The following is a 60,948-nucleotide window of genomic DNA, read 5'->3' as shown; positions in this document are numbered from 1 at the left end:
AGTGGCGTCCCCCAGGGCTCGGTGCTGGGTCCGGTCCTCTTTAATATCTTCATCGATGACCTGGACGAGGGCATCGAGTGCACCCTCAGTAAGTTTGCAGATGACACCAAGTTAGGTGCGTGTGTCGATCTGTTCGAGGGAAGGAAAGCTCTGCAGGAGGATCTGGATAGGCTGCACCGATGGGCTGAGGTCAACTGCATGAAGTTCAACAAGGCCAAGTGCCGGGTCCTGCACCTGGGGCGCAATAACCCCAAGCAGAGCTACAGGCTGGGAGATGAGTGGTTGGAGAGCTACCAGGCAGAGAAGGACCTGGGAGTGATGGTGGATAGTCGGCTGAATATGAGCCAGCAGTGTGCTCAGGTGGCCAAGACGGCCAACGGCATCCTGGCTTCTATCAGAAACAGTGTGACCAGCAGGGCTAGGGAGGTGATCGTCCCCCTGTACTCAGCTCTGGTGAGGCCGCACCTCGAGTACTGTGTTCAGTTTTGGGCCCCTCGCTACAAGAAGGACATCGAGGTGCTTGAGCGAGTCCAGAGAGGGGTGATGAAGCTGGTGAGGGGCCTGGAGAACAAGTCCTACAAGGAGCGGCTGAGGGAGCTGGGCTTGTTCAGCCTGGAGAAGAGAAGGCTCAGGGGCGACCTTATTGCTCTTTACAGATACCTTAAAGGAGGCTGTAGTGAGGTGGGGGTTGGTCTGTTCTCCCACGTGCCTGGTGACAGGACAAGGGGGAATGGGCTTAAGTTGCACCAGGGGAGTTTTAGGTTGGATGTTAGGAAGGACTTCTTTACCGAAAGGGTTGTTAGACATTGGAACAGGCTGCCCAGGGAAGTGGTGGAGTCACCATCCCTGGAAGTCTTTAAAAGACGTTTAGATGTAGAGCTTAGGGATATGGTTTAGTGGAGGACTGGTTAGTGTTAGGTCAGAGGTTGGACTCGATGATCTTGAGGTCTCTTCCAACCTAGAAATTCTGTGATTCTGTGACTCTGAGTGCCTGGGGATGTGGCTGCTCCAGCACAGTCATCAACTGCTAAGTTTCACTTTCTAGCACTGCCTGAAAGATAACAGCCTGACTTCCAGGAAAGCAAAAAATATCTCCCTGTTGTGCAACCAATAAACTGCAGCCAGTGCAGGGGCTTGGGGCTCTGCGAAGAGTGGGGTCAGGGGTGGGCTGAGGCTGTGCAGGGGCTGCGCTGAGATGGTGCGGGAGCTGGGCTGAGACGCTACTGGAGCTGCAGAGCACCAGGGAGGGCAGGTAGGTCCCTGCTGACATGCACTGGGCAGGGTAGGGACTACATGCGGAGACCCCTTGGCCTCCTGCTTGCTGTTTCACCCATCTCCTGCTGGGCTGCGAGATGCCAGGAGGGCAGCAGGGCTTTTCACACAGGGGAAATGGGCTCTGCTCTGGTGTCGGGGACGGAGGAGCAGCTCCCTCCAGTCAGGCTGCTGCAGGAGGTGGGGGGGCGTGCTGCAAGGGCTGTCCTGGAGGGCAGAGAGGATCTGTGGGTCGGGGCAGCAGCAGACAGGTAAGCAGGAGGCCCCCTGGGACAGCCCAATGCCCTGCAGAGTTGCGAAGCCCAGCGGTGGGGCTAGATAGGGCAGTGATTGCTAAACTCTCCTTACCTTGACCCACGAGCTTGTCTTGCTTTTGTGTCTCCACTTTTCTCCCAGTCCTGTTGGTGGGGAGCGGGGAAGCAGCTGCTGGGTGCTCCTTGTTGGCCGGGGCCAACACAGCACAGGGGTCCTCTCCCTGCCTTGGGGGCTGCCGCATCACCCACAGCAGGCAGAGGCACAGTCAGGATGGAGTAATTTTTTTCCTTGTAGCTGCTATGGGCTGTGGGTTTGATTTAGGATGAGAAGGATGCTGACAGCACCAATGTGTTAGTTGTTGCGGAGCAGTGCTTGCACAGAGCCAAGGACTTTCCTGCTCCTCATGCTGCCCTGGCAGCGAGGAGTCCAGGGTGCACAGGACGGGACAGAGAAGCAGTACAGCTGACCCCAAGGAACCAAAGGGATGTCCCGTCCCAGAGGGCATACTGCTCAGCAATAAAATCTAGGGGAGCTGGCTGGGGTGGGAGGCAGCCACTGCTAAAGCGAGGGTTAGGCTTCAGTCAGTGGTTGGTGACCAATTGCACTGTGTATCACTTGCTTTGGATATTTGTTGGTTTGTTATTATCACCATCATCATCATTATCCCTTCCTTTTCTGTCCTATTAAACTGTCTTCTTCTCAACACGCAGGTTTTTAGCACTTCATAGAATCCTAAACTGGTTTGGATTGGAAGGGACTGTGGTGGTACTGTTCTAAGCATTTGAGCTCTACCATAACTGCTCTCTCTCTCCCCGTCCTCATAGGAAAAGTGGGAGAAAATGCAATGAAAAGGGCTCATGGATTGAGATAAGGACAGGGAGATCACTCAACAAGTGTGCTTAGATAAGTTTCTAAGAGGATCTGGATTTTTTTTTGCCCTTTAACTTTTTCTTTCTTCAGTTCCCTCCCCCATCCTGCTGTGGGGGCGGGGGGAGCCAGTGAACGGCTGTGTGGTGCTTTGCTGCCTGCCTGGTTAAACCACAACATCCTCCAACATCTCCCCTGTGGGCCTCATGCTCCTCTGGCAGCTCCCCCAGGGCCCTTCCACCATGGCCCTGGGCAGGCATTGACTGCTCCCTGCATCATGCTCTGAGAACAGCCCCAGAGGCATAGTCTGTACATTGCCAGGTCATCTACTCGACCATGAGAAACCAAGGCTCCAAATCCTAAAGAATCCTAGAATGGTTTGAGATGGAAGACATATTATAGATCATTGTGGTGGTTCTGCTCGAGTGGGCAGCCGAGCTCCACTACAGCCACTCTCTCACTCCCCCTTGTCAAAGAGGAATGGGGAGAAAATATGATGAAAAGGGCTCAAAAGTTGAGATAAGGACAAGAAGACCACGCAGTAAATATTTGTGAGGGAAAAACAGAAACAGCAAAGGGAGACAGCAAGATTTATTGCTTATTACTAACAAGCTAGAGAAGTGAGAAACAAAGGAAAGAAACCAAAAGCACCTTCCCCCCCATCCACCCTCTTCCACTTCCTCCCCCCGAGCGGTTCAGAGGAACGGGGGGAATGGGGGTTATGGTCAGTCTACAGCACTTCTTCCCTGCCGCTCCTTCTCGGTCACTCTCATCCCCTGTGCTGTGGGGTCCCTCCCATGGGATGCAGTCCTTGATGAACTGATCCAGTGTGGGCTACCCACAGGCAGCAGCTCTTCCAGAGTACCATGGGGTCCATCCCTCAGGAGCAAACTGCTCCAACCTGGCTCCCCCATGGGCAGCATCTCCTGCCAGGTCACCTGCTCCTGCATGGGCTCCTCTCCACGGGCTACAGGTCCGGCCTGGAATCTGCTCCGGCAGGGGTCTTCCACAGGCAGCAGCCTCCGTTGGTGCAGGGCCACCTGCTCCACCGTGGTCTCCTCCATGGGCTGCAGCGTGGAACCCTGCTCCACTGTGGAACTCCATGGGCTGCAGGGGGACAGCCTGCTTCACCATGGGCCTCACCACAGGCCGCAGGGGACTTCTGCTCCGGCACCTGGAGCACCTCTCCCCCTCCTTCTTCACTGACCTTGGCGCCTGCAAGGCTTTTACAGGTAAATGACTGGCTGACGGGGTGGTGTCTGGACCAGGGATTTGGGTATTTTGATCTTGGGCCGTCCTTTGAGAGGCTGGGTATGTGGGCTACGGACAGACACCAAGTGGGGCACAAATGTGTTGGGGAGCAAGCTCTCTGGGCTGATTACCAGAGCTTTAAACTAGGTTTGATGGGGGAAGGGAGGGGAGCCAAAGGTGACAGAGAAGGGCTGGGGGAAGTCATCACTGCTGTCACTGTTGAAGACAGGGAAAAATTTCTGAGCACTCCCATAGGATTGTCTGAGGACTCCTCAGAGAAGGTAGCGTTCCCGATCCCCCGTCCAGTATCTTCTTCTTGCATCCCCCCAGGAGTAACTGGACCTGCTGCTTCCCTAAAGTGCCTGTACACCAATGCACGGAGCATGGGAAACAAACAGGATGAGCTTGAGATCTGTGTTCGGTCGCGGAGCCACGATCTCGGTGCGATCACTGAGACGTGGTGGGACAGCTCGCATGACTGGAACGCAGTCATGGAGGGCTATGTCCTCTTTAGGAAAGACAGGCTGGGGAAGTGAGGGGGTGGGGTTGCCCTTTATGTGAGGGAGCAATTAGAGCTGGGGGAGAGTGAGGGGCAAGTGGAGAGCTTGTGGGTGAGAATTAAGGGGTGGGCTGGTATGGGAGATACGGTGGTGGGGGTCTACTACAGGTCTCCAGATCAGGAGGAGGAGGTCGATGAGGCCTTCTACGAGCAGCTGCTAGTAGCCTCACGATCACGAGCGCTGGTCCTCATGGGGGACTTCAATTACCCAGACATCTGCTGGGTAAGCAACTCGGCCAGGCACAAGCAGTCCAAAGGGTTCCTACAATGTGTTGAAGACAATTTTCTGATGCAGGTGGTGGAGGAGCTGATGAGGCAGGGGGTGCTCCTGGACCTCGTTCTTACCAACAGGGATGGCCTTGTTAGGGATGTGAAGGTTGGGGGCAGCTTGGGATGCAGTGACCAGGAGATGGTGGAGAACCAGATGGAACTAGGCAAAGGAAGTAAGGCTAAAAGCAGGATTGCTACCCTGGACTTCCAAAGAGCCAACTTCAACCTCTTCCTTCTTCAACCTGTTTGGGAGTATCTCATGGGATAGGTTGCTAGAAGGCAAGGGTGCTTGTGAGAGCTGGGCTACATTTAAGCAGCACTTCCATGCTCAGGGTCTGTGCATCCCGAAGAATAGGAAATCGGGGAACGGGGGCAGGAAACCCGCGTGGATGAGCAAGGAGCTCATCAATAAGATCAAAAGGAAGAGAATGGTCTATGAAATGTGGAAAAAGGGCCTGTCCTCTTGGGAGGAGTATAGATGTGTTGTCAGGGCCTGCAGGGACACAACGAGGAAGGCTAAAGTCCACCTAGAGATGAGGCTTGCGAAAGAGATAAAGGATAATAAGAAGGGTTTTTTCAAGTATGTAAACAGCAAGAGGAAGACTAGGGATAATGTGGGTCCCTTGCTGAATGAGGGGGGTGTCCTGGTCACAGGAGACGCTGAGAAGGCAGAGAGATACTGAATGCTTTCTTTGCTTCAGTCTTTGCTCCAAGGACACTGCCCCGGGACTCCTCGCCCCTGACAATACGACAAAGGGTCTGGGAAATGGAGGGCTCCCTCCGGAGCAAGACCTGGACTGGCTGGAGAGATGGGCAGGAAGAAGCCCAATGAGATTTAATAAGAGCGAGTTTTGGGGCCTCCACCCAGGAAGGAACAACCCGAAGAATCAGTACAGGCTGGGGGACTACCTGATGGAGATGAGCTCTGAAGAGAAGGACCTGGGGGTCCTGGTAGACGACAGGTTGGCCATGAGCCAGCAGTGTGCCCTTGTGATCAAGAGGGCTAATGGGATCCTGGCGTGCATTAAAAGGAGCATGGCCAGCAGGTCAAGGGAGGTGATCCTCCCCCTCTACTCTGCCCTGGTCAGGCCTCACCTGGAGTACTGTGTCTAGTTCTGGGCTCCCCGGTACAAGAAAGACAGGGATCTCCTGGAAAGTGTCCAGCGGAGGACCACAGAGATGATCCGGGGCCTGGAGCATCTTCCCTGTGAGGAAAGGCTGAGAGACCTGGGTCTGTTCACCCTGGAGAAGAGAAGACTGAGACGTGATCTCCTCAGTGTATATATCTGAGGGGTGGGGGACAGTAGGATGTAGCCAACCTCTTCTCAGTGGTTTGTGGGGATAGGCCAAGGGGCAATGGCTGCAAGTTAGAGCCCAGGCAGTTCTGCACTGACATGCGAAAGAACTTCTTCACGGTGGCGGTGACGGAGCATTGGAACAGGTTGCCTAGGGAGGTTGTGGAGTCTCCTTCTCTGGAGATATTCAAGGCCTGTCTGGACGCCTACCTGGGCAGTCTGCTCTCAGGAACCTGCTTTGGCAGGGGGGTTGGACCCGATGATCTTACGAGGTCCCTTCCAACCCCTACAGTTCTGCGATTCTGTGATTTTCCTCACTCCTCTCACTTTCCCAGCTGCTTTATGGCACAGCGTTTTTTTCCCTGTCTTAAATATGCTCTCACAGAGGCGCAAAACAACATTGCTTATTGGCTCAGCTCTGGTCAGCAGTGGGGCCTTTACCAAACTTGGAGCAGCTTCTAGATCCTTCTCACTGAAACCACCATTATGGCCCCCTGCAACCAAAACCTTGCCACGTAAACCCACTACAATCATCCAATTCCAATTAGCTGCCCTGGGCAGGGACACCTCCCATTAGATACATACAATCATAAAATATGCAAGTTAGGGAACCCACAAGGCTCATTGAATCCAACTCCTGTGCCACCAGAGAAACACCCCAAAAAATAAATAAAAATCAGACCATGCATCTGAGAGCATTGTACAAACACTTGAACTCTGGCAGGCTCGGTGAAGTGACCACTTCCCCGGGGGAACCTGTTCCAGTGCCCGACCACCCTCTCGGTGAAGAATGTTTTCTTATATCCAGCCTGAACCTCCCCTATCCCAGCTCCATGCTGTTCCCTCGGGTCCTATTGCTGGTCAACAGAGAGCAGAGAGCGGCACCTGCCCCACCGCTCCCCTCATGAGGAAGCTAGAGGCCACCACGAGGTCTCCCCTCAGTCTTTTCTTCTCCAGGCTGAACAATCCAAGTGACTTCAGCCACTCCTCATATGTCTTCCCCTCTAGAAAATTTACCATCGTTGTTCCCTTAGTTAGTAGTTTTGCATGACAAAAGTGTAAGGCTATGTGGATGGCTGTACTGGGTCTGGCTGGAATGTTAACTTTCCCGGCAGCAGCCCATACAGTGCCATACTCTGTACTTGTAGCTAGAACAGCAGTGTTATCACACCAGTGTTGTGTCTACTGCTGAGCAGCAGTGGCACAGCATTGGGCCTTTCTCTAACCCTCCTAGGGGGTGGGCAAAAAGTGAGGAGAGAAACATCACTAGGGCAGCTGACCTAAACCAATCAAAGGGATATTCCATACCATGTGGTGTCACACTCAGTAATAAAAGGTGGAAACAGGAAGAAGAGGGGAGGGGTGGGCTCTCGTTGAGAAAACGTCGGTCCTCCTCTCGAACACCGGCTGCGTGCGTTGAGGCCTTGCTTCAAGGACGTGGTCAATCATCGCTCATTTGTGGGAAGTAGAGAGTAATTTCTTTCCTCTGTGCTTCCATATAGCCTTCATTTATGTTGTTTGTTTGTTTTCCTCCCTTCTGTTTATTTTTCCTTTTCCCCTCCCTTTTCCCTTTTCCCTTTTTATTTCCCCTTAGTTAAATTGTTTAGTTCATGGTAGTCTTTATTTAATTATTATAATTATTTCTCTTTAATTAAATTATCCTTATCTCAATCCGTGAGTAGTTCTTTGCTTTACTTCTCCCCCTCCTCATCTAAAGGAGGGGGAGTGAGAGAGCGGTTGTGGGGTTTAGCTGTCCAGCACGGTAAAACCACCACAGTCCTTTTTGGCGCCCAACGTGGGGCTCGAAGGGTTGAGATAACAATAGAATTGATTAAACGCATACAACTAACACACTTGCTTGCTAGTAACCATGTCCATTGTCCTGTTAATAATAATAGCTTTGTTCATATGTCATGCAATCCGTGTCATATTCTCCTTTCTCCTGTGTATCCAATCCAACAAAGTGCTACAATCTGTGTTCACTTTTTTTAATTCTCTGTGCTGCCAAGCACTGACCTTGGGTTTAATCTGGAATTCAGGCTCTGCGCTGTTATCATTTGGGTCCCATGGAAACTATCTTTCAGAGAATATTCAGAACTACACTGCCTTCCTTTTCTCATCTGGATACCAGTTTATTAATAATATTCGGAATGGTACCTTTCCCTTCTTCCACAGTGGGCTAATTACAACAGTTTGGGAGTATTTTGAAGATCCATCTGTAACCCATGTATTGCTATTTCTAATTCTGAATAACAGGTTTCATTTTATCTCTATGATTAGTCGATTGTTTAGAAAACTTATTTGGGAACCTGTCCCGAAACAGTCTTGTGGTGAGTGGCAAGGTGTGTGGGAGGATGTTGGCAGATACCTGTCACGAATGTCTCCTCCAATAGTTTTGAACTTCACCCCTGAGCAAGTGCTAAATCTTAAAAACTTGGTAGAATGTTTGAGAGTTGTATGTCCTGACCCTGGTAATGCCGGAGAACGACAGCTTGCAGCATTGTGCTGGGTCCTGGCTTATTCCTATCAAACACTGTTTAACATCATCCAGCAACTTGAAGAGAGGGAGGAAGTCTCTGAATCCGATGACCAAGTAACACATGCTGTGGCTGACCCAGAGGACCAACCAACTATGGTATCAGTCGCCCCCATAGTCAAGTCAAAACAATGGAAACGGAGGTCAGCCATTTGCCGAGGTGATCGGCTCCGGGGCAGACGCGTTCTGCAGCGGAGCGGGGGATCGGGCCAGGCAGGGCTAATTTTGTCCGGCATCGAGCCTACTAGAGGGAGCCGCCAGGACCCGGCAGCCCTCGTGAGGGAGGCTGACGAGGCGAAGGCGGAGCCAGCAGCGTCAGCGGCGGGCTATTTAAATCGGGACCCACCGCCATTTCACTGCCATTTGCCGAGGCGATCGGCTCCGGGGCAGACGCGTTCTGCAGCGGAGCGGGGGATCGGGCCAGGCAGGGCTAATTTTGTCCGGCATCGAGCCTACTAGAGGGAGCCGCCAGGACCCGGCAGCCCTCGTGAGGGAGGCTGACGAGGCGAAGGCGGAGCCAGCAGAGCCCCCTCCCCAGCCCTTCAAAAGCAGCCCCTAGGGAGCGCGAGCGACCAGGAGCGCGGCGACCAGGGCGGGCAAACAGGGCGTGGCGCGTCAGAGGGAGTGGCGCGGCAGTTAGCGCGGCAGTTCGCGCAGGCAGGGCGAGCAGGAAGGGCAGAGCGCTCCCCCTACACACAAACAACACCTCGTTAACAACAGCCGTAACTAGGCGATAATGGTCGCCACCAGGCACGGCGCGCTCTCCAGAAAGTCGGTACACACGCAGACCGACTACCCGTTAAAAAATGCCGCAGTTCAGGTCACCGGATGCAAGGAGTGTCTGAGCCTCTTGCTGCCATCGGTGGGAGGCAGAGAAACTGCGTGCGTGAGGTGCGAGCAGGTGGATGACCTGGTCCGCATGGTGGCGGAGCTCAAGGAGGAGGTGGAGAGGTTGAGGGCCATCAGGGAGTGTGAGCGGGAGATAGACTTCTGGAGTAACTCCCTGCAGGGCCTCAAGGGGAGGTGCCGAGGTGAGACTCCCCAAATGGGGGCGGACCCCCTGCCCTGTCCCCGTCGGGCAGAGGGAGGGGATCTGGGAGCTGAGGAGGAATGGTAACAGGTCCCTGCTCGACATCGCAGGCGATGCTCTCCCCTTCCGGCCCCACCTTCCCAGGTACCCTTACACAACAGGTTTGAGGCCCTAGAGATTGAGAGGCCGGTGTGTGAGGAAGAGGTAGCAAATGTTCCCAGGAGGATGCCTGGGGCGAGGAGGTCGACTCCGCGCCTCAGGACTGCCTCCACCAAAAAAGACAGGAGGGTTATTGTTGTTGGTGACTCGACTCTTAGGGGAACAGAGGGCCCTATTTGTCGGCCGGACCCTACCCGTAGGGAAGTCTGCTGTCTCCCTGGGGCCAGGGTCAGGGACGTTGCCAGGAAGCTTCCTAACCTGGTACGCCCCTCTGACTATTACCCCCTTTTGATAGTCCAGGCGGGCAGTGATAACATCGAAGAGAGAAGCCTCAAGGCTATCAAAAGGGACTTTAGGGGGCTGGGTCGGTTAGTGGATGGAGCGGGAGTGCAGGTGGTGTTTTCGTCCATCCCTATGGTGGCAGGGAGGAGTTCAGAGAGGACACGGAAAGCCCACCTGTTAAACACGTGGCTCCGGGGCTGGTGCCAACGCAGAAATCTTGGGTTTTTTGATCATGGGGCACTTTACTCAGCACCTGGCCTGATGGCCGCAGACGGGTCCCTATCTTTTAGGGGAAAAAGGATCCTGGGCCAGGAGCTGGCAGGGCTCATTGAGAGGGCTTTAAACTAGGTAGGAAGGGGGATGGGGCTGAGGCTAGGATTGTTGGGGCTGTGCCAGGGGGAACAATGGCAAGGCCGGAGGATAAGGCAATGGCCCAGCTGAAGTGCATCTACACCAATGCACGCAGCATGGGTAACAAACAGGAGGAGCTGGAAGCCATCGTGCGGCAGGCAGGCTACGACTTGGTTGCCATCACGGAGACGTGGTGGGACCAGTCTCATGACTGGAGTGCTGCAATGCCTGGCTATAAGCTCTATAGAAGGGACAGGCAGCATAGAAGGGGTGGTGGTGTGGCTCTCTATATTAGAGAGTCTTTCGAGGTTGTAGAACTCGAGGTTGGGAATGACAAGGTCGAGTCCCTTTGGGTTAGGATCGGCAGGGACAACAAGGCTAGTGTCCTGGTCGGGGTCTGCTATAGACCGCCGAACCAGGATGAGGAGACGGATGAGGAATTCTACAGGCAGCTGACAGAGGTTGCAAAATCATCAGCTCTTGTACTCCTGGGGGACTTCAACTTCCCTGACATATCCTGGAAGCACAACACAGCCCTGAGAAAGCAGTCTAGGAGGTTTCTGGAGAGCGTGGAAGATAGCTTCCTGACGCAGCTGGTTAGTGAGCCTACCAGGGGAGGTGCCCCGCTAGACCTTCTCTTCACAAACAGAGAAGGACTGGTGGAGGACGTGATCGTCGGGAGCTGTCTAGGGCAGAGTGACCACGCAATGGTGGAGTTCACTATTCTTGGCGAGGCCAGGAAGGGGACCAGTAAAACCGCTGTCTTGGACTTTCGGAGGGCTGACTTTGAGCTGCTCAGGACACTGGTTGGTGGAGTCCCTTGGGAGGCGGTTCTGAAGGGCAGAGGGGTCCAGGAAGGCTGGGCGCTCTTCAAGAGGGAAGTCTTAATGGCGCAGGAACGGTCTGTTCCCACGTGCCCAAAGACGAGCTGGCGGGGAAGAAGACCGGCCTGGCTCAACAGAGAATTGTGGCTTGATCTTAGGAGGAAAAAGAGGGTTTATAAGCTTTGGAAAAGTGGGCAGGCCACTAAGGAGGACTTTAAAGAAGTAGCGAGGCTGTGCAGGGGCAAAATTAGGAAGGCCAAAGCTCATCTGGAGCTCAATCTGGCTACTGCCGTTAAAGATAACAAAAAACGTTTCTATAAATACATCAACACAAAAAGGAGGACTAAGGAGAATCTCCATCCTTTACTGGATGCGGGGGGAAACTTAGTTACAAGAGATGAGGAAAAGGCGGAGGTGCTCAATGCCTTCTTTGCCTCAGTCTTTAGCGGCAATACCGGATGTTCTCTGGATACCCAGTACCCTGAGCTGGTGGAAGGGGATGGGGAGCAGGATGTGGCCCTCATTATCCATGAAGAACTGGTTGGTGACCTACTACGGCACTTAGATGTGCACAAGTCGATGGGGCCAGATGGGATCCACCCAAGGGTACTGAGGGAACTGGCAGAGGAGCTGGCCAAGCCACTGTCCATCATTTATCAACAGTCCTGGCTATCGGGGGAGGTCCCAATCGACTGGCGGCTAGCAAATGTGATGCCCATCTACAAGAAGGGCCGGAGGGCAGACCCAGGAAACTACAGGCCTGTCAGTTTGACCTCAGTGCCAGGAAAGCTCATGGAGCAGATCCTCCTGAGAGTCATCATGCAGCACTTGAAGGGGAAGCAGGCGATCAGGCCCAGTCAGCATGGCTTTATGAAAGGCAGGTCCTGCCTGACGAACCTGATCTCCTTCTATGACAGAGTGACGCGCTGGGTGGATGAGGGAAAGGCTGTGGATGTGGTCTACCTTGACTTCAGCAAGGCTTTTGACACCGTCTCCCACAGCATTCTCCTCAAGAAACTGGCTGCTCTTGGCTTGGACTGGCGCACGCTTCGTTGGGTTAGAAACTGGCTGGATAGCCGGGCCCAAAGAGTCGTGGTGAATGGAGCCAAGTCCAGTTGGAGGCCAGTCACTAGTGGCGTCCCCCAGGGCTCGGTGCTGGGTCCGGTCCTCTTTAATATCTTCATCGATGATCTGGACGAGGGCATCGAGTGCACCCTCAGTAAGTTCACAGATGACACCAAGTTAGGTGCGTGTGTCGATCTGCTTGAGGGTAGGAAAGCTCTGCAGGAGGATCTGGATAGGCTGCACCGATGGGCTGAGGTCAACTGCATGAAGTTTAACAAGGCCAAGTGCCGGGTCCTGCACCTGGGGCGCAATAACCCCAAGCAGAGCTACAGACTGGGAGAGGAATGGTTGGAAAGCTGCCAGGCAGAGAAGGACCTGGGAGTGATGGTGGACAGTCGGCTGAATATGAGCCAGCAGTGTGCTCAGGTGGCCAAGAAGGCCAACGGCATCCTGGCTTGTATTAGGAACAGCGTGACCAGCAGGGCTAGGGAGGTGATCGTCCCCCTGTACTCAGCTCTGGTGAGGCCGCACCTCGAGTACTGTGTTCAGTTTTGGGCCCCTCGCTACAAGAAGGACATGGAGGTGCTTGAGCGGGTCCAGAGAAGGGCGACGAAGCTGGTGAGGGGCCTGGAGAACAAGTCCTACGAGGAGCGGCTGAGGGAGCTGGGCTTGTTCAGCCTGGAGAAGAGGAGGCTCAGGGGTGACCTTATCGCTCTTTTTAGGTACCTCAAGGGAGGCTGTAGCGAGGTGGGGGTTGGCCTGTTCTCCCACGTGCCTGGTGACAGAACGAGGGGGAATGGGTTTAAGTTGAGCCAGGGGAGTTTTAGGCTAGATGTTAGGAAGAACTTCTTCACTGAAAGGGTTGTGAGGCACTGGAACAGGCTGCCCAGGGAAGTGGTGGAGTCACCATCCCTGGAAGTCTTCAAAAGACGTTTAGATGTAGAGCTTAGGGATATGGTTTAGTGGAGGGCTGTTGGCGTTAGGTTGGAGGTTGGACTCGATGACCTTGAGGTCTCTTCCAACCTAGAAAATTCTGTGATTCTGTGATTCTGTTTAGTAAGGGAAGAAGGCTCTCCTAAGAAGGAGGGAGAAGGGGAAATGGCAGGCACCTCTAAAGCAGAGCCATCACAAAAACAGCAGGAAGACGAGACGGAAATCATAAAGGAATCAGAAATCACTCGATCCTTATCCCTGAGTGAGATGCGAGAAATACGAAAGGATTATGGTCGACGCCCAGGTGAACACATCCTCACCTGGCTGCTTCGATGCTGGGATGCTGGGGCCAATAGCCTACAATTAGAAGGCAATGAAGCCAAGCAGCTGGGATCCCTCTCTAGAGAAAAGGTAATCGACAAAGTAATCGGGAGAGGAGCACAGGCCCTCAGCCTCTGGAGACGACTCCTGGCAGCTATGAGAGAAAGATATCCCCAAAAGGAAGATATTGTATATCACATAGGCAAGTGGACCACTATGGATAAAGGTCTCCAGCATCTGCGGGAATTAGCTGTGTGGGAGATGATTTATAGTGATTTGGACAATGCCCAGACACCTCAAGACCCCGATGAAGTCCAGTGCACAACATCCATGTGGCGTAAATTTGTGCGGAGTGTACCATCAGCACATGCCAGTACCCTGGCAGCAATTTGCTGGGAGGAGGGGATGGGACCAACAATGTGTGATGTGTCCTGCCAGCTTCAACAATATGAAGACAATCTCTCTGCTCCGCTACAGTCCTGTGTCTCAGCTGTGGAGAAACTGTCTAAAGGACTTGATAAGCTCGTGGAACAAGTATATTCCCCCTCATTTAGACAGAGTGATACTTCAGCCACTAAGAATCAGCATTCACCTGCTCAAGAGAGAGAGTACCCAAGATGTACACCAGGTGGCACCTTGTGGTTTTATCTGTGTGACCATGGGGAAGATATGAGGAAATGGGATGGTGTACCTACTTCAACCCTAGCTGCTCGGGTACGTGAACTGAAAGGAAATACAGCAGCAAGAAGAGGGGCTCCTAAGGGAAATGCTGCTCCAGTTTCTATTGGGCAGTACCCCAGAGGCAGTAGAAGAGCTGATGTTATTCTTGACCCTGATGAAGGGACCTCTACCTCTCATTTGCAAGAATTAAGTGGCAGACGCTCCAGCCAGGACTAGAGGGGCCCTGCCTCTGGCCAGGTAGAGGAGAGGGATAACCGGATTTATTGGACTGTGTGGATCCGATGGCCTGGCACATCAGAACCACAAGAATACAAAGCTTTAGTGGACACTGGCGCACAATGTACCTTAATGCCATCAGGCTACCAAGGGACAGAACTCACCTGTATCTCTGGAGTGACAGGGGGATCCCAACAACTATCTGTACTGGAAGCTGAAGTGAGTCTAACTGGGAATGAGTGGCAAAAGCATTCCATTGTGACTGGCCCAGAGGCTCCGTGTATCCTTGGCATAGACTATCTCAAGAGAGGGTACTTCAAGGATCCAAAAGGATACCGGTGGGCTTTTGGCATAGCTGCTTTGAGCACAGAGAAGATTAGACAGCTGTCTACCCTGCCTGGCCTTTCAGAAGACCCTTCTGTTGTAGGATTGCTGAAGGCTGAAGAACAACAGGTACCAATTGCTACTACAACGGTGCACCGACGGCAATATCGCACCAACCGAGACTCCCTGATTCCCATCCATGAGTTGGTTCACCGACTGGAGAGTCAGGGAGTAATCAGCAAGACTCGCTCACCCTTTAATAGTCCTATATGGCCAGTACGAAAGTCTAATGGCGAGTGGAGGCTAACAGTGGACTATCGAGGCCTGAATGAAGTCACACCACCACTGAGTGCTGCAGTGCCGGACATGCTAGAACTTCAGTACGAACTAGAGTCAAAGGCAGCCAAGTGGTACGCCACAATTGATATTGCTAGTGCATTTTTCTCCATCCCTTTGGCAGAAGCATGCAGGCCGCAGTTTGCTTTCACTTGGAGGGGCATCCAATACACCTGGAATCGGCTGCCCCAGGGGTGGAAACACAGCCCTACCATTTGCCATGGACTGATCCAGTCTGCACTGGAGCAAGGGGGAGCTCCTGAGCACCTTCAGTACATTGACGACATCCTCGTGTGGGGCAACACAGCAGAAGAAGTTTTTGAGAAAGGGAAGAAAATAATCCAAATTCTCCTGAAAGCTGGTGTTGCCATTAAACAGAGCAAGGTCAAGGGGCCTGCACAGGAAATCCAGTTCTTGGGGGTAAAATGGCAGGATGGACATCACCACATTCCAATGGATGTGATCAACAAAATAACAGTTATGTCTCCGCCAACTAGCAAAAAGGAAACACAAGCTTTCCTAGGCCTCGTGGGATTCTGGAGAATGCATGTGCCAGGCTATAGTCAGTTTGTGAGTCCTCTATATCGAGTGACTCGAAAGAGAAACTCTTTTGAGTGGGGCACTGAGCAACAACAGGCATTTGAACAAATCAAACAAGAAATAGCTCATGCAGTAGCCCTTGGGCCTGTCCGTACTGGACCAGCTGTGCAAAATATACTGTACACTGCAGCTGGGGAGCATGGCCTCACCTGGAGCCTTTGGCAGAAAACCCCAGAAGAAACTCGAGGTCGACCTCTGGGCTTCTGGAGTCGGGGCTATTGAGGATCAGAAGCCAATTACACCCCAACTGAAAAAGAAATACAGCATATGAGGGTGTTCGAGCTGCTTCAGAAGTTGTGGGTACAGAGGCACAGCTCCTCTTGGCACCGCGGCTACCTGTGTTACATTGGATGTTCAAAGAGAAAATTCCCACTACACACCATGCAACTGATGCTACATGGAGTAAGTGGATAGCGTTAATTACACAGCGGGCTCGAATGGGAAAACCCAATCGCCCAGGAATCCTGGAAGAGATTATGGACTGGCCGGAAGGCAGAGGTTTCGGAGTGCCAACAGAAGAGGTAACCCGTGCTGAAGAGGCACCACCATACAATGAGTTGCCAGAAGACAGAAAGCAGTATGCGTTGTTTACTGATGGATCCTGCCGTGTGATAGGGAGCCATCGGAAATGGAAAGCTGCTGTGTGGAATCCCATACGATGAGTTGTGGAAGCCATGGAAGGGGAAGGTGAGTCAAGTCAGTATGCAGAAGTAAAAGCCATACAACTAGCCCTAGATATCACCGAAAGAGAAAATTGGCTAGTATTGTATCTTTATACTGACTCATGGATGGTGGCAAATGCTCTGTGGGGGTGGCTGCAGCAATGGAAACAGAACAACTGGCAGCGCAGAGGTAAACCTATCTGGGCTGCTACCCTGTGGCAAGATACTGCTGCCCGGGTAGAAAACCTGGATGTTAAAGTACGTCATGTAGATGCCCACATGCCCAAGAGTCACACTACTGAAGAACATCAGAACAACAAAGAAGTAGATCGAGCTTCGAAAATTGAAGTGGCTCAGGTGGACCTAGACTGGGAATGTAAGGGTGAGCTGTTTGTAGCTCGATGGGCCCATGAAACATCAGGACATCTGGGGAGGAATGCCACTTACAGATGGGCTCGTGATCGAGGGGTGGACTTGACCATTGAGGCCATCACACAGGTTACCCATGAGTGTGAGACCTGTGCTGCAATCAAGAAAGCCATGAAGGTAAAATCTCCCTGGAACAGGGGGAGATGGCTAGGGTTTCAATATGGTGAGGCCTGGCAAATTGACTATATCAGACCACTTCCAAAAACCCACCAAGGCAAACGGTATATACTCACCATGGTAGAAGCAACTACTGGGTGGCTGGAAACATACCCTGTAAACCATGCCACGGCCCGAAACACTATCTTGGGCCTGGAAAGACAAGTATTGTGGCGTCATGGTACACCAGAGAGAATTGAGTCTGACAATGGGAGTCATTTCCGAAACAATCTTGTTACCTCCTGGGCAAAGAGACATGGTATTGAGTGGGTGTACCACATCCCTTATCACCCACAAGCCTCTGGGAAGGTTGAGAGGTACAATGGACTGTTAAAGACTATGTTACGAGCATTAGGTGCTGGGACGTGGAAACAATGGGACACAAATCTACCAGAAGCCACTTGGCTAGTTAACAATAGGGGGTCTGACAGCCGTGCTGGTCCTGCCGAAACAAAACCCCTACACACTGTGAAAGGAGCTAAAGTTCCCGTAGTGCATGTAGGAAGGTGGATGGGGAAGGCAGTGTGGGTTGCTCCTGCCTCGGGAAAAGGCAAACCCACTCATGGGATTGTCTTTGCCCAAGGACCAGGGTATACCTGGTGGGTCATGCAGAAGAATGGGGATATCAAGTGTGTGCCTCAAGGAGATTTGACATTGAGAGAAAACTAATCTATAATCTAAGTTATATGTTGTAGGAAGATGCTGTAGGATCAACGACAGGTCAACTTTGCAAGGAGCAGGGCAGTGCAACAAGGACTTGAGCTAAGCTGGTGCTGGTGTCCAGACATCCGACTCCGCCTGCCTTGAGTGGCCACTTTGGCAGATGAAGACCTAATCACCAACAGTTCTTATGAACATTTTCCAAGAAAGACCTATGGAATGAAAAGATACACCTGCCTATTAATCCTGTCCTGTTAAATCCTTTTCCTGTTGAAGGACAAGGAATAATGATGAGAATGCATGTATGCAAATGTATGGGGATCTGAGTGTGACACAAATGTTATGGAATAAGGGGTGGAGGTTGTATTGGGTCTGGCTGGAATGTTAACTTTCCTGGCAGCAGCCCATACAGTGCCGTACTCTGTACTTGTAGCTGGAACAGCAGTGTTATCACACCAGTGTTGTGTCTACTGCTGAGCAGCAGTGGCACAGCATTGGGCCTTTCTCTAACCCTCCTAGGGGGTGGGCAAAAAGTGAGGAGAGAAACATCACTAGGGCAGCTGACCTAAACCAATCAAAGGGATATTCCATACCATGTGATGTCACACTCAGTAATAAAAGGTGGAAACAGGAAGAAGAGGGGAGGGGTGGGCTCTCGTTGAGAAAACGTCGGTCCTCCTCTCGAACACCGGCTGCGTGCGTTGAGGCCTTGCTTCAAGAACGTGGTCAATCATCGCTCATTTGTGGGAAGTAGAGAGTAATTTCTTTCCTCTGCACTTCCATATAGCCTTCATTTATGTTGTTTGTTTGTTTTCCTCCCTTCTGTTTATTTTTCCTTTTCCCCTCCCTTTTCCCTTTTCCCTTTTTATTTCCCCTTAGTTAAATTGTTTAGTTCATGGTAGTCTTTATTTAATTATTATAATTATTTCCCTTTAATTAAATTATCCTTATCTCAACCCGTGAGTTGTTCTTTGCTTTACTTCTCTCCCTCCTCATCTAAAGGAGGGGGAGTGAGAGAGCGGTTGTGGGGTTTAGCTGCCCAGCACGGTAAAACCACCACAATTGCGAGAGTGTTGGCTTCATTAAGATTATCCAGTCTCCAGTCGCTACTTGATAGGCCAGAGATTGCCTCTCTCCAGGCAGTCCCTTTCTCTACCTCACGTGGGCGAGTGCTTTAAGGACGAGGAGCCAGTGACGGGGTGGACCATTCCTGCTAGGTTATACATGGGTGCTGTTGAAGACAGCGCCTTGTCCATGGCTATTTGTGCAGCCGTGCCAGTGGTTGCGTGTGTCTGTCTGTCTGTGTGTGCCTGTCTCAGGGGTGCCTGAGGCTGGGTTCCAGAAGCAGGGCAGAAGAAATCCCTGAGCCGGGAACTATGGAGAGGCCTCTTTGAAGGGGTGGTGGCCTCCTCTAACCTGATGTAACAAAAGTCTCTTTTCCCCTTCCACAGCCATGGAGTCACAGGAGGAGAGAGCAGATGCTGGGGAAAAGGCACAAATTGCTAAGCAATTGCTGGCAGAAGCATTTGAGAAGGAAGGACTTGATGAAGAATACTGGCTCCCCAAACTGTCAGAGATATTGGGTGTTAAGTCAATAAATGCTTTGAAACATCTACAATATGAAGACTACCTTAAACTGGCAGGTGAAGGACGGCATAACTGGGAGACCAAAGCACTCAAAAGGCTTCTGGGAATCACAGGCAACGAAACAGGTGTTGATGAGCTGCAGAAACAGCACTTGGAGAGGATGAAGCAGAGACAAGAAGAAGCCAAGTCAATCCTACGGGAGCTGGAAGAAATGCAGAAGAGCTGCAGCCACAGCAAGGAAATGATAAGACAGAAAGAGGAGGCCCTACAGCAAGCCATGGACATTCCCAAGGAGTACTGGGCACCTCCAGAGAAGGGATTGCTGGATGAGCTGGTGAACATCCAGAAGCAACTGGAGCAGCAGGAGAAGTCCATGGGGAAGAGGGAGAATGTCTCTGACGAGGAGGTCCTGAGGCGGGCATCGGGAGGCCTGGCTCTGCAGGGGATTTACCAAACCAAGAGCCTGGAGGATGTGCTGGCAAAGCGAGAGCAACTCATCAGGGTCCCTGATGGCTTCGTGCTCACTGGTCCAGTGCAAGGGTCGCTGCTTGAGAGGAAGGAGTTCTCCTCCTCTGCAGCAGAAGCTGCTTTCACCAAGTCCATGGAGCAGCTGGGGTTCAGCATCAATGCTTCTGTCAAAGCTGGGTTCAGGGGATTCAGTGTTGAAACAGATGCAGATTACGGCAAGTCCTCACAGTCAGAGGACTCCCATCGGTCACGCTCGGAGCAGGCGTACATTTGCACCACCATGTACCAGTACATCCCTCTGGCCTCCTGCTACTTCCAAAAGGACCAGCTTCGCCTCTCAGACGCAGCCCTGCGAGAGCTGCAAGACATCGAACAGCTTCTGAGCATCACCCAGGAGGCAGACAGGTTCCACCTACTGAAGAGCAGGTGCACCAGCTTCTTCAGCAGGTTTGGGTCCCACGTGAACCAGGGACCCCTCCACTTTGGGGGAATATTCTGGTGGAAAGCATCTGCCGAAGGTTTCAGGGCAGAGCAATGGGATGAGATGAAGCAACAAACATCTGAAGCACTGAACAGCTACGTCGGCGCTAGCTTCAGCAGCTTCAGTACCAAGTGGGGAGTGAAGGTGGATGCTTCAAAGTCCAGCTCATGGGCATCATTTCAGGGAAGAGACAGAAGCAGCACCCACAGAGCAGTTCAGCTCTATGTGACCAAAACAGGTGGCCCAGCAGAGACGGATTCCCTTCCCGAGTGGAAATGCGGGCTTGTGGCCAATAACACAACCTGGTGTGTGATCGACCGGGGCTCAAAGCTGATCCCAGTGTGGGACATAATCCTGTCCAATCACAGCAGCGATTTTAAAGCCTCCCATCAAATGGGCAGCAGCCTCAGGACTGTCTATGAAGCGCTAACAGACCACAGCACCGGTGTGATCTTTGGAGAGGAACTGGCAAGTGCTGTAGAAGAGGCCAGAGCTTTCCTGGAGCAAGTGAAGACCTGGGAGGGGACAGTGGATGAAAAGAAACTGCTCATGTTGATAGATTTTAAACAGGGCCTGAGTAACAGAACAAAGAATCACAGTGTCTGGATCAACATGTGTCTGTCAGACAAAGCATTGCAGGAGTTCCTGGTGAACACTGTTTCTTTTTGCCAGAAGTCTTCTCCAGAAAACACCATCTACATCAAATCTCTGCTGCAGTGCCTGCTGGATCCTCACATCTATTCTGTAAGGGATTTCCCCAGGACTTCCTTCATTATGCAATGGGTCTTCCAGAAGGAGCACACGCTTCCACAAACTCCCAATATTTCCAGTCCTGAAGATCTCATTAAGACACTGGTGGATGGGAAGGTGTACATCATGGAAGTCACCTACGCACCGGCAACTTCTGCATCTGCCATTCATGAGGCAAAGATCAAAGCCACCTTCACTGTAAGCCAGTCTGTTTCTTCCTTGCTCCAGTCTCTGCAGCAAAGGGCACAGGAAGACATAGAACTCTTAGTGCTCTTAGTTACAACCAGCATGGGATACCAAGTAGAAAGCGGCACTTTTCAGTACCTCCTTGGGTGTCCAGAAATTAATTTCATGATAAAGGAAATGCACATGGCACATAACGAGTATCAGAGCCTGAAGGAACAGGATGTTTGCAGAGCTCAGGCCTTCCTGCTGCTGATGGGGCTCACCATAACATCCGAAAACAAGAAGGTCACCCCTGAGCAGAAGCATGACCGCTTAGTTTTCATGAAAGAAAAGATGAAAAACACATGGTCCACAGAGATGAAAGCTCTCCTCGAAAAGCACAATGCATTCAAAGACTGGGAGATGCTGGAAAGAGATTTGCAATCCTTCATCGATGGGCAAGTGGAGGACACATCTGACAACCTGAAGAAAGACAATAGAATCAAAGACATGAAAGATGCTTTTCAAGGCATGCAGCCTCCCAGTCAGTGCAAACCCAAATCAGACAGCAGCAAATCCAAAGCAAGTCAAGCCACTGCAAACCCAGAGTTCCTCAACTTACTTAAGCGCCTCGGGCTGGAAAGGTACTATCCAAGAAAAATGGGCACAGAAGATTTCCACATCATACACCAGACATCTGTACACGACAGCCAGCCCAGCAAGGACAGCGAGCTACCATTTTACTTCCTGCAAAGGCTCCTGACCGTGGATTACAGGGTGAGGTACCTGACTTGCAAGGAGGCAAGTAAGCCAGAAGTTGTTCCCACACCAAACACCTCAGGGGAGGAGCACGAGCCCTGTGATTCCTTTGATGACTTTTTCAGTGACTTGGACAAAGGAGCCCCTGAATCTGCAAGCAGGGAGAGTCATGTGCACCCCATGGACCTCCAGATGGCAATTTTTCATTGTGCTGATGATTTCATGAGACAGTACCTTTCATCCAAGCTCGCTTTCTGCCAGTTTGCACTACCCCTCCTGGTACCAAACCCGGGCACTTCACAGATAGAGTTCCCTCTCTGGTCCCTCAGCCAGATCAAGAAGAGCTGGAAAGGGACGGTGAGATCGGGAGAGCAGACAAGGAATAGCAGTCACAAAAGCAAACTCATTTATCAGGCAGAGATGCCCATCGTGTCCTTCCTCCGCATCGGCAGCTCTCCTTCCTCTTCCAAGTCTCAGCTCCTGAATGCCCTGCTGAGCATGAAAAAACACGACAATTTTTTCCACCGCCATTGCAAGGGCAGCACCAAAGACTGCTTCCTGATGAAAGGTGTTGTGGAGATCTCCTGGTACCTTCCCCGTGGTAGCGACGACGACAGCTTTAACGGCCCTGTTGCTTTCTGTAACCTGCACGGAGATGCAAGGGATCACGAACCCCAGCTGCAGTTTTTACAGGAGATCTCTGCCGTGAACGTGGTTCTTGTTTCTGAGTCTGATCAGAGCAACGAGAAGAAAGGCAGGAAAATTTTACATGATCTGTGGGAGTCTCAGAGGCCTTTGGTTTGCCTTTTCACTGAGAAAGAGAGCGTTGCAGCTGGCCGATCTAGCCAAAACGTAAGAATAGGGATCAAGAACAGAAATGAAGCAGAATTAGTGGGTGAGCTGACAAAAACCATCCGAGACCTAGTGGAAGGGTCGAGCACGCTTGTCAGCCTCAATGCATGCCTGAGCACAGCTCGCCAGCACGGCTTCTTAGTCAATGAAGATGCAGAAGCATGCGTGGCAGCCAAAGAAATGGCAATCAAACTGGTGAATCTGTTGAAGAAAGAGAAGTTGACTGAGATCAAGTCACAGCTACTGCCTCTTCAGGGAAAACTGTGGTACCTGTGGTGTAAAAAGGACAAAGAACTCACTCGCTTGCAGGAAAAGGGGAACAAGAGCATAGAGCATCATCGGAGCGAAATTGAATTGGAGAAGTCGGCAATACGAAGAAAACAACTAGGCAAAGCGTTTCCCCTCAATCAGCTGATGAAAACAGTCCTTGACTTTCTCCAGTCACAGCCAGACAATACCAAGAAATTCTTTCTGCAGTGGATGAAGATCTTCATGGACGACATCTCCTCTGATCGCCTTGATGAGCTGAAGAGAGAGTATCATTGCTTATGGTCTCAAATCCTGGCATTAAAGAAAAACAATGAAAATAACAACCTGAAAACTCAATTGATGAAGAAATTAGATGCCCTTTCCGATGAAATCAATGATTCGTCCATTGGCCTTGAGCATATTTTGAGAGAGGTGGGGCAGATTTATGAGGCACTGGAATCAACAACCTCCAAAGAAAAATGGTATGTCAAACTACCTGAAATTGCTGCCAGTCTGATGATTTTAGGGTATCCCATTGAGCTGATGGATGGTGATGCTTCTTACATACCACTGCAATGGATTGGAGCCGTCTTTGACAGGTTAATTGAGAAGCTAGGAGACAAGCGAGTATTTGTGCTTTCCGTGCTTGGCATCCAGAGCACAGGGAAGTCAACCCTGCTGAATGCCATGTTTGGTCTGCAGTTTAACGTCAGCGCAGGGAGGTGCACCCGGGGAGCGTTTATGCAGCTCATTAAAGTGGACGAGAAGCTCCAAGAGGATTTGAGCTTTGATTACATGCTCGTTGTTGACACAGAAGGACTTCGTGCCATAGAGATGGCCAATAAGCAGTCACTTAACCACGACAATGAGCTGGCCACCTTTGTCATTGGCATCGGCAACATGACTCTGATCAACATCTTTGGAGAAAATCCTTCGGAAATGCAAGACGTCCTTCAGATTGCTGTGCAGGCTTTCCTGAGGATGAAGCAAGTTAATATTTCCCCAGGCTGCCTCTTTGTGCACCAAAACGTGGGCGAAATAACCGCAAAGGAACAGAACATGGAGGGACAAAGACGTCTGCAGGAAAAGCTGGATGAAATGACCGTGACTGCGGCCCAGCAGGAATTCTGTGACATCACCTGCTTCAGCGATGTCATCCGCTTTGACGTGAACACCCACATTCATTACTTTGCTCACCTGTGGGAAGGAAACCCACCGATGGCACCGCCCAACCCCACCTACAGCCAGAACGTCCAGGAATTAAAGAGCAAAATTCTCCAAGCTGCCAAGAAGGAATCGCACAGCAGCGTTTTGAGGCTCTCCAGCTTGAAAGTTCGTATCAGTGACCTGTGGAATGCCTTGCTGAATGAAAACTTCGTTTTCAGCTTCAAGAATTCAGTGGAGATTGCTGCCTACAAGAAACTGGAAACTGCATTTAGTCAATGGACCTGGCAGCTGAGAAGTCACATCTTAGACTTGCAAATGAAACTGGAAAACAAGGTGCGGAATGGGGAGTTGGACAAGGTCACCACAGAACACCTTGAAAAACTGGTGCAAGAGAGAAGTGATGACATCATCAAGAACGTGGAAACATTCTTCAGTGAAGACAAAGACCATGAAATACTGATCCAGTGGAAATGCAGCACAGAACTGAAGCTGAAAGAACTGAGAGAGTCCCTTCTTGTTGAAACACAAAGGAAGTGTGAGAAACTTACAGAACTAAAGAAGAGCCAGAGTAAACTGGATGAGAGGAAGTCGACATATGAAAATGAGCTCCTGAGAAAGAGCAGAGAGTTGGCCCTGTCTCTAAAAGGCCAGAAATTAAGTGAAAGTGAACTGAGAAACTGGTTTAATTCACTCTGGATGCAGTGGGTTACTGAAGTGTCCTCTGCTACTCTCCCTCTGGAACAGGTGGACATCGATGTGGACATAGAAAATGTCCTTCTAGATCACTTTAAGGAGCCTAATGTAGTTAAACAAATATTGAATTTATACCAAAATACTATATTTTCTGTTGACATAGATAAACATGTGTCTAAGAAAAAAATGTTCCACACCATTCCTAGGAGTTTGGATGACGCCGATGTGAACAGCATGCACCGCATTACAGATAGCATCATAATGCGTGTGAAGGCAAACATTGAGAAGAAGCAAAAGGACAAAATGGATTACAGTCGAACTTTTATTCATGAAATACTAAATGAAGTGGAGAAAGGTATGGACTCTGTTCCTACCACTGCAAAATACAGTTTTAATAAAGTTTACAAAATGGAATTATCACTGTACCTGTGCAGAATGGCAGCAGAAAGGTTTAAAGACATGCATGCAGCATTCAGGAAAGCAAATGATCCAGTCGTCTACCTGGAGAGCAAGAGAGAAGACTTCTTCAAATGTTTCCAGATTTCCTGCCAAGGAGCCTCTTGCATCACAACATTTGCTGATTTCCTGTGCAGCAAGATTGCCCCAGCTCTTCGACACGCCATCTATGAGAAGACAGCTCTTGACATAGCTCGAGACGTGAAGGATAAACTACCAGATTTCAGAGGCAATAGATCCACTCTGGAATATTACATGCTGAAATACCTAGCAGAAGAAGAAAAATTTGAAAATTTCAAGCATTACCTTAATGCCCCAGGAGACTTTTTAAATAATTACATTAAGACAAAAGTTCAGACGTACTGTTTAGATAAGAACAGGAGGCTAGAGATGTTTTTAAGAGACTCCCTCTCTTGTTACTATGAAAACATTCAGTCAGCTGTTTTTGCATCAACCACGGTTGTCAAAGACAGAAAAGACAGAAAGGATAAAATCTCTCTTTGGCTGGATGAATTCTGCAGAGCACTTGGAGACGTGCTAAGCTTGCCCAGGAGCGACCTGAAGGGCATTGAACATCAGGAGATAACAGACATAGAGTTCCTGAATAATGCCATGACAGAAGCACTGTCTCCCGTTATTGATGATCTCAGGAAAGAGTTTGAAGAAGCTTGTATGAATTCCTTTGAAAGGCAGCCTCACACAATACTGGCTGAGCAGTTTGCAGGGTGCCAGGAGCGATGTCCATTTTGTGGGGCTGTTTGCACTAACACTATGCCAAACCATGACGGAGACCACCGGGTTGTCTTCCATCGTCCACGAGTTTTGACAGGACGCAGATGGCATAAAACAGACAACCTAGTAATTGATATTTGTTCTAGTGATGTTTCAAGTGACTGCTCATTCAGGATTGGTGAAGACACATGGATCCCCTACAAGAAATACCGGGATGCAGGACCTCCATATTCCACTTGGAGCATTCCTCCTGACCCAACCATGCAAGCATACTGGAAATGGTTTGTGTCTTCTTTCAGGACACAGCTAGAACAATGCTACAATGGGAAATTTCATGGCAGTGGAGAAATCCCTGCTTCGTGGCACACAGTTACAAAGCAGAATGCACTCGCTGAACTGGAGAAATGTTACGCTAAGTTGGTATGAAGGAAAAACTGCAAGTGCTTTGCATTTTAGAAGAACGTAATACGAGGATAACCACAAAATCTTCTTGTAATGATTATGATTTAACCATGTCAATAAAACTAAATGTAATTGCTGCAACGTTGGGTGAACTAAGGAGTGCTTCTCATGCCGCTGCTCAGCGATTCCCTTGCTGCATGATAAAGTCAAAGTCCTCTTCCTTTCTTGCCATAAATATTTACCTCAGCTTTGTCTTAAAGCAAACTAGAAAAATATTCCTGCAGGAAGCAGTCATACCGCCAAGATCAAGACCAAGTGCCAGATGAAGAGCGAAGGCAGCATTAGAAAGGACCAGTTTTATCAGCTGCTATGGGAAAAGAAATGACACTGGCAAAAGAACAGTTTCCCTGCAGCAATACTTGTCACACTTGCAGAAAGGACAGAGGGGTCTGCAAGCAGGTGAACATTTGTGGGGAACTTGGCTGTTTTGTTTTTTGGGGTTATTGTTTGCATTCATAAACTCAGTACTCAGGTTCTGTTCTTTTTCTGATGCCATTAAAGCAATTAATGCAGCAGCCTATGCAGATTTAGACAGTGATTTTAACTCTGTGGTTATTAGGTATATGTCCTAGGTTAAGATGTGCCCCCACTTCCATGAGCCATTCCTATTCATGAGCCTGGGCCTGGCAAAGTTCCCTCCAGCTCCTAGCCACCCCAACTGCTTTTGCCCAGCACTTCTGTGTTGGGTAAAAGCCCTTTATAACCAATGTGGAGAATTAGACAGCTTTGCAGCTTCCTCAGCAGCTGTCAGCAGTGCGTGAGCTTAGCGTTTGTGCTGTCAAGACAGGCAGGTGGCAACTGAACAAAAATGGTCTGGAGAACATGGAAGTGGCTCTGCCTGCACCAGTGCAGTGGGAGGGGGTGTTTACTCTGCACTTTTCCTGCAATCCTGCTGCAAACCCAATGACCAGAGTCTCCTGAAGAGCTGTCAAGAGTGGTGATCCATTATAATGCTTTGTAGTCTTTGCTAATAAACCGTTTCAGTTGGACTGGACTGGTCTCTGCATACTTCATTTCAAGGTGAGCCACAATTATCCTAGAATCATAAAATCAGAATGGGTTGGGTTGGAAAGGACTTTGAAGATCATCTAGTTCCAATCCCCCTGCTATGGGCAGGGCCACCTCCCTCTAGTCCAGGTTGCTCAAAGCCCCATCCAACCTGGCCTTGAACACCTCCAGGGATGGGGCATCCACAGCATCTCTAGGAAACCTGTGCCAGTGCCTCACTGCTGTCATATTAAGGATATTCTTCCTTGTTTCTAATCTAAATCTCCCCTCTTTTAGTTTAAAGCCATTACCCCTTGTCCTATTGTTACGCATCCTGATAAAGAGTCCCACCCCAGCTTTCCTGCAGAATCCTAGAATCATGAAGGTTGGAAAAGCCCTCCAAGATCATCTGGTCCAACCATCACCCGATCACCAATGTCACCCACCAAACCATGTCCCCAAGCACCATGTCCAACCTCTCCTTGAACACCCCCAGGGATGGTGATACCACTGCCTCCCTGGGCAACCATCCCAATGCCTGACTGCTCTTTCTGAGCAGAAATGTCTCCTCATTTCCAGCCTGAACCTCCCCTGGCACAACCTGGGCCCATTCCCTTCTTATCAATGGGTGTCACATTTGCAAGTCTCCAGACATCTGCAACATCTCCAGTTGACTAGGCCTGCTGATACATGATGGGAATTGGCTCAGCAATCACATCTGCTAGTTCCCTCAGCACCCTCAGGTGGATCCCATCTGGCCCCATGGACTTGTGACAGTCCAGGTGGAGCAGTAGGTCTCTTACTGTTTCCAACTGAACTGTGGGGGGGTTATTCTGCTCCCCGTCCCAGACTTCCAGGTCAGGAGCCTGAGACCCTGAGGATGAGACCTGAGGATAACTGGTCTGACTGCTGAAGACAGATGTAAAGAAGGCATTGAGAATCTCAGCCTTTTCCTTATCCTCCGTAGTCATGTTCCAGTAAAAGATGGAGACTCTCCTTGGTCCTGCTCTTTCTGTTAATATAGTTGTGAAAATGTTTTTTATTCTCTTTCACCACAGCTGCCAGATTGAGTTCATGCTGGCCTTTAGCCTTTCAGATTTTCTCACTGCATATGCTAGCAAACTCCTTGTACTCTCCCTGAGTTCCCTGTTCCTTCTACCACAGGAGGCTAACACTTTTTCCCAAATAAGACTCAGCAAACATTCCCTGTTCAGCCATGTCAGTCTTCCTCCACAACAGCTCTTCTTAAGGCCCATGGGGACAGCCTGCTCCTGCAAGTTGAAGTCCCCTACGAGAGCAAGCACTGACGATTGCATGACTTCTGCCAGCTACTTGTAGAATGCCTCTTAGAATCATGGAATCATAGAATGGCATGGGTTGGAAGGGAGCTTAAAGACCATCTAGTTGCAACCCCCCTGCCATAGGCAGGGATGCCACCCACTAGATCAGGTTTGCCAGGGCCTCATCCAGACTGACCCTGAACACCTCCAGGGATGGGGCATCCACAGCCTCTCTGGGCAACCTGTGCCAGTGCTTCTCCACCCTCTGCGTGAAGAATTTCTTCCTAACATCCAATCTAAATCTTCCCTCTTTCAGTTTAAAACCATCCCCCATTGTCCTATCATTATCTACCCAAGTAAAATGTCCCTCTTCACCCTTTTTATAAGAACTCTTGAAGTACGGAAGGGCTGCGATGAGGTCCCCCCAGAGCATTCGCTTCACCAGGCTGAACATCCCCAGCTCTCTCAGCCTTTCTTCCTAGGAGAGGTGCTCCAGCCCTCTGATCATCTCTGTGGCCCTCCTCTGGACCCACTCTAATAGCCCCATATCTTTCTTGTGCTGGGGGCCCAGGACCTGGACGCAGCACTCCAAGGGGGGCCTCACATGGGCAGAATAGAGGGGGACAAACACCTCCCTCCACCAGCCACCCATGCCCCTGCTGGTGCAGCCCAGGATGCAGTTGGCCTTCTGGGTTGCAAGTACACACTGACGGCTCACGTCGAGCTTCTCATCCACCAAAACCCCCAAATCCTTCTGCACAGGGCTGCTCTCAATGAGTTCTTCACCCAGCCTGTACTCATGTCTGGGATTGCCCCATCCCAGGTGCAGCACCGTGCACTTGGACTTGTTGAACCTCATTCGGTTCACGGGGGAACACTGCTCAAACTTATCCAGGTCTCTTTGGACAGCATCCCTTCCTTCTGTCGCTCCCCTTCTCTGGTCATCCCTTTTCCAAGCTGTCAACTGACCAAGGCCTTCTCTGAGGTGTACACTCACCAGGATCAAAACTAACAGTTGGCCTCTGCCTGTCATTATTTATAAATCTTAGGTTTCCAAATAATTATGAATATCAAGAATAAGATGCATGCTTCTACAAGAATAAAACCCCTTGCGGGCACTCCAATCCTGTATAAGCCAGTCCTTTCTCCCAGTCACAAGTCACATTCAGTAGTTACCTCTGAAAATAAAAAGTTGATTTACAATTATAGTTTACAATTATACAAGTTTAGTCTCTAAAACCAGTTTTGACAGGTGTTTCTTTAATGTCCGATTCATTTGTTCTACTTTCCCAGAGGAGGAAGGATGCCATGGGGTATGAAACTACCATTTTATTCCTGAAGTTCTCATTAATCCTTGTAAAATATATGGAGGAAAATGACTCCCTTGATCTGAGTTTATATTTTCAACAATCCCATATCTAGGGATTATTTGTTCTGGAATTACCTTTGTCACCTGAATATTAGCTGTCACTGATATTGAAGGAAAAGCTTCTACCCATCCTGACAAACGGTCAGTTAAGCTAGCAACTTAAATCGGCCTACTTTACGTTATTCAGTAAAAGCTATCTGGAAGCTCTGAAAAGGTCATAGTCCTGGCTCCCATCCACCCAGAGGCTGTTTCCACACAGCCTTCTTATTCACCCGTTGGCGTGTTATGCAACTATTATACACCTGCTTAGCTTTATTTCAGGTACAAGAAACACATTCATTTCTACTCCTATTTGCAAGGACAATTCTTCAGCCTTTTCATCTGCAATTCTGTTTCCCCATTCGATTAGGGAGTTTCCCTTTGATGTCCTCTCACATGCACCATAGCAATCTCTTTTTCAGATTTTCCAGAATCTGTCTAATTGATTCTTCATGGACCAATTCTTTTCCCTTACTGTTTACTAAACCCCTTTCTTCCCAAATGATTTCCAAATGTATTTACCACCCCATATGTATATCAACAATCTGTATATATAGTTCCCTGTTTCCCTTGTAACAACTTAAATGCTTGATTTAATGCATATAATTCACAAGTTTGAGCTGGCCGATTAATAGGCAGTCTTCCCACTTCCTCAGCTTTCCCATTTATCCCTTTGACAATGGCATAACCATTGCATAGCCTTCCTTGTATCATCCTAGAAGATCTGTCTGTGAACAATATTTCCCCTTCATCCAAGGGTACATCTTGTAAATCTAATCTGATCTTTGTTTGCTCATTTCTTAGACCTAAGCAGTTATGTTCCACATCCATTGGATCTTCACTTCCATTTAACAAGAAGGAGGCAGGATTCAAAACAGATTCAGGAGTTACAGTTAAATCATCCTTTTCAGTCAGTACAGCTTCATATTTCAGTATTTTAGAGTCTATCAGCCACCTTCCTGCTTTCTGAGTAAGGATGGTCTTCACTTGGTGAGGCGTAACAACACTCCATTGCCCCCCAGTGGTTAATTATTTCCTGCTCTATTCCACCAGTTTTTGCCACTGCCTAAACACACACACACGAGCGATAGAATGACAAAGAATTTATTAATGAGTTAGCTTGTTAACATACCAACAATGCCTGTTTCAAATCAGACCAACCCAACGATTTTTAGTCCTAACACATTCCACCGCATGGTCTGAGAGTGGAACAGGCTGGTACTCAGCTACACATGGTACATGGTTTCGATACAGCATGGTGTCAAAATAGAGATGCCATGAAACTGCATAAAAATGTTAAAAATATTTGCATAAAAAGGATAGCAAGCATGGGCTACAACATGCAGTACAGGCAGAAGCAGTGAGAACTAACAAAGTGTAGAGTGATCACTTTTGTAACCAAGGCCACCCCCAACGCCAGGACAAGCTGTTCCACAACACACCAAACAACTTACACATGCCACTGCGTGGTCCACTGTTGGAAGAGATCGATATTCCACAATCCGTACTACACGCTGTTGAAACAGGGAGTCTATTACTGATATCAGCAGGGGCAATAGACATGGAACACAGAATGCAATTCATAGGAGAATTACACAGTAGTTTTGTAGCCATGCCATCCGCCCCCCCCCCACACACACACACCCCATACAGTCTTCAAACGGGTTCCTGCTATCATTCCTCTTCTCTTGTTTGCTTAATTCTTCTCATTCCTTCACTGGTACCAACTGGGAATGATCGTACAACACATATCCCCAGAGTCCTCGCAACTGTGACCATGGGCAAGTAACAAAAATCAATCACAGTTCTATTTTGTAGCATAGCATGCCTTATTAAATTTAGGTCAAGCAGCAAGCCAGATAGCGCAGTCCTAGTGGTATTGCTAAATTTCCTTAGCCAGCACCTTAGGTGATTCAGGGTGGTTAATGCTCAAGCACTAGCCACGCCAGGTTTCATACTGTTCATTCACAATGAAACTAAGTCATTTTCCATGCGTACATGAAAAATGTGCAATAGGTGTCCGAGAACGAGCCCAGGAAGCTCAATCCTTGGGACAGGAGGCTTGGTGTCTCCCCAGCTCTGGATAACCAACCATTCCAGGAGTCACTCCAGGTCTCACAGATTGACGCTCAGGACACGTATTGGCCACAAAAGTGGCTACCCATTGCTTTCCCAATGGGGCTCCAACCAGACAGGTGGAAAAAGGTTCTGCAGTGTAGTAAGAGCCAGGCACGTAGTATCTCGGCCTGGGGCATTAGTCCGGGTTACCATATGTTCTGTTGAGGGAATGCGACAACCATGGCTGACCTGAAAAACAGCCGGGGGGGATCAGGGGTGAAAGACAGCAGCTGGGAGAGAAACAGAAGTGATAAACACCCTTACAGACACTAAGGTCAGTGAAGAAGGAGGGGGAGGAAGTGTTTCAGGTGTTGGAGCTGAAGTTCACCTGCGGCCTGTGGTGAGGACCATGGTGAAGCAGGCTGTCCCCCTGCAGCCCATGGAGTACCACGGTGCAGCAGGGTTCCACGCTGCAGCCCATGGAGGAGACCACGCACGAGCAGGTGGACCTCCACAGAACGAGACTGTGACCTGTGGAGGATCTCCACTGGAGCAGATTCCAGGCCGGACTTGTAGCCCGTGGAGAGGAGACCATGCAGGAGCAGGTGACCTGGCAGGAGCTGCTGCCTGTGGGGGACCCATGCTGGAGCAGTTTTCTCCTGAGGGATGGACCCCGTGGTACAGACCCATACCTGGAGCAGTTCTGGAAGAGCTGCTGCCTGTGGGCAGCCCACACAGGATCAGTTCAGGAAGGACGGCATCCTGTGGGAGGGACCCTGCGTGGAGCGGGGACAGAGAGTGACCAAGAAGGAGCAGCAGAGACCAAGTGCCATAGACTGACCACAACTCCCATTCCCCCATTCCCCTGCATCTCGTGGGAAAGAAGGAGGTGGAGGAGGGTGGACGGGGAGAAGGCATTTTTGGTTCCTTTCCTTTGTTTCTCACTTCTCTAGCCTGTTAATAAGAGGGAAGAAATTTTATTATCTCCCTACTCTGACTCTGTTTTGCCCATCACAGCAATTGAGCAATCTCCTCATCCTTATCTCAAGCCTTGAGCCCTTTGCATCATATTTTTCCTTTCAGGCCATGGCATGGTTTACTGGATATGTTTCCAGCCACCCAGTAGTTGCTTCTACCATGGTGAGTATGTAACGTTTACCTTGGCAGGTTTGTGGAAGTGGTCCAATGTAGTCAATCTGCCAGGCCTCACCATTTCGAAATCCAAGCCATCTCCTGCTATTCCAGGGAGACTTTACCCTCATGACTTGCTTGATTGCAGCACAGATCTCACACTGATGGGTAACCTGTGTGATAGCCTCAATGGTCAAGTCCACCCCTTGATCACGAGCCCATCTATAAGTGGCATCCCTCCCTAGGTGTCCTGATGTTTCATGGGCCCATCGAGCTACAAACAGCTCACCCTTACGCCCCCAGTCTAGGTCCACCTGAGCTACTTCAATTTTGGAAGCTCGATCTACTTCTTCGTTGTTCAGGTGTTCTTCGGTGGCACGATTCTTAGGCATGCGAGCATCTACATGACATACCTTTACAGCCAGGTTTTCTACCTGGGCAGCAATATCTTGCCACAGGATAGCAACCCAGATAGGTTTACCTCTGCGCTGCCAGTTGTTCTGTTTCCATTGTAGCAGCCACCCCCAGAGAGCATTTGCCACCACACTAGGGTGATATCAGTGCTGTTACAGCTACGAGTGCAGAGCACAGCACTGTGTGGGCTGCTGCAGGAAAAAGGTGACTCCAGCTCAGACAGACCCAACACACCTTTGCATCATATTTTCCTCCCCTTTCCCTTTGAGGAGGAGGAGTGAGAGTGACTGAGGTGGAGCTCGGCTGCCAGTCCGAGTAAAACCACCACACATAACTACCTCAGTAGCAACTGGAACGTGAGCCTCCTCCGCTATATTCCCTACCCGGACTGCTTGCATATGCAGCCACTGTGTGGTGCCAAATGCCCCTAGGGAGCCTCCTATTTCTAGTGCACCTCCTCAGACTATATCCATGCCAGTCATAAACCTTTCAACTTCAGCAATCATGACCTGATAGTCATGAGGTAGTCAATTGCCTATTTGCAACTTGCGTTTCATGAGTTCCCCGTGACTGGTTGCTCCCCTAGGCCCCGCACTGGGGTTAAAGTTCTGTTATGTTTTCCTGGGTTGCCATGTATAATACTGACCTCCGCCCCAGCGTCCACTAACGCCCTAATCAGTTGCTTGTTTATTTGGGTCCACCATGTAGTACAAAGGATAAACAGCTGTGGGTGCTGTCCAGTTACATAATTGTCCATAAGTTGTGGGGTCATTAGGGTCCCAGTGGGTGTCTGTCAGGGGAACACAAAGAATTTATTAATGAGTTAGCTTGTTAACATACCGACCCCAGGGTGATGACAAGGGTACTGATGTGCACAATGCTTTTCCCAGTCATGGGTGTCATAGATACTTAGCCAGGTCGTGGTCGGCATCCCGTTGGTACAGTAGGCATCAATGTCTTGCAGGTTTCCCTGCAGAGGTAACATTAACCTCGGTTGATGTTCCTGCCCCCCCCCCCACTCCCAACACAGAGCAACTTGCTCTTTTTATGGGTTGTGCCCCTGCATAACCAAGGTAAACGACCTGATGTGATCTTCTTGGACTTTAGCAAAGCTTTTGACACAGTTTCCCATAGGATCCTACTGGACAAAACGTCCAGCATAGAGCTAAAAAAAAAAATAAATAAATCATACGATGGGTGAGCAATTGGCTGATGAGCAGGGCTCAAAGGGTTGTGGTAAATGGGGCCACTTCTGGCTGGCAGATGGTCGCTAGTGGGGTCCCCCAAGGCTCCTCTTTAGGGAGTCAGTCCTCTTCAATCTTATTATAAACAATTTGGATGTAGGACTAGAAGGTGTTTGGAGCAAATTTGCCAACGACACCAAACTTGAAGGAGTTGTGGACTTTGTTGAAGGTGGAAAGGCCTTGCACAGAGACCTGGACAGACTGGAGAGCTGGGCGATCACCAACCACATGAAGTTTAAGAAGCGCAAGTGCCAGGTCCTGCTCCTGGGACGGGGCAACCCTGGCTATATGTACAGACTGGGGGACGAAACGCTGGAGAGCAGCCCCGCACAGAGGGGTCTGGGGGTTGTGGTTGACAGCAAGTTGAATATGAGCCAGCAGTGTGCCCTGGCAGCCAGGAGGGCCAACCATACCCTGGGGTGCATCAAGCACGGCATCGCTAGTTGGTTGAGGGAAGTGATTGTCCTGCTCTGCTCTGCACTGGTGTGGCCTCTCCTTGAGTACTGCGTGCAGTTCTGGGCACCACAGTACAAGAAGGACATTAAACTGCTGGAGAGTGTCCAGAGGAGGGCGACGAAGATGGTGAAGGGCCTAGAGGGGAAGACGTATGAGGAGCGGCTGAGGGCACTGGGCCTGTTCAGCCTGGAGAAGAGGAGGCTGAGGGGGGACTTCATTGCCATTTACAACTTCCTCACGAGGGGGAGTGGAGAGGCAGGTGAACATCTGTAAACATCAGTGATAGGACCCGCAGGAATGGTGTTAAGCTGAAGCAGGGGAAGTTTAGTCTGGACATCTGGAAGAGGTTCTTCACCGAGAGGGTGGTCGCACACTGGAACAGGCTCCCCAGGGAAGTAGTCACTGCACCAAGCCTATCGAAATTTAAAATGCGTTTGGACTGTGCACTTAGGCACATGGTCTAAACTTTTGGGCAGACCTGTATGGTGCCAGGAGTTGGACTCCATGATCCTTATGGGTCTCTTCCAACTCAGTATATTCTATGATTCTATGATTCTGTGTTTAAAGGGAGAATCCCTGCTACGCATCACACAACTGATGCTACAAGACACTGGAACTCATGATAAGGAAGCGGCAGACAGACAGAGAAACAAATGTAAGGACTATAAAACTCGAAACTGTACATTGGAATTCATTATAAAGATACAACAAACGGAAGAATTAGCAACAACCAGCTCTTGCAATTAAGAAACATGCCAACTCAGCAGATTCCTGGCCAAAGGTGAAAAGTATACTGTGAGGAAGACTCTTAGTCTTCCTCCCAAAGACCCCCGCCCACGTCCCAAAGACCCCCGCCCACAATTCTTGGGAGGCTCTACGCAGGCGCAAGGTGCCAAAAGGCTAATTAGCATGAGAAGCGAGGGAAGGCAGGGATAGGTAATGAATATGTATAGGCGCTTGTAGAATATTGATAGATTGATTGTATAAATTCAAGACTGCTTTCCGCTTTGGGTATGCACGATAGGTGGAGAGATCCCCCGTGCATCCAGCGCTGCAATAAAGAATATACCACTTCAAGGAATTTCGGCTTCGATCTTTGAAGCAGTTCCATAACACAGTTTATATATTTATTTATTTATGTATTTATTTTTATTTTTTTCTTGAGGACCGGGACCCTCCTGTTTCCCCCTTGACTGGGTAATAATCCAGGTTCACAGCCTATCCGGTTGGCTTCACAGCCAATACATGGCTTTCAGCTGCCGTCCCGTTATGAGTCAGATTTCTTTTTTCTTTGATACTCTTTGTGGCGGCAATGTTTCTTACACCGTGGTTTCCGCCTGACTGCTCTGAGGACTCAGCTTGCCTGCATTTTACAAGGTCGCCTGCTGCGCTTTCTGATCGCTGCGAGCGTGCCCCAACACCACCTTCCTTCCTTCCCTCTCAACCACGTTAATTGTGCCAAAACAAGGTTTTTATGCCCAAAACACCAAACACCCCCGGCTCCCGTGAAGGCGAGGAAATGAAGGTGGGCACGTTTGGGACAGGTGCAAGGACGAAATCCTTTATTCTGAGGGTGGTGAGGCCCTGGTGGAGGCTGCCCCATCCCTGGGGGTGCCCAAGGCCAGGCTGGATGGGGCTGGGGGGGGGGGGGGGGGGCAGCCATGTTCCTGCCCCCCACACACACTCAGGGTCCTCCAGGCCGCTAGGGGGCGCTGTGGGGAGGGCTGTGGGAGAGGGGGGGTGGCGGTGACGTCACGGGCACGCCCGGTGGGCCGAGGCGGCGGCGGGAGGCGCCGTGAGGCGGCGGGCGCGGTGCTGGGGGGGGGGGACGCCATGGGGTACGTGACGGGAGAGCAGCTGGCCGGCTTCGGCAAGTACAAGGTGAGGGGGTGAGGGGCTCACGGGGGGGTCTGCTGGGTGTGGGAGGGGGTCGTGGTGCCGGGGGGGTCGGCCCGGTGCTTGGGGGGGGGAGGCCCGGTGCTTGGGGGGGGGGGGGGGCCGGGCCGGGCCGAGCCCTGGTGCAGGGGGCCCTGGTGCAGTGGGGGGGGAGGGGGTCCCGGTGCTTGGGGAGGGGGTCCCGGTGCTTGGGGAGGGGGTCCCGGTGCTTGGGGAGGGGGTCCCCGGTGCTTGGGGAGGGGGTCCCGGTGCTTGGGGGGGGGGGTCCCGGTGCTTGGGGGGGGGGGGTCCCGGTGCTTTGAGGGGGGGTCTCAGTGCTTGGGAGGGGGTCTCGGTTCTTGGGAGTGGGTCAGGTCTTGATGCTGGGGGTCCCGGTGCCCTGGGGGGGGGTCGGGTCCTGGTGCTGGGGAGGGGTCGTGGTGCCAGGGAGGGGGTCCCGGTGCTTGGGGGGGGGGGGGGGTCAGGTCTTGATGCCGGGGGCCCTGGTGCTGGGGAGGGGTCGTGGTGCTTTGTGGGGGGGGGGCAGGTCCTGGTGCCGAGGGCCCTGGTGCAGTGGGGAGGGGGTCCCGGTGCTTTGAGGGGGGGGTCTCAGTGCTTGGGGGGGGGTCTCGGTTCTTGGGAGGGGGGTCAGGTCTTGATACTGGGGGTCCCGGTGCTTGGGGAGGGGGTTTCGTTTTTTTTTTGGGGGGGGGGCCCATGTGTTGGGGGGGGGCCAGGTCTTGATGCCGGGGGTCCTGGTGCTGGGGGGGGGTCGTGGTACCAGGGAGGGGGTCGTGGTGCTTTCTGGGGGGGTCAGGTCCTGATGCTGGGGGTCGTGATGCTGGGGCAGGGGGTCCCTGTGCTTGGGGAGGGGGTATCGGTTCTTGGGGGGGGGGTCAGGTCTAGATGCCGGGGGTCCTGATCCGGGGAGGGGGGGGGGGGTCAGGTCCTGGTGCTGGGGGTCCCGGTGCTTTGGGGGGGGTCGTCGTGGTGCTCTGGAGGGGTCCTCGTCCTTATCGGGGGGTCCCGGTTCTTGGGGGGGGGGGGGGGGTCCCGGTGCTTGGGAGAGGGTCTTGGTTATTGGAAGGGGGTCAGGTCTTGATGGTGGGGGTCCTCGTGCTGGGGGGGGGGGGGGGGGGGTCGTGGTGCTGTAGAGGGGTCCTTGTCCTTAGTGGGGGGGTCTTGGTTATTGGGGGGGAGTCAGGTCTTGGTGCCAGGGGTCCTGGTGCTTGGGGGGGGGTCCTGGTGCTTTGGGGGGCCTCGTGGTGCCGGAGGGGGGTCAGGTCCTGGTGCTGTGGAGGAGTCCTGGTGCTTTGGGGGGTGTCTTGGTGCTGGGGGGGGGTCTTGGTCTTTGTCGGGGAGGCGTCCAGACGGGCCTTGAGCATCTCCAGAGGAGGAGCCCCCCCAGCCTCCCTGGGCAGCCTGTCCCAGCGCTCCATCACCCTCACCGGGAAGAATTTCCTTCGTGTGTTGGTGCAGAACTGCCTGGGCTCCGTTTTGTGCCCATTACCCCTTGTCCTGTCCCCAAAAAAATCACTGAAAAGAGGTTGGCCAAACCCCTCTGCCTCCCACCCCTCAGGTATTTATGCACATTGCTGAGATCCCCTCTCAGTCTCTTTTCCCCAGGTCTCTCCTCCTCTCCTCGCAGGGAGGCTGCTCCAGGCCCCTCTCAACTTTCTATCCACGCTTCGTGCAGCTGGAGCTTGGGTCCTGCCCAGTTCTTCCAGCGCTGGCCGCGTCCTGGCAGCACCAGTTGCTCTTACTGGCCTTACTGGGAGGCAGCGTGGGGCCGGCAGGAGCCCAGCCAGCCGCGCGTGCCCCCGGGGCAGGCCTGCGGTCGTGCTGGCAGCAGTAGCTGCGCTCAGGAGGCTGTGGTTTCCCCGAATCAATAGGGGCTGTGACAGAGCACGTTTCTGGAGCATCTCCACCGATGCTGAGCCTGCAAGGGGCTGCTGGGGTCCGGGAAACTCCATCAGGGCACACCGTGGCCCTAAAAGATGGAGCGAGGAGGGTGCTGCTTGGGGTGTGGGTCGGTGATGATGCAAAATAGCAGGTTTCTTTCAGCTTTTGCTGTGCTGCTTCCTCTGCCTCATCCCCTCAGCCTGCGTTCAGCCCTGGAGGAGGTGTTTTGTGCCCGGAGCACGTCCCCAAAACCATCAGAGCCCAAAGCAGGCGCTCTGTTGGGTGTTGTTGGGTGCTGAGCACCCCGTGCCGGGAGGGATGCAGCGCGGCTCCGCTGTTCAGGAGCGCAGACCTTGCGGCTGGCTGCCAGAAATCACGAGCTGCTGCTTAAAAACCCATCTCCAAATCGTTTTCTGGCAGGCTCCTGGGCAACCTCCTCCTAGAAAACCGTGGCCAGGGGAGAAAACGGGTGCGGGACGCTCACGGAGGCGCCTGCTCCTCCTCTTCCTTTCTCCTCTCTCGCCCTTGTGCGAGTTCTCTGAGCACCTCGCGCGGTGCCCAGGGCGCAGCTCTCATCCAGCTGCTCCAGGAGGAGCAGAGGAAACTCTGAGGTGATAAAAGAGCACGAGGCTCTTGCCACGGGGCTACCTGGCGTCGTCCTCACCTGGCGAACCGCTGCTGGACCTTGGCTCCCCGCGCAGGGAGGCGATGCCCCGGGGGCAACGGTCTGGGGGGAGCGCCGGTGGAGCAGGGCGCTGGCACCGAGCTGCGGCAGCGCCACGTGGCCTGCTCGGGTCCAAAGGTGGGGCAGGACGCTGTCTCACCTCACAAACTCGGCGAGGGGAGAGGGAATTGGGGTTTGGGAAGTGCTTTTCGGAGCTTCCACACCCCGAAATCCTTCTGGGGCCGTGTCTAGCGGCAGCGGTGCGGGGGCGGCGGGCAGCAGCGCGCTCGGTGGCGGCTCTCGTGAGAGGCTCTTTGTCTCCTTACCTGCGTGGGCGCTGAAACGAAGCCCTCGTGGTTCTCCTCACGTGTCTGCAGGGCTAGAAGGGACCACCAGTCCCGTGCGGTGTCCTCTGCCCCCGAAAAAGAGGGTGCCCCCTCTCCCAGGAGGAAATCTTTTTCCCCTCAGCCTCCGAACGCCGCAGGGAGCAGGGCTGCAGATGTGGCGCTGCGGGAAGCAGGTGGCTGGCGGCTGTCCTGGCAGCCTCGCAGAGGCTCGTCTGGAAATACGAGCCCTAAAAAGATCTCCGCGGGGCTTGCTCTGGCGAGCAGGCTCTGCAGAACAACACCGCAGCCGGCGGGGAGATTTTTGATGGGAGCCACCTGGATGGGAGGCTTGAGGCTACAAAAAGGCCCGTCCTCACCACCCCCGGGCAAACCACTTGTCTTCTCCTGCAGGGCCCTTCCTGGGAAGGGTGCGGAGGAGGAGAAGCCTTCGAGCCCTGTTCCTGAATCACTTAACTCTTTCCCCAAGGGCTCCCTAATTGCTCTGAGGCTCCCGCGTGCGCCTGCCTTTAAACATCTCCTTCCCAAGGCGCCGCTTGCACAGGGAGCCGTGAGCTCGGCGTCCTCCCAGCCTTCACCACTTCCAGCTGAGCAGCTGTGAGGTGGAGCTGCTTCCTTCTTTTTCTCTAGTTTTGCAGGGAAATTCAGGGGCTGAAACCTCAGCCCAGCTCAGAGCATCCCTTGATGATCCCTTGCCTGTCTGAAAGCCCCCTCTTGGGTGAAAACCACCCGGCTGCTGTGGCGGCAGTGGCATCACCGTTCCCAGGCACACACGAAGCCCTCTGTGCTCAGGGACCACTGTTCAAGGTGTGAACTGGGTGCGAGGGGTGCAGGTAGCAGGCTCCTCGCCTCATCCTGCAGCAGGAGCCCTCCCAGCTTTGCTCAGCCGCCTGCCACCCGCATCCCTCTGCGTCCTTCGTCCCGACAGAGAGGGACGGGACGGCTGCTGGAGCCGGGTGCCTTCCTCCTGGATGCGTGTAACAGAGGGGTGGGAAAGCAGAGCCGCTTCTTGGTGGCGTTTTGCTCTTCAGGTTCACTTTAAAGCAAATGAAATCAAAAGCTCTGTCTTTTACTTTGTGTTTTTGCTCCAAATATCTGAGATATTCGCGTGCGCCTTCCTCCAGAGCCTGCTGGGATGGCCAGGTACATCTCATCCTGAGTCGTGGCTGCGGGGACGCAGAGGGAAGTGATGGCAGGGCAGAGGGCTTGCAGCATCCCAGGGGGGCCCAAACTCTGCCGTGAGAAGCTTTCCCTTCTGCTGTGGGGTAGGAGAAACCCAAGGGAGGGTCAGCCCATCTTGGGTTTTCTTCGTGGCACTGAAATCCTGCTGATTTGTTCATTGCTGTGTGTCGGATCGTGGCTGCGAGGAGCTCCATCCAAAACGTCACTGCCTGGTTCTCGCAGCTGTGAACCTCCTCTAGCCCTCCTTCCTCCTCTCTGCAAACAGAGCCTGAGGGTTATGGGTTTTTTTGGGGAAAAAAAAAAAAAAAAAAGTTTTGTCTCTTTCAGGTCACATCTTGAAACTCGGCACCAGGAGTGGGCTCGCAGAGCTGCCTGCTCAGGACCGATCCCCCTCTGGGCACTGCAGCCCTCCCCTCCAGATCCCTGGTGGGCTATAGATGAGCGTAAAAGCTTTGTTCAGCTGTCACAAGGCTGTTCTGTCGGGTTCCTGTTCGTGCACTTCCATTTCTGCCTTTTTTCCCTCCCCTATCCCTGCTCTGCTCCTGCGATTCCCACTCTGGAGGAGCAAGGAGCCTCGGCTTTGGGGTTTGGGGAGCCGGACGAGGCTTCTGCTCACCGTGGCAGCTCCTCTCACAGCAGAGGGGCTTCAGCCCTGCTCGTGGACGTCAGCAATGTGTGAAAACGGGTGAGAAGAGGGAAATGGGGCAGGCAGCGAGGCTGGGGGGCACCTCGAGCACCTCCTCCACAGCATCCTGCTGCCCCGTGCGTCCTCCCTGCCGCCAGCCGCCCCTCACACCCTTCCCTCTATGCTCCTCGCTGCCCCCGTGCTCCCTCCTGGTGCCAGCAGAGAAGTGACCTCGGGGAAAACAAACAGGTCGGTGGCACTGAACGCCCTTAAAGCGTGGCGGCAGAGCACGGGCATAGTGCAGGGGGGGGTTTGTTTGCCCTGGCACGGCTCGGCTGTGGGTCCTGGAGCCTGCCGGGCTCGCTGCCTCCTCTCAGCCCCTGTGGGATGAGCTGCTGGGCCTCGTGCCCCCCTCATACTGAAGAGGGGTTGTAGGAAACGGCCTCCTGGATGTTCTGGGGCCGCTGTGCCGAGCCCACGCTGCCTTGCTCCTGCCTCGGGGCTCCCCCAGCCCCCTCCGGGTGTTTGAGGCCGGGGTGCCTGCACAGCAGGGTGCTGTCTCTGCTGCCGCCTCCCGCTAATGGGATTACTGAAAAGCCGCCGTGTTTTTCTGCCCGGGAAAGCTATTAGTGGAATCTGGGCTGTAAATCTGCGTTTTCTTCCTCGTGCACGTAATTGGATCCTGCGGAAACGGCCTGGTTTGGTGCTCAACGTTGGGTGTAAGCTCTGCGAGCCGCTTGTATCTCTAAACCCCATAACGATGGCAGGCAGCTCAGTGCCGTGGTGGCACCAAGTTGTCCCTTGCAGGCCGTGCTGGTCCTGAGTACCCCTCAGAAACCCCCCAGCTGGCTTCTTTGTGCGAGGAGGGAGGCTGAAGGCTGCCGTGGGTGCCCTCGGTGCACTCAGCGTGACCCCACTGATGGGCTCCCTGCATTGGGCTCCCTGCTGCCCTTATCGGTGCCGTGTTAGGTACGGGGTGTGCCCGTGCTGCCCCTTCCCCAGGACCGTGCTCATCAGCTGTGCCAAGAGCCTGCGGGAGCTCACACATCCAGGTAAAGAGTTTCCGAGTGTAAATTACACTGAGATCCATCAAATTGCCTATTTACAGCTTTTTTTTTGTGCATGGGAGCAGCTGCTTTTGGAAACGCCACCCAGCAGGGGCTGGAGATGGGGGGCGGCGGAGCTGGACAGAGGGCCCCTCGTCCTGGTAGGGGTTTTTTAAGGAGATTGTGGCCCTCTGCTTGGAAGAAGCCTCCCTGGGGGTGAATATTTGAGCTGAGGGGATGTGTCCCATCCGTGTGGCTGGAGGGACGTGGCTGGGAGCTGCAGGATGGCTCCGTGGGGGCTACGGGGTGCAGGGAGGCTGCATTCTGGCCATGGGATCGCTGAGGTGGGGAAATGGGGAGAGGGGAAAGAGCTGGGACCTTCCCCAGGGCACAGCCCCGGCAGACAAACTGCAGGGGGCTTCCCCTGCCTCGCTCCTGGTGTGGCGTTTGTTCCCTCGTTGGAGGCCGTGACGGGGATAATGAGATTTAATGGGCCTGCAGCCCTCCTCCTCCCCTATCTGGTGGTTACTCCAAAGCCTATTATCTCGTAAGGCGTTCGGCGTTCTGTCCTCCGCCGCTGAATTAAGCTGGGATGGAAATTCCTCGGGGCTGAGGCCTCATCTTGCACGGCTTCCAGCTCGGGGTTGTGGTGCTGCATTGCAGCTCCCACAGGGTTACCGGGGTATCCTCAGCCACCTCTGAGGGTCAGAAAGCTTTGGGGTGAGGGGTAAGACCTCCTGCTTCCCCCTTCCCTCTGCAGGAATCTTGGCTTTGTGGTGGAGAGGAGCCTTCTGCCGGGAGCCCCACGTCTCCGTCCAGAGCTGGGGTCTGCGCCCCTCTGCTCCTCGCTGCCGAATAAATCATCCTCTGCTGCTTGACCTGCAGCAGGGCGTGCGGGATTCGGGGATGCTCGTGGATGTGGGGTGGTGTCTGTGGCGTTTCGGGGTATCTGCAGGACGAGGGAGGGGGCTGAAGGTCTTGCTCAGAAACAAATTATGCCTTTCTGGAAGGGGAAGGTCTCTTCCAAGCGACGGGAGGTGAGTGGTACAGAGCTGCCATCCCGGTGGGTTATTCCGAACCACACCAGCACCCTGTTGGTGACCTGTCTCCTGTTTTAGGGGGGCCCAGGAGGTCCCTGGTCCTGCTCCTCTGGGAGAGCCGCGTGGCTCTGAGAGCTGGGGCAGCACTTGGCAGGGGGCAGGCAGGCAGGGCAGGGCACATCAAGGTGTCCACAGTGTGGCTGCAATTCCTCTGGCTTGCCAAGAATGCTCCCTGTGCTGCCCATGGAGGTCTCCTCTGCCTGTCCCGTGAAGGAAGCCTTCCAAAAATCTCTGTGGTGAGCCCAGGAGCTGTTTGTGGGCTGGTGGCTGGCGTTGCTGGAGCTGGCAGGCGCTTTTGGGATTGCTCAGCGCCGTCCTTGGTGTGAGCCCGTTCCTGGCTCGAGTGTTCGTGCGATGCAAAGATTGGTGGCAGGTGCCCGCAGGGAAAGCTTGATGTTGAGGATCTCCGGCTTCCTGCACGAGGTCCTGGAGCCCTGGCTGTTGTGTTTTGACTTTTGTTTCCCCTCTCGTTCACAGTACAGCGCGGTGGACAGCAACCCCCTGTCCCTGTACGTCATGCATCCCTTCTGGAACACGATAGTGAAGGTGAGACCTCGTCCTGCCCCGAGCAGGACAGCGAAACGCCGCTCACCGCCACGTCTTCTGCTCAGAAGTGTCAGCTGCAGGGCCCTGCTTGGCTGAACAGACCCGCTTCGTTTGCGGTGTGACTAATTACAAAGGGCACGGCCTTCCAGCTGGCAGCTGCCCCGAGCTCACTGCATCACAACCCAAAGCTTCGTGCAGCCCTGTGGTGTTGGATGCACCCAGGCAGTGCTGTCCAGCACCCAGACAACTATAACCAGCTCTCTGCTGTGGCCGGGAGCAGCGCGTGGTCCTCGTTAAATATTCTAATGAGTTCATGTCTTCTTTTGCTGCTCTCCCATAGATCTTCCCTACCTGGCTGGCCCCAAATCTGATAACGTTTTCTGGCTTCCTGCTGCTTGTCTTCAACTTCTTCCTCATGGCATACTTCGACCCTGACTTTTATGCTTCTGGTAAGGCTGCCTTCTTCTGTTTGGATGTGTCACCTCCTCTCCTCTGCCTTCTGGTGCTCGGAGGTGAGCCCGTGCAGTCGGGGCCCTGCCGGGCAGCTGGCTGCACCACAGGAGGGATGGAGCTGAGGGCCTGAAGTCGTCGGGCTTCTCGATGAGGATTTGGCCAGGTGACACCTTCCCTCCAGCTACTGGGTGCGTTTGCTCCTGGCCGGCAGAGGACAAAACAGCCAAAGTCGAGTGGGATTCAGCTCTGCCTTGGCAGAGGACAAGAGCGAGTGCCCTCCTTTTGAACCAGAAAGTGTGGGAAAAGGGTAACGTGGGGAACTCTGCTTTCTGAAGGCAGCAAGCGGAGCCTCTTTATTTGCATCCCAGCTAATTGCCCTCTTGCCGAAACATGCTGGCACCACGTTCAAGCTAACAAAAGCGAAGTCCTCATTCTCCATTTCACCATTTTGCATAACGCAAGGATGTGCACAGCTTTACACTTTTTAAACAGTTCCCGTGTCCGTCTGTTCCTGAATCAGTTCAGGTGTCTCCTTGCTTGTGGGAGTGTCCTAGGGAAAAACTTAACGCAGCATGGTAACTCTCAGTCACTTACCAATAGCTTCCTTTCTGTATTTTTCTCTCCCTCTCCCCCCGCCAGGTTTGGTTTAGGCTGCTCAGAACAGTTCATCTAGTTCTCCTAAAACCCGGCCAATCATCAAAGTACACTTAAGTGGAAAGTACAGTTAAGTGCGAAAAATATTTTAATTTTTTTTTGGTATAGCCTTCATTGATAGGCAGACGAGCACCGTTACCAGTATGAAAATCTTTCAAAAGCTTGGGTGACGTGAGCACAGCTAAGATTTGGGCTGTGCTTTGGTCCGTGAGCCCTAGGAAGAAAAGCTGACAGCTCACAGGAGCCCAAAAATCCCCAGGACAGAACGTCAGATGTTCAAAAAGTTGTGCTCTGCCAAAGGGATGGCAAAGCTTAAGCTCTGGGACCCTTTTACGTTCATGTTACGGGTCTTCTGCTTGCAAAGGGAACGTTTCATTTTGCTGGTGAGGCCTCCAGAAGCTTGTGCCTTCATGGCTGGTTGGTTTGGTGACCTGCTGCTGGAAGACACCACCCTGCTGCTCAAAGGACACAAGAAGGTGACATTTTGGGGCGTTGTTGCTCCCCGTAGGAGACCTCTGTGCATCCTCATGCGAGGCTGCCACCAAGAAGCAGCTCCCTGCTTTTTTTGAGATGCAGCTTTGGGCTCCCTGAGTTGTGGCAGCTAAACTGGCTGGCTGCCGAGACAGCACCGGCGGAGGAGGAGAGGTTATTAAGGAGGAACTCGGTTTCAATTGGCAGGGACGAGGTCTGGAGACTGGGAGGGAATTCCCCACGTGCCTGCAGCAGAGGCAGGGCGCAGCCACTTCTCCAAGAGGCTCTGGTGATGCTCTGAGCAGTGCAGGAGGAGTGCCTGATCCGCACACGCTTCCATGCCCTGCTTTTGGGCTGCAGTTGCTGGCTGCCATCACCAGCTCTTGGCTCCTGTGGCTTGGGAGCTGGGGACAGAGGACAAATACGTCCTGGTTTTCAAAGTCCTAGGATTCCTGTCTCTGTGACCTGATTCCATGGGGAGCTGTGGGACAAACAGCTCTGCCATCTCTCCCTGGAGAGCTAGCATCTGTTTCACTGTTTGAGTTGTGGGGGTGCTTTGTCTCGGTGAGCCACTGGGCCTCTTGTGCCAAAATAAACCCGCCGAGAGCGCGTACTGAGCTGTCCTCCCCTGGGTCTTTCTGATCTCTGCAGCTCCTGACCACCAGCACGTTCCAAACGGAGTGTGGGTCATTGTGGGTCTCCTCAACTTCATTGCCTACACGTTAGGTAAGAGTTTATCTGCCTGCTGGGGGGGGGTTGTCTCGGTCATCTGTTCATGCTGCAGCCGCGTGCCATCTTATCTCCGAGCCTGCTGAAAAATCTTTGATTCTGGGCCTCAGCCACGGCCTGCTCCGATTGCTGCTCGTGCTGCTAGAGCAGTTCCAGGAACCGCTTGGCAAAGCGCATGGGAGGAAGGTGGCCCGGAGCGGCTGACGTGGAAGGAGGATGCTGGAGCTGGCTTTGAGGTGCTGTGTGAAATCCTGTCCCTGCTCTGCTTCAAATAAACTCTTGCCAGACTTTCCCTCTGTTGCATTTTTCAGTCTCAGGTGGAGGTGGGGAGCGGGACGTGCTCGCTGTTGGAGGATGAGGGCAGGGGGAGCTGGCTGCACGTCTTGTCAGCTGCAGGCTGGCCCCTTGCTCTGCGTAGGGGTGCCCAGCAAAGCTTCTCATTTTGGTGGATGTCTGTCAAAACTCCCTGTTTCTCCTTGCTCTCTTCCCAGACGGTGTTGATGGGAAACAGGCCCGCCGGACCAACTCCAGCACGCCCCTGGGGGAGCTCTTTGATCACGGCCTGGACAGCTGGGCCTGCGTGTACTTCGTCGTGACAGTTTACTCCACCTTTGGACGGGGCTCCACGGGTGTCAGTGTCTTCGTTCTCTACCTCCTCTTGTGGGTGGTGTTGTTTTCATTCATCCTCTCCCACTGGGAGAAGTACAACACGGGGATTCTCTTCCTGCCCTGGGGATATGACATCAGCCAGGTGGTAAGTACGCGCCACAGCGGCTTCAGCAGGAGCTCGATAAAGGGCTGGCGTGCCCGGGGTGCAGCTCTGGTGGCCGTGCAGCCCCCTGTAAATCACACCCTCTCCAGGGTGGCTGTCCCCAGCCTGCCCCAGCAGCGTGGAGCAGGGCAGGGCTCGGAGCCGTGTGCTGAGAGATGAGATGTGTTGGTAGGGTTCAGTTTCGCACAAATGTTAAATCCAAGGAAGTTTATGTGGGTTTTCTGTTCGTAGTAGCTTTTGCAGATGGATTTCCTACAAGAAACAAGGCTTGAGGAATGGATATCGCCTTGTTTCGTCTCCGTGTGTCCTGGGTATCTCCTGGTACCTAAATGCTTGCACTAATTAGTTTCCTGCGTTACACCCCACGGGTACATTCAAGCCTAGAAGTTCGGGGTGCCTTTATGCACGAGCAGGATGCGTGCCAAAGTTCAGCTGTGGGACTAGTTTGCATGTTAATCACCGTGCCTGGAGCAAAGGTTCCCAGGGAGGTGCCCCCCTGTGGCTGGGTAATGAGGCAGTTGATGCTGAGGTTAACAGTGATGGACCGGTTGGGATGTTGGCACTTCCTTTTCTCGTTAAGGACTTCCCTGCAGGAAACACCTTCTGAAGAGCCCATCAGAACCAAGAGCAAGCTCTGGATGAGTAAAATTCAGCTTTAGTGCTCGCAGCTGCCTGTCCTAGCCAGGGTGCAGTCTCACAGCACCAAGCAGTGTACCGTACTCGTGTCACATCCTGGGTGGGAAATGCAACAAGCTGGAAGGAGAGTGATTAATTGCAATAATTATCTCTCCTGGTAAAATGAGACTGGAGCTGGTCCCGTCTGACTATACTCTTGAGCTCCTCCCCCAGAAGCATTTTCTTGACCTGGGTGCTTTTGGACCTCTGCCTAGCACAGAAATCATAGAATTGTAGAATATCCCGAGTTGGAAGGGACCCTAAAGGATCATCGAGTCCAACCCTGGCACCACACAGATCTGCCCAAAACTTCAGACCATGGAAAAAGAAAGTCGGGCCGGAGGGCTCAGCTACCCCACAGCGCGCTCCGTGCACCATCAGGGCTTCCACCACAATCCAGGTGTTCCCTGTTAGCTTTTTCCCTGTAATAACTTCAGCAGATGGCTGATAGGAGACCCTGGACAAACCTCCAGAGCCCGGCTGCTGTTCCCTGAAGCTCCCGGGCGTGCGTTGTGCTGCCAGACTGGGGCCGTGCTGCTGACACCCGCTTCTCTTCTGCTTTCTTTCAGACCATTTCCATCGTCTACATAGTGACGGCCATTGTGGGAGTTGAGGCCTGGTATGCACCTTTCCTGTTTAATTTCTTATATAGAGACCTATTCACTACAATGATTATTGGTAAGAAACTCCATGTTGAAGCCTGTCTTTTAAACACAAACCTCTTTTCCCAACACCCAATGTCCTAATTATTCTGTGCCGCTGTTCTGTTTGCTGTAATGAAGGCTCTCGTGGGCTGTCACCCAGCTGACTGACGCAGGGTGTTCGTGCAGCCTGCCCTTTGCCGGGTCTCCCAGGGCAGTTAATTTGGAGAAGCTGACTTGCTGCAGCATGCCTGGGTCAGTGGTGACCAGAAGGGTGAGGAGGCAGCACGCTGAGCTCATGCCTTTGGGCTTAGTCAGGCTGATCCCAAGCGCACGGTGGCTGGGGCCAGCCCTGGTGCTGCCCTTGGGTCTGTGCAGCCAGACCCAAAATCCTTCCTTGCCTGGAGCTGGGCTCCAGCCCGGGCAGAGGAGAGCTGCTGAGGGAGCAGGAGCTGGAGCCAGAATGCTGTGCTAGCAGCCTTGGGCTGCTGCAGGGAGCGATGTTAGGTGGGGAAAGCACCTTTGTGGGTCCTGCCCTCCATGCACTTGTCCAAAAATTAAGTAAAAGGGTGTGCAGCCTTCCTCCAGGAAAGCTGACTCTTCTCTCCAGCAGAATAAGTCCCTGCAAAGGGGGGAGTAACGCAGGAAGAGCTGCGTGGCTTGATGTCATTTGGCTTATTCAGAACTTCTTCCTCGACTGTATTTTCTTAACCTATGCCCTTTTCTTTAGGGGTTAATCATAAGTGCTTAATTTCAAGTCAGTGTGTCTTGAATTGTTACATTAAGAGAGGTGCAAGCATCAGATTTACCCAGGTGGATATTTTGAGCTTTCTTTTGGCAGCCACAGAATTTAAGATATGAATAATAAATGCACTTTGCCTTCGTGGAAAGTAGAGCACAATTCGTACACTCAGTGTATTTGTGCATTTGAATGGGAGTCAGGTTATTAAAAGCAGGAATATTTACGTGTCTGTTAAAATACTTCCTGCTATATAAACATGGAAGGAGTTGTAATGGACTTCCATGGGTTTGGGTGTAGCAAATGATGTTTCCCATTTAGGTCTAGATTTTCAGGTTTTTTATATCATTTGTCAAGCTGAATCACAAGAGTTTTGCACAATGGGAACGGGAAATGCTTGCACGTGGTGGGAGAAACAGCAGATTGGCTTTATTGTGAGGACTGAAACCTCTGCTGTGTGCATCCATGTCGCTTGTGGGGTTTGAACTCACCTTGGGTCCCATTAAAAGCAGGATTGTAATTAAACTTAGTAACTGATTAAAGCATAACACCGGGCTTGTGAATGAAACTTTTTAAAATTGAAATGTCCTTAATTAATAGCAGACCTTAACTTGTAATTACAAACTCTTGAACCAGAATCTTGAGCACCTCCTTTTAAACCTGCTGAGCTGTTCTTGGTGCACCTCTGAGCTATTTGAGTTGCAAGCAGCTTAAACTGGAGCCCAACCATCTGCCCCTCCGTGGGGTGCACGCGATGGCCTCCCTCTGCGTGGGGCAGTAACGTGGCTCTTTCTCTTCCAGCTTGTGCCCTCACCGTGACGCTGCCGATGAGTCTGTACAACTTCTACAAGTAAGTTTTGCCATTTTTAACTCTCCCTACCTGCATTAGCACCTTTGCAAGAACCCCCAGAGCCTCTTATGACCTCGTTGCTGTAGTAGCTTTCAGATGGGTGTTTTCAGGGTGACAAAGCAGCTTCTGAATATCCAAAGGTCGCAGTTGTGGGGTGCAGCCTGCTGAGCAGGGGCTTGCTGAAGGGCTCCTGGCTTATGCAGGCTTGTCCAGTTGTTCACAACCCAGGAGTGCAGGTGCCTTTGTCATTCAGGACTTTCTTGGGTTTTAGGTTAACAATTAAGGTGTGCATCATCCTCGTGTGAGTGTGCTTATGACTGGCGTTGGCGGTTTTGGGAGGCAGAATGGCCAGTGAGATTTTATGGGGCACATCTGGAGGCAGGGACCAGGTGTTTCTCAGCTGTGGTTCCAGGAGGTTTGATTTCTCTGTCTGCTTGCCTTGCAGGGCCTATAAAAATAACACCCTGAAGCACCACTCTGTGTACGAAATCATGCTGCCCCTGGTGTCCCCCGTGTTGCTCTTTGTGCTTTGCACCACGTGGATCTTCGTGTCACCCATGGACATCCTGGAGGTCCATCCCAGGCTCTTCTATTTCATGGTTGGAACAGCCTTTGCGAACATTTCTGTGAGTGGCTTTTGCGTTATGCTTCTGTGTAGCCCCTGGGAAGTGTGCAGCCTCCCAGGGTGAAGAAAAATGCCAGCTCAAATGGGAGGAAGGAGGGGAGGTGTGAAAGTATAACTTGAGACAGCTCTGATATTTTGCTGTGACTGAAAAGAACGAGCAGGAAAGCAGACAGGGTTTGTGGTCTGCAAATGTCACAGGCGTCTGTGCTGCAGCTCTCAGCTCTTGAGAAACAAGAGACGTAGTTAACGTGAGTGTGTTTACACACCCGTGCATCCTCTGTGATGTCAGTAGCAAACTGTTAATATCAAGGAAGTTCTTGTTTCTTTTGGGGGAATAAACTTAAAAACTGGAGGGCCAGCAGCTGTTGTCCAAACCTAATTTAGCTGCATATTGCATCTGTGCCTGCTTGAGACCTTACCCAAGGGACCTGTGCCTATTATATCAGATCTGTGTCCGTGGTCTGCCAGCAGCCCGTGCTGCTGATCGTGCAGAATGCTGCTGGCAAGGCTCGGTCAGCTCAGAGGGAAAACTCCTTTTCCCTTTGAACATGCCCTTGATGGCTGTGACCCGTACCACAGGGCTCTGCTCTGTGTCTCACAGGAATTATAATGCAAAGGCAGATCCCAAACAAGAAGCTCAGAGAAACTGATGGTAGCTGTAAGCGCAGGCAACCGGTTTGTGTACCTGCATGACCGTGCTCCACGCTGCAAACAGCTCTGGGCTTGCAGAGCCCGTGCTGGCTGCAAGCTCTGACAGCTTTCTCTCCCCGCAGTGCCAGCTGATCGTTTGTCAGATGAGCAGCACACGCTGCCAGCCTCTGAACTGGATGCTGCTCCCCATAGCGCTGGTGCTTTCCGTGGTGGTGTCCGGCTTCGCCCCCAACAGTGAAACTCTTCTCCTCTACCTGCTAACTGCTTTCCTCACCCTGGCACACATCCACTACGGCGTGGTCGTGGTAGGTGAACTGGGCACGTGGGCGTTGGGCTCGGCCTCAGGCTCTGCTGGGGAGCTGCTGCTTAAAAATAGGAACGTCAGCAGAACAGCTTGGGGCTGCGAGCTCTGTGGGGCTGGCCATGACCATGGGAAAGGTGGGAGGCTCTGGAAGGCTGCTTGGGTTTGAAACGAGCCTTGCACAATGTTCTCCGGGGCTGTTGTGCCAGAGATGGGTTTGAAACAAGTCCTCGTGTCTCTGCTGCTGTGTTTTTAACTCGTGGCTGTGGCTACAGCTTAGAGAGCAGCCTGTAGGTCAGCCAGTCTGTGTGACTCGCACCCCTGGGCAGCGGGAGGCACTCCTGGAGATGCTCACAGCAGTGGCTGTGGTGTCTGCACGTTGGGAAGGAGAGCCTGGTTTGGGAGTCCTAGTGTAAAACAATCTGCTGGCAATCTGCAACCCTGCTGACGTGCCCTGTGCTGGGGAAGCATCCCTTGCGTTGCAGCTGCCTGCCTCCTCCTTGCTCCTGGGGCAGGGAGCTGGGTTTGCTCCCCTCGCTCTCTGCAAACTCTGCCTGAGTTTTGATTAAGAGACAAAACAAACTCAGAGGAGACCAAGTCCAGTTAGAAATGCCCTGGGAAGCTGCTGAGGAAGAAGTAGGGCAAGGGCCCAGATGTTCCCTGCAGAGCTGGCTGCTGCCACGTGTGTAAACCCTCCTTGGGAAGCCCTGTCCCCCGGGAGCCCCGGCGCTAATGTGGAGCCTCCAGAGTCAAGTTTGAGCTGTAATTACAGCGAGGAAGTAATACCCAGGTTGTCTTGTCTTTCCAATTAGTGTAATGAGGCTTCTATGCGAGAAGGATTTGAATAGCTAAGAAGCTTAAATAAATTTGGTCTTGGAGTCATAGCTGGAGATGGGAGACCGAGAGGACGGTGTAATCCTCTCTGCCCAGGCCTGCCCGTCAGTCAGGGAGTTTTGTGCTCTGCTCCCCTGAATTTGTGTTGCCCCCACTTCCAGCTTTCCCAGGGCCCTTCTGCAGCCTCCCATCCCAGGACCTTTACTGATACTGAGGTGCAGAACTTTTAGGGCAGTGACTGGGACCCCAATATTCAGAACTTGGGAACGCCGGCGTGGACTAGATGCTGTGCCACAGCTTGCTGCCCAGCTCAGCACCTGATGCTGCTCAGCACTGCTTGCTGGTGGATCTGCAGTTCCCCACCATCCGTTTTATCCTCCGTGGCTCTGCACCTCTGCTGGCTGCCAGGCACGTAGAAGTGGTCCTTCCCAGGCTAACGGGGATCTGTGAGCGCCTGAAAGAGCCTTTACTGGTGCAGCTCTCGGTCCTTTGTGGTTTTCTTATTGCTTCACATGAGGTGATGAAAGCTGGCTTCCTCATTCTGCTGTAAAAGGCACCCGATTACCCAAACCTGGCATTGGGCACGCTCCTCAACGCAGCCTTCCTGTGCCAGAGCAAAGTACTTGACCCCCAGTTTTAATTGGAAATGGACTCAGGGAACAACTTTTCCTGTGCTTATCCGAGATTATCAAATTAATTGAAGGTAAATATTAATCATATTGCTCTGAAGGGCGAAGAAGAAGTGCTGCAGAGTAAAAACACGAGTGCCTGTGCTCGGGCCAGGGTGTTTCTGACTCCCGTGTACATGAGGGTAGGATGGAGGCAAGCCTGCTCCTGGACAGGCTGGGCTGTTGCTTCTGCTCTAATTCAGCTGCTGTAAAGCATAAAACCATCCAGGGAGGGGGGAGGAGAAATCTGTCCTCCCCGGTGCAGTGGGAGAACTGGGGCAATGCTGGGCAGATGCTGCAGTCCAGCTCTGCTGCGCCGGGGGGAGCAACTGGCTGGGACAGTAATGGGGAAAGTGGGTGCAAGGAGGTGGCAGGGCTCTGTCAGCCGTGCAGGGAACAGGTTGCACTCTCTGCCTGCTTTTTTCCTCGTCCCCCTGCACCTTGCTGACCCTCTCCTGTTGCCTGCCTTGTCCCCAGGTGAGCCAGCTGAGCAGGCACTTCAATATACGACCCTTCTCGCTAAAGAAGCCCACGCCGGATTGACTAGGAGTGGAGGAAGAGAAAATCAGCTTGCAGTCTGCAGAAGTACTGTAAATAACTGCTGCAAATACCTGTAAATACTTCAACCATCACCACAGATCTAAACCTATCCTCTGGACAGACATCAGGGCAAAGTATGCGCGGTATCTGGTGCAGCCAGGTTGGGACTGGTACGGGATAGCCTCTGCTGCTGTTCAGCGAACACAAGCCTACGGTTTTGGGTGAAACTGGACGAGGAGGGTAGCCTTTCAGGTCACTATTACTGTATTTTAGACCAGCTGAATGTTCCCAGTAAAACCTCAAACCCCAGCGCTTGCTCAGATAAAGCTGGTTGGGGATGCAGATGGCTTTACCTGAGCAAAGCACCTTGACCCGTCACCAGAACCAACGTAGCAGCTGATTTCTGCGAGGTCAAGGGAACATCCTGGTGGTCAAGCGTTCCTGTCTGTCCCTAATCCTGTTAGCCCTTCTCCCGGGCCGGTACTTAAGGAGCAAACGGTGACAGTTCTCCCACATTCTGTCCTGCCTTCCTGCACTCATTCATTTGGGCAAATACTTGCACCTTTTTTTAAAGCAGAACACACAACACTTGCAGTAATATTCTACTTAGGTGGGGGGCTTAGGAATCAGCTTCCCCAGCCCCTGCCTGAGCGGTGGGCACCTGGGACCACATCTCAACGTTCCCTGCAGGCTGGCACGTGGGCCCTGACCGGCAGTGAGACGTGGCTCATGCCAGCCTCTGTAACACGGAGCCGAAATCCCAATTCCTGCTGGTATGAACTGGTTGCTCCAGGTCGGCTCTGCTGGGTCGCTGCGTGCTGCCTGAGCCTCGTCTTCTGCGGCGGTGCAGCCAGGCTCAGCCTGCCCTTCCCACCAGCCCACTGGCAGCAGCAAATCCACAGCTCGGAGAAGCACCTTAATAATGTCGTGTTGGTTGCGTGTGCACTTTCAGAAAGCTCACAGGCGTGTGTGTGGTGGGGTCCTTCCCAAATACCACTTGGTTTTCCAAACCGCTGTCCCCAGCGGCTGCGTGTCTCATCCAGGGATGTACTTGTTTACTGTCCATTTGTAGAAGATGTTTGCATTGATTTTTTTTTTTAAACATTTCTGTAATTGAGTTAATTGAGTGGGGTGGTGAAGTCTGAATGCTGATTTTCTTTTCTGTTCACTTTTATTTAATGAAGACCTGTGCTTGAATGAAGAGTGTAGCTTAAACCCAGGTTCTGGAAAGGCTGCATCCGGAAGTGGACAAGCACAGCAGGTTGTGCATATGTAATTACCATGGGAACAAAGTCTCTTACACACTGATTATTATGGGTCTTGGAAGCTTGGTCACGGCATTTTCCTTCCGCAGGTGAAGACTCCTCCTCCTGCTTTAGGAAACCTTCAAGCTGTAACTACTATTTAATGATTTGGGATTTTTTTTTTTGTTTGCTTTTTTTTTTTTTTTTTTTTTTTTGTAAATTTGAATCATTGTCATGCAGACTGAGACTTGAAATCCTGAGGCAGCTCGCAGTGTCCGCTGCTCTGCGCGGTGCCATGGGTGGAATTGGGGTTTCTCAGTCACGGTACGTCCTGCGTGGGGTCGGCTGCGGCGTTCGGGCTGGCACCACCGGAGGGCTCGGCTGCTCGTCTGTCTGTCCGTGTGTCTGTACAGCCACGTGTCTGCGAGCGGTGTCTGATCCGGGAGAGGGGGCAAATGGTCTTCAGAATTTATTTAATAAAGTAGCTTACTCTATATATTTTACTGATATTGTACAGAAAAAAAAAATAAGTGTGCAAAGGAGTTGGGCTGTGCTTGAATCTTTGACTCTGGCTGTTTAATGAAATTCATTTGTGAAGGGAGATAAATTACAGGGACTCTCTGAAATGGAACACAACGCTTACCTGGGGGGCCCGTTCAGGTAGCAAAACTCTGCTAGCAGCACTGGCAAAAGCGGCAATTAAATGATTTGTTTTTTAGTTAGATGTCTGCAGGACTAGGGAAAAACTGAGCTGTTCCCTCAGCCCTTCAGCTGAGCTCTGGGGTCCTGAGCCCGGAGCTTGTGTTGTCCTGGCTCTTCCCATAGCTGGACCCGAGGACTGGGCTCACCAGTGCTGCCAGAGGATGTCTGATCTTAAACCTTGTGGTGTCACTTTGTCTCCTTTCTACACGGTTTGTCTCTTGTCTTGCTTGGCTGTGAGCTGGTGGATTTTTGCAGCCTGTAAGAGTATGCCCTGAAAAAAAGCCTTTGTAAAGCTACAAACATGTGGAAGCAGGACTTCCTCTCTACAATCCTGCAAATACTTGTGCTGTAGGAAAAAAAAAGATGTCTCTTAAAAACTGGAACCGCTTCCTATCTGCACAGGCTTTATCTGTGAAGAGTCCTGGATTTTTGGTGCCTTAATTTATTGCACCTTGAAGCTAGAAAAATACCTGCTTAGATCTGTTAAATCAGTGCTGGAAAGTAGGCTCGCTCCTCTCTAGTGCTGCCAGGCTCGTGGCAAAGCGAGGGGAGAGCAGACCTGGTCTCGGTGGGCACCCGACTCCGGTTCTGACTCGTGCTGCTGTGAAGCTGGGTGGGTTTCTGTCTGGGCTGTTGTAACGTGGGTGATTTCTGACCCCAGCTCCTGGGGGAACGGAAACACTTGAGCAGAAAGACCAAACCGTCTCACCGTGGTGGAGTAGGGCATGCTGAGAAACAAATTATTTATTAATAATAATGGTTTGAAGTCTTAAAAATAAATTTATTCCTTGCTAACTGCATCTGAGGGTGTGTTATGGTGCTGGTTGCTCCCCTTGCTGGCTGGGCTGTGTCCTCAGGCCTGCCCGGGGCCAGTCCTCGTGGTTTATGCTGTCGCTTCTTGCAGGGATAGAGTTGATCATAGTTTCTTAATTACTGGTGGACCTGCAGAGTTGATAACAGGACTGGTAGGTGCTTCCCTAAATCTATTTTGCACACTTTATCTCAATCCAGAGTATTACTGGGGGTGAAAAAACACATTCAGGGAGGGTGCAGTCCTTCAGGACCCACAGAACCGTCCGGATCCAGGCAGGTCCCAGTGCTGCTCCTGCTCCTTGCTGTGGTCGGTCACTGTTCGTGGTGAAGTGGGGAGCTGGGACATGTTAGCAGGCTGGTGCCAGGCTCACCTGGCTGGGAGAGCCTGGCAGACTGGGTTAACGCAGGCTTTTTATCTCAGTTGTGTGGCTTTGTGTCCCAGCTCCTGCCTCTGCACCATCCCAGGGACCTAGCGCAGGAATTCCTAGTCTGGGGCTGGCGTGCGGGTGTTGTGGCCTCCTGGAGTTTGCATTAAAGCAGTGTTCACACTAAGAAATGTTTTATAGCTGCAATCACTGCCTGGAAATCATGGACGTGGGCGCTGTGGTTTTAGCTCATTCCTTCCCCACAGTGTCTGTGCCACAGTTGGCTCCGGCTGTCCCGTGGGGGTCATTGCATGGCTCAGCAGCAGCCTCTCCTTGCAAACGTCAGGCACCTGATATAGCCAGGGCCAGGGGTGCAGGATGCTGCAAGTGTGAGCTTCTAATGCCCTGAAAACATACTTTAGAGCTGGCCTGGTGTTACTCTGGGTGCAGGGAGTACATGCAGCTTGTAATCTGAGAGCAGCTTTGATCTGTGCCTCTGAAGAGCCAGTCAGTTCTAGCAAGACCCCTAAAATCCCCTCCTCTGGGAGCATCCGTGCTTGCATGGGATAGACCTGGAAAGCCTCTGGGAAAGTAGCAGAGATTTGTGTGTACACACAGACCGGAGAGTGCAGCTGCTTTGTGTGCACGCGGGAGCTGTAGCTGAAGCTCTGCTCCCCTTAGTTTATGGCACAACCGGGCACAGGGCTTTTGTACCCCAAAACGTGTAGGAAATTCCCCAAAACGGTCTCGTTTCCAGCTGTCCCTTTTTGCTTAGCGTGCAGCACTTGCTTGAGGCGCAGGAGGAGTTCCCCCCACGGATCAAAATCTTCCTCTCCCCCTCGTGCAGGGAGCCTGGCCTGCTTCTGTCCCTCGAGCTTGTAGTTGAAGTGGGTGCTGGTTTTGGTGGGGGTCCCTCAGCCCAACCTGCCTGCCCATGAGCAGCCCTGGCACGGCTGTGGGCTGCGGGACCCCGATTCCTTCCCTGGAGCCGTCCTCAGGCTGGGAGTTTAGGTACTGAAGTGAGTTCGAATTCGTCTCTTAAATGCTATTACTGAAGTATTTATTGTGTTGAAAATGAACGAAAAACTATTACAGTTCAATAAAGAATGAAATTTTCCAAGCCTTTTAAGGGTGTTTTCCTTTTTTTTTTTTTTTTTCTCTTCTTTCTGCAGCTCAGTACAGGGATGTGAAAGGTGATGGGGCAGGGCAGCAGCACATCCTACCAGGCTCTCCATCACTCCGCAGCCTCCCCAGGGCAGGCAGGGCTCCTCAGAGGACAGCAGCGCCTGCTCAGGGCTTTGTGCCCTGCTCCTGCCATGCCAGCAGCTCATTGACAAGGCGCAGCCTTTGCAATGAAGCCGCTCCCTGCAGCAGCATCCATCTCTCGGGCATCAGGCTCTGCTCCTGGCCTTTCTCCAAGCTGCCTGCCCTGCTCTGCTCAGCCCTACAGCACGTGCCAGGGTCAGCACTAAGCCCTGTGCAAGCAATTAAATCTCTTAACAAGCCTTTAACAGTTGATGCTGAGTTTCCAGGAACAACTTGGGGAGATCTGGGGCTGCGTGGGGATGTGGCCATGCGGCTCCAAGGTGCAGGGAGCAAACAGGCATCGCTTCACTGGGCAGCCCTTCCCTCCACACATCACAGCCTGCTTCCACCACGCCTCATCCCATGTGGTGCTCACAAAAGTGCCCTGGGTGGAGGAGGAGGAGGCTGGGTGGTGGTGGAAAAGGAGTTTTCCCAGTGCCACCCGGCCAGCCCCAATCCTCTTAGCAAAGCAGACAAGTCGGAACACGGCACTGCCCCAACTGAGCTGTCTGAGCTCGCAGCGAGCTCTCAGCTGCTGGCTGCAGCACGAATTGGGGCGATCCCCACCTCAGCCCTGCACCAGCGCAACCGGATCCACACATGGGACAGTAAGCAGTAAGATTTTTTGTGTGGGCGGTGCCTGACACTTACTGTTTTCAGTGAAATAGCAGCACTTTGTTACAGTAACTGGATCAATACTAATCCATCACCACGACAAGTCAGTGATTAGTCTACTGTGTAGCCAAGTTGCTGGATCTTGCCATAAATATGGTGCCTTCAGGGGTTGAAGGTTCACACGCCAACAAGTGCACAAGCATGTAAGGATCTCAGATTTGAGGAATAACCCTGAGAGGCATTCCAGCCCCAGTGGGCATCACATCTGCTGCTTCCACAAGGAGAGCTCGTTAGGCCTTCTCTGACTGCTTTATTAATGAGATAAAGCGCTTGGCTCGTAGTCAGTCCTCTACCACATTGGTTTTGGTCTCTCCGTGTAAATTGCTACTTCTCCATGAGTAATTCCAATGGATCACCTGTTCTAGGGCTGTACCCCCTGTTTTGTGGTCACGGCTGTGAGTAACCGCCCAGTGCTGTTAATTAAGGAGCTGCCCAGTTCAGGGAACGCTCACACCGAGGTTTCCTGTGGTTTGTAACCTGAGCAAGACTGATGCTGAGAACAGGAGCTGGGTGTATCTGCCACAGGAGGACACCTTGTTTTGTGGCCACCAAATGGCACCGAGGATGAGCTGGGCGTTGAATCACAGAATCACAGAATTTCTAGGTTGGTCTGAATCACTGCTCTGCGATTCCCCCAGCACGCCCACTTAGGCTAAACAGAGAGGAATGGGCTCAGGGGCTGGAGCCCTCCTGGCTGCAGGCTGGGGGCAGAGCCTTGAGCAGAGTCCCGGAGCCCTGTGACCTCTTCCCGCACCCTGGGCCGTGCTCTTTCCATCCGGGCTAAAGCCTAGGTGTATGTAAGTGACACCTTGTTCTTTATCATCTGTCTTGATGGCTTCCTCTAAGAGGATTGTTGCGGTAGGTGTAATATACTTAAGGGATTGTTAATAACAGAAGCATTTTGCAGTGCTCTGTGTGCTGGTGGTGCAGGCTGCGAGCTGTGGGAAGTCTGGTTTGGCCACAGGAGCTGGCCATCTGGCACATCCACGTGCCTTCGGACTCACTGGGATGGGTCCAGGCCAGCGGGGCCAAGTGCTTGTATGCCTGGGGGTCATTTATCACCTCCAGGAACACGGCAGGCAGTGCTGAGCGATTCCCACCACGGGGGATCGACATACGAGGATGGGAGAGATCAGAGCATTGACCTGTGCTGTGCAGAGCTGTTTGCAGCTCTGGGGAGGCAGAAAGAAAAGCCCGCAGCCCCCCATCTGGTGAAGGAGGACAGACTTCTCTGCTAGCTGATGGACACTGTGCCAATAATCAAGACCAAGGGTTCACCCCAGAGCCCTGTGCCTCCTCTGTCATGTCCCGGGGGATGCAGGTGATGTGCATGTGCCAGAGATCGACTGATCTGCAGTGAACTGCTGACCTTGCCCATCCATCACCGTGTTTGTCGCTGCCCTTATCGTCCCTGCTACCCCCTTGCTAACATCCCCTCGCTGCTTAAAGCAGAGCCTGGTCTGCGGCATGAGTCTGGGAAGGGCCAGGCAGGGCATCTGCAGGCTCGAGGCATGTACAGTGCCAGCGCCCATTAGAGTTTGACTCAGGCAGCACCTGCTCTGGCTGCAAGGAAATCCTCCTGCAGGAGCCATTCGCTGTGCAGGTGACTCAGGAACAGCCTCCGAGGGTGGGAGCAGGGCTGGGATCCTCATGCTCAGCGGGGTCACGCTCCATGTCCTCGGTGCAGGACCCCAGTGGTCGTGCCAGGAGGGGCTGCATGCCTGTGGATGCTGCTTTCCTCAAGGTTTGAGCGTGGCTGAGCAATTGTCCTGAAAAAAAATCATTCCTCTACTGCAGTTTTCCTGTTCCGGGCTAACCCCGGTG

The 60,948-nt window shown here is 52.4% G+C and overlaps 1 protein-coding gene and 1 pseudogene across 2 annotated transcripts; both read left to right on the top strand.

Moving 5' to 3' along the window:
• Positions 1-1,156: 1,156 nt before the first annotated feature.
• LOC311434125 (interferon-induced very large GTPase 1 pseudogene) lies at positions 1,157-27,149 on the top strand (annotated as a pseudogene). The gene is made up of 2 exons (XR_014698893.1): positions 1,157-1,252; positions 18,786-27,149. The product of XR_014698893.1 is annotated as an interferon-induced very large GTPase 1 pseudogene (transcript).
• Positions 27,150-36,928: 9,779 nt separating this feature from the next.
• SELENOI (selenoprotein I) lies at positions 36,929-55,823 on the top strand. Its single transcript, XM_084513646.1, has 10 exons — positions 36,929-37,014; positions 44,349-44,417; positions 44,758-44,866; positions 46,647-46,721; positions 47,216-47,478; positions 48,741-48,849; positions 50,353-50,401; positions 50,847-51,027; positions 51,800-51,982; positions 53,958-55,823. The coding sequence occupies exons 1-10, from the start codon at positions 36,967-36,969 to the stop codon at positions 54,072-54,074; spliced, it is 1,203 nt and encodes a 400-aa protein (XP_084369772.1). The 5' UTR covers positions 36,929-36,966; the 3' UTR covers positions 54,075-55,823.
• The last annotated feature ends 5,125 nt before the right edge of the window (positions 55,824-60,948 follow it).

The sequence above is a fragment of the Aythya ferina genome (genome assembly GCF_964211825.1).
Source record: "Aythya ferina genome assembly, chromosome: 3".
NCBI classification, from domain to species: Eukaryota; Metazoa; Chordata; class Aves; order Anseriformes; family Anatidae; genus Aythya; species Aythya ferina.
The sequence above is the reverse complement of the archived record's forward strand: the minus strand, read 5'-3'. Positions and strand labels throughout refer to the sequence as shown.